The 70,476-nt window shown below is 54.9% G+C and overlaps 1 protein-coding gene across 1 annotated transcript; it reads left to right on the forward strand.

Moving 5' to 3' along the window:
- Positions 1-51,442: 51,442 nt before the first annotated feature.
- On the forward strand, positions 51,443-53,095 carry HES1 (hes family bHLH transcription factor 1; the record flags this gene model as incomplete). The annotated part of the gene is made up of 4 exons (XM_080349777.1): positions 51,443-51,550; positions 51,635-51,730; positions 51,815-51,902; positions 52,611-53,095. The coding sequence occupies 4 exons, from the start codon at positions 51,443-51,445 to the stop codon at positions 53,093-53,095; spliced, it is 777 nt and encodes a 258-aa protein (XP_080205903.1).
- Positions 53,096-70,476: the final 17,381 nt, after the last annotated feature.

The following is a 70,476-nucleotide window of genomic DNA, read 5'->3' on the forward strand; positions in this document are numbered from 1 at the left end:
TGTGAAATCAATGGGTATTTTGGCATGTTTTCTCTTTCTCCCTGACGATGGGTAGCTCCAGAGTAAGGAAGAAGGTAAGAAGAGAAAACATGAATTTAATGACTGCAATGACAAACTTTATTACAGCAACTTTATGGGAGGAAAATGTCTCACAATCTTCACTGCATAACAATGTCCCGACAGACATGATGTCATTGCATCTTAAAAGGTGTTTGAGTTGGAAAATCTTTTCAGTAGTGTTTTAAGGGGCTGTTTAAATGATTAATAAGGTTTACACGTGTGATTTATTATCTCAAAACAAAAATGTACAGTAGGTATAAAATGTATTTGAAAGGGATGACTGTGTTTATTAATGTTACAGGTGTTATATTGCCAGACATTATCAAAATAAATACGCTTAACTGTAAGATAAAATTTGGCCAGATGCTACATTTTCCTATATCTGTATATTTGTGCCCTCATTTGTGTTAGAAGGAAGAAGTAGCTGGGCAGAATATTATTTTGGACTTTGTATCATGAAATAACACAAACATGAGGTTTAACATGTTTTCCCTGCTCAATAGTGTTATACCTACAGTACATGTGGTGTGGATTTTGATTAAGTGCACCCATTAAAGTTATTTAGTGGTGTTTATTATTGCACATCTGAGAACATTTACCAAAGGGACAATACCTATCTTTCCTCCAAATGGGGCTTGTTGAATTTTAGCTCTTACCCCCTGTTCCACAGGCACAGGGTCGGCTGCTGGAGGTGAGAGCAGCACAGGACTGACACCCACATTGAACACAGCTGTTTTCAGCCTTCCAGTGGTTTCTCTGTGAAACTCCTCTTTCCCATGCATCATGTCTGTCTACCTGCAGGTAAAGCTATCATTTCAGCAAAATCTTTCTGAGCCAGAGCCCTAATTTTTGTATTAAAAATTCAAGGAAAGACTGAGACTGCCGTTTTGTTTTTCCGGTGGAAGATTTGCTTATGGGGAAGTTTTCAGTGGTAAAATGGATTTGCTTGAATACAGCTTATTTTGCTGATCTCTGAATTACAGGAAATCAGTTGAGATTATTAGAAATTATAAGACTTGGGACCTTCTCATGCACTGGCTGCGCGATGATTCCTTGCTTTCTTATTAACTCTCTGAAGGTTGCCAATGCCCATGTAGATATTCCTGTGCTCTGTTCCAACACTGGCTGGTCCCTGCCACCAGCCCAAGGGGCTCTGTAGAGCTGTGATCCCTAATAGCCGATGGCTAAGGAGTGCCCAGGCTGGGCTGTGGCATCCTAAACCACAGGCTGACTTCAGAAATCTTGGACTTCACTTCCCCAAGACTCTTTTCCTACTATATGAAACAGGCATTTCCCTGCCCTGATGGCACTGAGATTAAGGGTCTAGGTGAGAAGTCTGGTTTCTTCCCCAGGATTTATTTTCTTTGTGCTCTCTCAGAGGACACCAGGATGCCTCCTGCCTTTCTTACATCTCCAAGCTCAGTGCCCTGGGAAGGGCTGCTCCCAGCCCTGCTCCCAGCTCAGAGCTCATCACCACTAAGCATCTCCACGGCATCTGCCCCTGTGCAGAGTAATTCCTAAAAATGAAAGTTGCCAGAGAAGCAGAGGCTCTAAAAGAGGTTGGATTTCTTTATCTGGGAAGTGTTCACTTCCAAAACTTTCAACTTCCATCCCTTGTGCACGAACACCAAGCAGACAGTTTCCTGCATCTTGGAGGGCTGTGGTCCCCTCCTGCTGCCCCATAGCTGCTCTACCCTACACCACAGACTCTGCTAATATTGCCAACAATGCAATTTTGGCATCTCTTGGCATTCCTAACTTTTATTAAAATAAGCCCAAATGAAAATTGCATTCTGCTTCTTCCAGGGTTTCCATGGAGCAGATCTAATTATCTTTCTTTAATAGCACTAATTGGCAGACTCGCAGCCCTGGCCATTCAGCCCACTCCTCCACGTTCCCTTTATCCCCTGCACTGCCCCAGCCTCTCAGGCTGGATGGGATTTAACATGGTCTGACGGTTTGTGAAACCACTTTGACTTCTTGCCCTCAATTCGCTCGTGCTACCTGAGCTCCCCGACCTGTTGACAGAGGAGCTTTCCTTTGTCTTTGCAAATTGACACAGCTGCACACTTCGCAAATAGACTCAGATGTTGAGCTTTGGGCTGAATGGATCCTCCAGATTAGTGTGGGGGAGAATTAGCTTTAAAAACGCTAAGCTGGAGCCAGCCACAGGAGAATGGAGTGAAGCTCTTTATCAGGATTCACTGCCATAGAAAGGGGCTCCCCACTCACACAGCGATATTTACTTCCCTTTGGGGAGGACATTCCTGGAGCCGATAGCTCATCATGACCCTGTACCACAGCCGCCCGGAGTTAATTAGCCTACTGGATAACGGGGAGATTCACCCGGAGATTACACGCGGTGATCTCTCACCACACACGCTGTTTGCTGAGTGGTTTGGGGCTCTTGGCAAGCACAAATGCAAGCAGAAGAAAATCTGGCATGGGAGGGGGGATTGCTGCCATGATGCTCAGCAGAGTTAGAGGCAGGGGCCAAGGCTGAGCCCCGCAGGACCCCCAGGGTGCTGCTCCCCCATCCTCATGGCAAGCACAGATGTGGAGCACACAAACCCTTGCAAGGCTCTTTTTGCAAATGGCTTGGAAAGTCAGTCACAGAGGTAAATTTGACAAAACTGGAGCAACAGGGTAGAAAAGTGACAGTCGCTTCTGCCTTGCATTGAAGCCAGGGCGTGAGCAGGGAGAAAGCGAGGGTCCCAGGCTGCGCAGCCCCTGCCACTGGGCTTGGGGAGACATCTGCCTGCCCTGCCTTGTCTGGAGGCAAGGGGACAAGATTGGCATTGGAGACAATTAACGTTGAACAACTTGTTAATGATTTTATAGCAGGTTAAATAAAATGCCTCAAATAAAACTACGGGAGACCTTCTATAACTCTACATGGCTGTAAATATGTATTAACTTAATTACTATCAGCAATTACAGCTCAGTTTGGGAGCAGTTAAAGTGGGTGCACACAAAAAGAGATTATTATCCTTAGAAAATGAGCGTGAAGATAAAAGGGATTTATTTCACATTAGCTAACAAGCAGGAGCAGAGGTGCAGAAATGGCATCCTCCTCTGCTTTACAGTGCTCATGAAGGGGATGGGGTCCAGCCAGGCTCAGTGTCCCAGGGCCAGTGTGTGCCCAGTGAGGGGTGGCACTTCCAGGAGGGTGGAAGGGAAGGGCCTGGCACCGAGTGAACTGCCAGTGCCTCCAAGGGGACATGTGCCCACCAGAGTTACAGCCTCATGCTCATTTACTTCATCCTCAGCTGGATGTTGCTAGCCTCATTTTCTCCCTGGGTCTACAAGCTTGTATTGCTTGCAGCTGCAAGATCTGGTTGGACTTGTTTAGGGTGGAAGGTCTGGATCTCACAGACATCATATTTTGCCCAGAAATGCCTAAACTGAGACCAGGAAGAGCTAGAAAATCATCTTTCCTCTGAATAAGCATCTGTGTCTCTTTTTTTCCTGGCTTGCTACAGTGTTTTCTAACCCTACCCCTTGAAGATAAATGCCTGGTTTCTGTTGAATGTGCCCCAATTCCCTCTCCTGGTTTTGGATCTTGTTATAAGACTCTCTGCTAAGTTCAGTATTTGTTTTGTTTCTTCCATTCATGCCTTTTAGATGTATAACTAAATGCAGTTTTTTCAGGGTTGCACAGAATACATTGAGCTCTACAAGCCTCGCTCTAGAATGCTCATTTCTGCCTTCAAATATTTTTTGTGATTCTCTTGGTACTCGCCTGTGTTTCAGCACACTGTGAGCATCCAAAGATGGTAAGTGCTTTCCCAGGACTGCTCTCTCCTTGCTGTCCCAGAACCTCCAAGGTGTTTAGCCACAGTAGCATCACTCTGTTGGAGCCAAATCCTTCCAAGAACCAGAAAGTCTTCAGTACTCACCTCGAGCCCTCTCCCTGCCTCAACTCCCCATCTCTAGCATGTAACATTGTCTTAAATATTTATCCCCCACTCTCACTGGCATGCTTGAAAGCTGAATTCTTAATTAAATATTAGCTCTTCTTTAAAGGTCAGTTGTTAGTCAAAGGCATTGGAATACTTTGCCCTCTGCATCTGTTTCTGGCAAGCTGATGCCCTGAATAAACTAAGCAGAGCCTGCTAGTGGTGGTCAATGATGCACAGAGCATTTCCTCAGCGCACCCCCCGGTATCTGCCTTGCTGCCTGTGGCAAATGCGGACTCCTGCTCCACAACCCAGACCTGGGTTTCAGACCCGCCTCGGACAGCATTGCTGGGGTCTCCAGGGTATCCTGGACTAAGCCTGAAACTGCTCCTGTTCTTTGAAGATGCAAAGTGCCCTTACTGACAATCCCCAGCCTTTGAGACTGCAGAACAGAGCTGGAAACCTGGTGAGATAAAGCTACTTTGTGATCATCAGTGCTTTTGTTATGCACCGAGGCTGCCAATACAATTGCAATATCCCTTATCAAGTGCTTGGCCCAACCTGCCTGGGAAAGCCTGGGGAGGTGAGGGACACGGCTGACAGACCTCTCGGTAGCCCTGAAAATGGAAAACCTAAAACCAAGCAAGCCCCAAGAATATATAGAATATATAGAATATATAGAATATTAATTTTGCACTATAGAATATGACTTTTGCACATATCATCTGCTTTTGCTTCCTGATCTACATCTTCTACCCCAAGCTCGGTTCACGTGTGCTCAGCACTTCTGCTTATCCCGATGTTAATTATTCCTGGAAATGGCAACCTCTCTCCAAGGTTCCTGTCACCATCTCTGCTAAGAAACCCAGGAGCCCAGGTCTGGTCTCTGGAGTGATGTTTGGAGCAGTAGCTACATCTGACTGCGATGGTATTTCATTCTGAGCAAAAAAAAAGGACCCTTCAACTTGTTTTCTCCCCCCCATACCCCTCTCCTGGAGGAGATATTTGCCAAGACTCACAGATGGGATCGTTTACAGTTTCCTTTTGAGCTGCTTTGGCCCTTTCAGGTTCTGTTTATCTGAGCTGGGCTCTCAAACAGAGGAGGGTGGGATGGAGAAGGCCTCTCTGCCATATTCCGATTTGGACTGAGGTTGCTCAAGTTCCCCATCTGACAGAAGATGATTGATGAGAGCAATGCTGGCTGTAAAACTGGCAGGGTTTGGAGACCCAGCAACTCTGCTCTTTGCAGGGCCTTCAGTCCCAGTTGTCAGAGCAATCCGGGGAATGGCATCCCGGAGTAATTACACACCAACAACAGGAAAAGCCATTGGAAATAGCAGGCACTCCGGAGCTGGTTGCAGTGGGACAGCTAGAGGGGATTTTGGGGATTTTTTTGTTTGCTTTGTGAAAACATGAACGCATGGTGTTGAGCTGAGACTGAAACATGCTTACAAAAAGCAGGGTCTAGAGAGGATGGGATGATGTGCAGCCTGGAAAGCTGCTAGAAGAGCCTGGGAGCTCCACAGAGAGGAGGAAGTCATTGCTACATGCAAAATCTTCAGAAATTATCCCAGTGGCAATGGGAGAAATACACACTTGTTAAGAGCAGTAGCTCTTGATCAATGAAACCAGTAGTGACAGCGCTGGTACCCCCTGATGGCCAGAGCTCCCTGCAGCCTCCTGTCCTGCAAACAGCTCTCATTGTACAAGTTCCAGCCTCAGTTTCCCCAAAACAAGGCTTGGAGGAAAAGGCCTCCATGAGAGGAGGAGATCCCTGTTCAACTCTTGGGCCCTGGCAATGAGGACGGGAGGCATGGGGGAACGCCACTGCAGATGAGCCAGGATGGTGGCATGACTTGATCAGCAAAGGTCTTCAGGAGATGTTTACAGGAAAGCTTAACTTTAATCTGATCTGGCACATGTGCTGGAAGTTGCTTTCAGCCAAAAAGATTCAGCAGCATCTTTTGTCAAGCCTTATTTGAGTAGGGTTGTGCTCCCAAGCCACCGAGGGATTGAGAGGTGTGAAAGGGCTGTACAAGATGGGGATGCCTGTGCCCACACTGATAGCTACTGTATTGTGTACTGGGTCACCAGTTTCTCCAGATGGAGAGTGGCTGACACGGACTGACACTGTTTTCCATTGCTGCTGCTGAACAGACCTGTCCTGGTGTTAGACTTGCTGAGCTACAGGGTGTATGACCTGGGTTCAGTCTCCAAGAGCTTTATTCAAAGCTGTAAACACCCTGAAGCCTTTAGACTGGAGATTTAACAAAACCAGGAGAGCTGAGCTAAAAGAAAGCAGCCAGGGGTGAAGCAAGGCCCTAAACTAGATGCACTTAGAGTAGCTGTTCCAGTTAGACAAGATGATTCCGTGGGGCTGGGATGAGAAGAAGGGGATTTCCCCTCCCTCTGCCTGTGCTGCTGGTTTAAATCCAACCACAACTGAGCAGTAAATAAGAGTTACTGCCTGGCAGCTGCCAGGTGACCTGTGTGCAGTCAGTGAGTGCTGGCCACACAGCCCTGCAGACATCAGCAGCGGAGGAAATCTTGGTTGGAAAGTATATTTTCTTTGGGAATGTGCTCTTGTTTGGATGAGCCCTGCAGTGCTCCCTGCACCCCACTGCTGCAGAGGCATCCCGGGATGCAGTGATGCCGCACCCCAGCGCTGCAGAGGCATCCCGGGATGCAGTGATGCTGCACACCAGCACTGCAGAGGCATCCCGGGATGCAGTGATGCCGCACCCCAGCGCTGCAGAGGCATCCCGGGATGCAGTGATGCTGCACACCAGCACTGCAGAGGCATCCCGGGATGCAGTGATGCCGCACCCCAGCGCTGCAGAGGCATCCCGGGATGCAGTGATGCTGCACACCAGCACTGCAGAGGCATCCCGGGATGCAGTGATGCCGCACCCCAGTGCTGCAGAGGCATCCCGGGATGCAGTGATGCTGCACACCAGCACTGCAGAGGCATCCCGGGATGCAGTGATGCTGCACACCAGCACTGCAGAGGCATCCCAGGATGTAGTTCTGCCATCCAGCACAACAGCAAGTGTTTGCATGTTGCAGCTCAGCAGTCAGGATACGTGGGGCCGTCGCAGAGCAGCATCAGTGGGACTGCACAACTGGAAGAGCTGTGGTTAAAAGGGAACCTTGTAACACTGCTGAGCAATCTGTAATCAGCAAAAGAGTGGTGGTGCTGTGGCTGGTCATAACTGCTTTGGTGGCAGTTGGGTTTCTCCTGTGGGGCAGGGTAAGTGTTTCAATACAGGGAGGATGCTAAATATCTGACAGTTCCCTGGCGTCTCGCAGACCTGAACGACAGAGGGGGATTTGAGGAGATATTCGAAGGGCAGAGCAGATTTTTTTATAAGGAACTTCCTCTCCTGGACAGATGGGACAAAAGGAGACAAAGCCAAGCAAAAACACATGGCTGCTTATTTACCACTTACATTCAGGAGAGCTGAGCCATACACACCTCCCACTGTGCCGAGGCTGCACAGACACGAGGAGACTCAGGTCCTGCCCCAGAGCTTCCAGTCTAAGATGAGGAATTAAAACAAAACAAAACAAAACCCACGAACCACCAAACTCAGAGGAGTAGCAGCTTTGAAATCTCTCTGCAGATCTCCATCTGGTAAAAGAAGTGCAGACAGGGGCATGTTCTCTCCACATCAGCTGCACAGCGAGAGCGGCTTAGATGAACTCTCCTGGCTGGTAATAAAATGATTTTACATATGTAGGAAGCAGGATGTGCAAAGCCCAGGAGTCTGATCTTGTTTCTGAGATCAAACAGAGTCTTATTGTACAGGGGTGTGGAGCTGATGTAACTGTCTAGTGTGCCGGACACAATCGCCGTGGTTACGCAGCTGGACCGGAATAAAGCAAGTCTGTATCTGAACTCATTAATTTTTACAACCAACTGAACTGTTCTGCCTTTTTCTTTTGCCTTTTCGGTGGCAGAGGACCGTCGTGCTGCAGCAGAGGGGCTCTCCCCCCAGCCAACGACCCCCTGCTTGCGGTGCGGCCAGCCGGGGCTGGCACGGCAGGGGGGCAGCCGGACCTGTGCGACCCCCCCCGGTCCAGCCGCCCACCGTGTCCCTGGGGATGCTCAGCCAGCTGCACGGGTCTGTTCCTGAGACAGGCCAGGAGCTGGAGGGGATTAGAGATGAAAACTCAGGCTTAACGTGAGCGGAGCTGTTGCTCTGCCAGCTACAGGTTATGTCAATGTTTCCATTAGAAACCCCTGTTTGTGAGGTTTATGGCTTGGCTGTGAAAGTGCCCTCCAGGCTGGGCTCTGGTAAGCCGGGGAAACCCGCGGTTTTCTGCTGAAATATTCAATAGAGCTGCTTCCACACTTGCACATTGCTTCTCACTGACATGCAAATCAAGAGGGCTTATCCAGCAAGCCGTGCGGGCGGCAGGACTCGGCACGCAGCGCCGGGAGCCCCATGAGCCCCGTGTGAACAGTCCCTGCCTGCCTGCAGGGACAGAGCTGCATCTCCAGCGCAGGCAGGGCAGGCAGGGCTGCCTGGCCAACACTCACACCATGGGATCCCAGGCTGCCAGGCGATGCTGCAATGCAAACAATGAGTTGAGTTTATGAAGAGGTACACTAAAGATGCAGCACCAAAGCGAGGGACCAAAGTCACTGGTAAGCTGTGGCAAGGTGAAGGGTGTGGGACTGGGACTCCTAGTCGCTTCTGGTCACTAGCCCAGGACTAGGATGCTTCTCTGCAATAACCATCGCTGTGCTCCAATAGTGGCCCTCCCCAGGAGCGTGGCCAAGAGCAGAGCATCCTGGCCCAGGTGCCTGGGATGCAGCCGTGGCCAGGACCAGCAGGAGCCCAAGCACCTGGCAGAAGGATTTCATGCAGAACTGGAACCCTGTGGCTCCTCTGGCTGGCAGCGGGCTGAGCCTGGGGCTGACCCTGACCCATCTGATTGCTCCCAGGAGGAGCTGCCTGGCCATAGGACAAACACGCAGATGGGCTTCTTCCCTTCACCCCACCCTGTACCACTCCTGGGAAGCTGCTGTTGACACATATGCATTTGCCTGTTTTAAAGAGTTGCCAAGAACACTTGCAGGCTGGGATTTTGCTGTGAGCAGGACCTCCTCTGGCAGGCAAAACTACTTTCTTCCCTTGTTCTTTCCATCTGGAAGGTTGGAAAAGTGGAAAGAGATGGATGCCAGCAAGCCCCTGGGCATGGTGCTTGGCCTCCCAACAGCACAGCACCCATCTTCCCTTGCAGAGGAGCACACACATCCCCCTGCCCAGCTGTGAGCATCTCTGGCCCCTTGCAGAGGTGGTGTAGATAGGCAGCTCCCCCTACCCCAGGCTTCATGTTTCCCTCACCTCCCCCAGCACAGCTGATGGTCCCAAGACTCAGCCAAAATCTTCCATAAAAGACATCCCCCTCTCCTGCTGAAGTAATTCGTGCCATCATCCCAACAAGAAGACAACCCCTGCAAAGAGCTCAATTGAGCAAAATACATTGAATGATTTACATCTACCCCCTGACCCAAACCCATCTGAGCCCCACAGAGTCCCTCCTGAAGCGTATAGTGCATTTTAGCATAGTGTCTCATTTTAGCATATGGTCACATCCCCATACAGGCAGGAGGGGTACAGCTGGGGTGGGCAGTGGGGGGAGAGGGCGGGAAGCAGCTTCTGGTCCCAGATCAGAAACCCATGCTCTGGGTTTCCATTCTCAACCATCCCATCCGATCGGGCTCTTTTTTGGGGCTCTGCTCTGCTGCCCCTCCATGCCCACACCTCTCCAGACTGCAGACTCCTCCGCTCACCCCACAACCAACGAGGAGAGGAAAAAAAATGAGCGAAAATAAAACACAACTAACTCCTTGCTGGTTTTCTGCTGCTTTTCCAGTATACTTGAGTTACCATGGTTAGTTTTCCAGTGTTCTCCTTGACCCCTGCAGCTTTCCCTTATGAGTTAGTGTCCTGGAATGTCTCTTTATGAGGTGCCTAGAGAAGCAAAGCTGACCTGATGCCAGTGCCCCCACACTGAGGACTTTATTAGTTTTTTAATTTTCTGTCTGGGTGCTCTCACTTGCCTCAAACTTTCCACAGCCGCCAGGATTTATTAACGAAGGAGGTTCGTTTGTGTCTTGCCTCCCGCCTGTTCCCCTGCTCAGTGAATTGGTGGTGTGGCTTTGCCAGTTGCTATTTTTAGTGTCTTTTTTGGGGGTTTCGGGAGATCTGATGGAAGATTTTACTTGTGTATTTTGCTTAGCATATTCTGCACAAGCGAAATGTTCCACCAGACCTCCTGAAAACCCCCAAAAAGCCCGAAAGAAATGTGAGGCCCAGAGAGGGGAGCAACAGTGATGGGACCATTCTGATGGAAACACGGGACATGACAAGTGGAGCCCGACCAAGGAGACAGCACTGGGACCAGGAAAGCCAAAAACGGCTGCATTGTTGCTGCCAGGATGCAAATCCCAAGAATTAAGGATAAAATAATTTCCCTAAAATGCTTAAATGCTTGAATATAGAGGTGAGAGGAAGTATCCTTGTCTCCCAGGCTGCGAAGCCCCATGACACCAAGCTGGAGGCTGAGGAGGAGGAGGCGGCTGAGGAGAAAGAGGCTGAGGGGTGATGAAGGACATGCAGAGATGTGCTGCATGAGCAGGAGAGGAGGATGAGCAAGGCTGAAGAAGCAGAAAGACCCCACAATGTAAACATGCAGACACAAAAGGATGTGGAGAGCGGGGAGAAGGGACAAACTTTTAAGGCAAGAGGAAAAACAGCCTAATATTTGTTTGTCCATAAAGTAAGTCTCCACAGCAATTAAGTGCTTCACAATATATTTTCCAAAACAAGCGCAGCCACAGGGCACGCAGGCAGGGCTGCCGCAGGGTGACGTGCCGCCTGCCCGAGCATCATGGATCGCACCAGGGGCTGCCAGCTCGGCAAAGGACCACCAGCAAGGGATGGGGAGGGAATGCCCCTTGGGGGACATGGGGCAGCCCCAACACATGCCCAGGGGGGTGGCAGTAGGGCCATTTCTGTGCCGCGCTGGAGGAGGTGGAAGGAGTAGGTGGATTTTTACAGCTGTGTCTGGAGTCAGAACATCTCAGGCTCAGACAGGTGTGAGATGCACCAGCCCAACCGGGGTTAGACAGGTGAGGAAAAAGGACGTGCTGCCCCAAAATGCTGAGCCCCAAAGTGGCTGAGGGTGAAATGAAGTGCTGAATGAGCTAGCAATGCCACCCAGACTGGCAGCAGCCCCAGGTGAGCAGCTTGCAGCAGGACAGACCCCGTCACACCTGGGATGTGGCTCTGGGCTTATGGGGCATCTTGAATTAATTACTGAGCAAGCAGCATCTCCTGGGTGGGTGCCAGCAACAGCAGTGGCCATGTGTTACAGCTTGGGAAAGTCCTGCATGGACCTCACAGGTGGCGTATCACGGCCCCAGGAGGCGCAGGGAGTTCCCCACAGTGTCCTGCCCAGGAGGATGGGCAGCCACCAGAAGGGGCCTGATCCTGAGCCCTGGGCTCCATAAGCAGCCTTCCCCCAACCATCTCCTGCCTGCAGCTCCACTGTGTGAGCTTCACTGCTGCCTTACCCCAAAATATCTCAGCAGCAGTGTCAAGCATGTCTCACAGAGCTCAAGCTTAGAATAATGTCACTGCAAATAATTTGGCTTCAACCTGCAGGAACATAAATCCCATTATTTTGATGTCAGCTGCACAATTTGTTCCTGTAACAAGGTGTTTTAACCTTGCTTCATATTCATTGTTCTGCCCGCTTTGATTTTACTGTAAATGACTGAATTTGCTTTTGATGTGGTGCCAGTGGCCCATAAATCTTGACACTTGCTGCAAGAAAGGAAAAAGCCCTCCCCGCTGTTTGGTTTGCAGAGGGTGGCGGCAGGGGGGACTGCCAGGGCACTGGGAGGGTCCATGCAGGGATCCAGCACCACCAGCTTCGGCTCTGAGCATCCACCTGATTTCTCCAGGCAGGGAAAGAGTCTGTAAGGGGGTAGAAGGCAGTGGGGAGGAGGAGTTGCATTTCTCTTGCAAACCATGAGTTGCGAGCCAGCTTCATTCAGAGATTCACGGTGCCTTTGAGGACCCAGCCGGCACTTCAAGCTTGCAAGAAAACCCCAGACCAAGCACAATTTGTGTGGTTTGAGGTTTCATCCCAAGCTGCTTTTAAGTGTTTCAGTTCCCAGCACCTCTTCCAGAGTGTGCTGGAGGTGAAAAGGGGCAATAAAACCACTCCCCACAAAACCCACACTTAACTGAACATTTCCAAGCCTGGCAGCACTTGGGGGACAGAACCTTCCATTACTGCCATCACACAAATTCCTCCTAACCCCAGCGGCAGTCGGATCAGACTCCTGTTTTCCAGTCAGTAATGCTGCCTAGGTTTTGTTCTTCAGCTGTCTGTTTCTGCCCGGACTGCCTGGTAGTGCAGCCTGGTGAATTTTGGAGGTATTCCCTGCAGGACACCCTGTTCCCTGGAGCCCGCCTGCCCTGGAAGTGCGAGTCCCCTGCCTGCATCCGGCAGGGATTGAGGCGCCGGCCCCAGCGCTCGTGCCAGGGTGAGGGTCAGACTTGTGACCGGGAGGAAGCCATGGCCCAGCCGTCACCGAACAATTGTCGGAAAGGGGCCATGGCCTTGGCCAGCGTCCTGGGGATGGAGACGGCTGCCTGCCAGCAAGGGCAGGGACCGTGGCACCACCACAGGGGACAGACCCGGTACTGCCCCAGCTGCATCCCAGCCAGATGCCTTACCCTGGTGCTGCCCCACACACATGGGCTTCTTCACAGGGAAAGGCTGTAGCTCCTTCCCGAAGTTCCAGCAGAGGAGTGTGGGAGCACAGGGAGTTGGGGTGGTGCGCAGTGCACAGCACCTCGTGTGCATGGCATGGTGTATGGTGCATGGTGCAGTGCTAACTGTGAGGTGCACAGTATTTAGTGCCCAGTGTGCATGATGTGGTGCAGAGCACATGGTGCACAGTGCATGGTGTGCACAGTGCGGTTCACAGTGTGTGGTGCAGCGTGCAGTGCAGGGTGTGCACAGTGTGGTGCACAGTGTGTGCTGCAGTGTAGGGTGTGCACAGTGTTGTGCAGGGAATGCACAGTGTTGTGCACGGTGCATGGTGCACAGTGTTGTGCAGGGTGTGCACAGCGTGGTGCATGGTGCGTGGTGCACAGTGTGCAGTGCAGGGTGCGCCCGGCGTGGTGCCCAGTGCATGCTGCGCAGCATGCAAGGCACTGTGCAGGCAGAGGGATGTGCAGCCTGCAGCGTGCTGACCTCTAGCTGCCTGCGGCCCTGAACAGGGGCCAGGAAGGGAAGTGCTGCCGGTCCCGCTGCTTTCATCGGAGATCTGGAGTGCCGAAGCCTGCCCAGATCCTAATCAGTGTGGGAAAGCAACGGCAGGGCCTGCTCTCGCCCCGGCCTGATGGAGATGCCTTTTATTTCCATAAACTTTATCGCAGCCCGCAGCCCCTGATAAACCACCATAAATAAACGGAGGGGAGCGTGGCGGCCAGCCAGGGCCGCTGGCAGACACACGCTTTCGCTGCCGCCCCGCTCCCAGGGGGACGCCCCGTCACACGCCAACTTTCAAAGCTTTCCTTTTATTCCCCCGTCACAGCCCGGCGCGGGGAAACCACATGGCCTGGATGCTGGGGACCAGCCGGGCAGCCAGCGCCCGCCAGCAAATTCCTGCCCTGCTCCAGCCTCCCACGGTGACCCTGGCCCCTCGGCAAGCCGGGGTCCTGCTCCCAGCACTTGTGGGGCCATGGGGCCTCAGGATGGGGCCGCCCCCACCCCGGGACTGGGGGAGGACAGTTTTTGGATAGTCACATCCTCTCTAAGGGTGTGGAGGGGTTGCATCCCCCCGGAGGGCTGAACCTGCAGCAGATCTCAGTGCCTCCCCTGCGCAGGCTTCTCTGTTATTGAATTGGAGAATTGCTGGGGTTTGCCACAAATTAACAGTTTGGCCTGCTTTTCTTTTTTTCTTTCTTGCTTTTTTCTCTTTTTTTCCTTTGCTAAGAAGTTTGGGTTTTGTTTAAAAAGGTTTACATTCTTCTGGGAGCACAGACAAACAGGACCTGGGGGGTTGTTTCCATGCTGGCTCCAAAGACTGACAAAGACAAAAATTAACCCTTTTCCATTTCTGTTTGTAGTTGCTGTGGGTGAAAAGCATCCCTGCCCAGTTGGCAGCTGCCCCGCAGCTCCCGCCAGTTCCCAGCCACAAGATGCCCAGCTTTTCTGCAGCCTCCTCTCCCCTTCAGCATCCTCCTCCTGCTGCAGGCAGGGGCTGAGGGGAGACACATTTGCTTGTGTTTCATTTTGCACCGTGACTTATGGCAGATAATATTAAGCTGTACCATATCCCAGCACTTGCAGAAAGCAGATTGCTGCAGCTGGGTGCCAGGTTTTTGCTCCTACACGTGCCTTTCCTCACCGCAGTGGGACGAGCTGCCTGGGACCAGCACAGGAGGGTGTTGGTTACTGCTGGTTTATTCACTGCCATTTGTAAGGGAGGCCGCCCAGCTGGTGCTGACAGTTTCTAAAGCTAACCCGACCTGATTTAATACAGAAATGGCTCAGACCACAGCACTGTGAATTAAAGGTATATAAATTGCATGCCATGTGTGCCAGAGCTTTGGCCAAGTGCAGCTAGTCCAGTCTGCTCCAACCAAGATGCGGTGGTGACTGACACCTGCCTTTGCCCAGGCACTGCGGGTCTGCACGAGAACATCTGTCTGCCTTTGCGTGGTCAGCAGCAGCTCCCGGGGCTCCTTCCGCAGCTCCAGGGCTGCAGCAAATGTGGCAGCAGGCAGCAGTCCAGGGGACATCATCCCCTGCCCGCGTCCCTTCTCACAGGGACACACCACAGCACGCTTTTCCGCCCTCCTTCAGCCTCCTCCCAGCTTTTCATCCCATTTCTCCAGTTTGCCACAATCCTTTTTCTGTCTGTGGCCCCAGCTCTGCGTGGCATGCAAATGTAATAAATACGCTCTCTGTTTCTCCGCACTGGCTGTTAATGGGAGCGCTCAACAGCGATTTTCCAGCCCCACAGTGAGCCATTGAAAGCTGCTCTTGCAATACCACCCTCCGACTCGCTCCGTACCCATCCGGCAGCACCCTGCCTGGCGCCGCTCCCCCACCACCCCGCAGGCAGGGCAGGCAGAGCACCCCGTGCCTGCCCACAGCTCCGTCCCACAGCCAGCGCCGCTCCAGCTGCTGTACCCTGCTGCTGAGGGAAATTAACTTGGCCCGATGTGTCTCATTCTTGACAAAGCCATGTCAGATATTACTCATCTCTGTGCTGACTTCCAGATGCTCAAAAAACTGCCTGAGATTATTCACGTTAGTGTTTTTCTGGGATGAGAGGGTGCGAAGTTTGGGCTGTAGCCCCCCATGCCTCCTTTTTCCCTAAGTAAGATGGGTACTGTGGTTGCCGGTCTCGGGGTATCAGAGCAGCATCTTCCTAGTGCCCTCACAAGTACCCACCGAGGGCTCTGAGATCCCAGCAAGAAGTTTGATCCTAGTTTGATCCTAGTATGAATCAGGCTCAGCAAGTCTGAAAACACTAAACACGCCATGTGACATTTTATAGTAAAAGATGTCAAGGGCTGGTTTCTCATATTTCCAAGCTACTTTTGTGTCTGATAAGGAAGCATGTTGTGGAGGGACTGAACCCTCCACTGTTACAAATGAGAACTACTTTATTTTCCAGGCTCACCAGAAGTTTACAAAAACAAACACTGACTTTCTGCAACAGTTTCCACTCTTGGAAGAACATGTCCTTCTGTCAACAGGAATGCTTTCCTGTTGGATGTTCCAGTCACGCTCTGTATAATCTTTCAGGCGAGGCTCTCTAGATGCTCAGCTCCTCCTTGTGTAATATCTTGGCTCTGGGTCTTGGCTCTGTGAAAAGTAAAGTAGTTTGAAGGCTCTTGGGGACTTGGAGGATCAGGCTCATGGGACAGCAGTGGAAAACATCCAGAATGAAGACTATATTGATGAGACTCCTTAGGAGGGACACTCCAAGGCCTCTGGTTTCTCACCTAGGAGTCCTTTTGAGGAGTTGGAAAGCACAGGGTGCTGGTCCTCTTGCAGTGATGGTGCGCCTGAGGTTGTGTTCACAGCATGAGCCACCCCCACGTCCCCACGCTGGCTCCTGAGGGACTTCAGCTCCTTCTGGAGGATTCCAGTCATGAGACAAGCCAAGGCCCATCTCCGGTGTTCTGCCAGTCCAAGAGCCTTCAGGGACACTCCAACAGGACATGGCATTGGTTGGCCAAAGAGTGTCCTTGAACTTTCGTCCATGGGATTTTGTTCTATAAGGTGCTAGTAATGAGAAAACCCTCTCCGTGCCCTTCCCCCACTTCAAAGCATCCTTTATAAAAATAAAGTGCCCAAAATAGCCCTAGACAGTGCTTGACATTTGCCAGACAGCTGCTCTTGAGAGTGCTACAAAGGTTATGGATTGGTCTCTGCTTCTCCCCTCCTCCCACCCCACCACCGCCTGCGTGAACCTTGGAGCAGGGCCAGGTTTCATGGGAGTCCCATGGTTTGAGAAAGCCATCTTTGAGAGGGAGCTGGGACACAGGGAGATGTTCGTGGGTCACTGTCTCTTGTCCTGGCTGGCAGCTCGGTGCAGAGCTGGGGTGACCTCTGCCAGGGGACCTGCAAACCCTTGCGTTAGCTCTGCCCGCTCCTGAGCTGGCTGGATGCTGCCACAGAAGACCAATGGCCATGGTGCAGGGCTGTCCCCACCTGTGAAGTGTTAGGCACCTTCACTTCATCTTCTAGATGTCTGAAAGCACAGGTGGACGGGCTGCCCCATGGTGTGCACCTCACCCTGTGCAGCCAAGAATGGGGTCACATCTGGCTGCAGGGCCACAGCCAGACCTAACAGGTCCCTAATAAATACACAGTCAGCCCAGGAGGCCGGTGGTGCCTGGGAAAGTTGGCACTCAAAGGAAGACTTGGGAGTCATCTTGGGTCAAAGCCCCCAGCTCAGGCTTAAGGAGTTGTGCGGCCTGGGAAAGGAGTAAGCATGGTGGGAGAGCAGCAAGGACGAGGTGACCAGTGCTGGAATCAGCACCTGGAGAAGGATGTGGGGACATGGCAAGAGGCCAAAGGAATGGCCTGGCCAGGCAAGACTTGCAATGAGAGGCAAAAAGGTCTCAGCAGAGAGAAGGTCAAAAGGCAATTTCAGTACCTGCAAGAGTCAAAGGACCTTCCTTCCAAGGTGGAACTGGTCCTGTGTAGCCTGGCAGGTTTATCATCGTTCGTGGGAGCATACAAGAAGAACTGCAGCTGGGGACAGGGCAATATCTGTGATCTGAAGGGAATCTGAAATTGCACAGAAAGTCCCCTTCCCGTAGAGCTTGGCTGGTGCATCTCGTACTAGGACAAGGTCTCAGTATGGAGCAGGAGGAAAACCCCTTCTATGGGGCCAGTGTTTCATACAGTGAACAGAAAATTGCAATCTAGGCCTGAAAAGAGAAAGATAAAGGCATGAACTTTTAAATTCAGTATCCAGAGAAATACATTAAATCCATTATTTTAATCAAAATTAGAAGGCAGCAGCAGCAAGGCATGACCCAGTTGTTCTATCTAGTAACCAAATAAATACACACATGTGTTTTAATCAAAAGAGTCAACAGTCTTAAAAAAAGCATGCACACGGGAAGGAGGTTTATCACTTAGGACAGAACAGGGTCTTTGAAATGTTAAATGCAGTAAAAATTGTTTTAAATTATAAAAGTTAAGAACAGAGGCCTCAAAAAGCATCGAAGTTCCAGCAATATCACCAGGCTCATGCTGCACTGACCTGGAGGTGAGAAGGCAACCAGCCGGCAGTGAAAAGGGCCGAATCACAGTCAGATCCATCCACAACCTTACCAAGTTTGGGACATATCAAATATTGAGAGGTCTTCAGGTTTGGGTTCGTTTCCACTTATCACGGGTTCTCTCCCGTGCAGGGCAGGGTTGTTCCCGCTCCCTCTGCAGCCCTCGGGACTTTGTTGCGGCTGAGGGATGAGGATGGGAAGATGCTAGAGAAGCCATCCAAGGGAGCTGGTGGGTCTGGCAGAGATGTGCAGCCCAGAGGAGCCTCAGAGACAACCTGACTTGCTTGGCTTTTTTTTTGCCTTTTTTCCCCTTGCTTTTATGTTTACACAAATTAAGGTTTCCAAGGAAGTACCAGTACTGGCTGAGGCGGTGCTGCCAGTTTTCTGCAGGATCTATCATGTTTCCTGGGACCTGAGACTATTTTAAGGACTCTTCAGATCTCCAAGAAAAGTCCCTTTTAAGATATTTTACCATGGCGGCTTCTCCAGCCTGCACGCTGCCTGGTCCCTGCAGTTTCACCATACAACAACTTTGATGTCTAGGAGCCTGACATGCTCACCTCTGAACCATTTCCCATCACATGTCTGGCTGTTTATACCTCCGAGGCACGCAGCCACCCTTTTCTGTTTAAGGACTGTCTTGACCACATCGTTAGAATGAGAATTTCTAAAAATAGATGAACTGGCAAACTTCACAATCTGGAAAAAGACATGCTTTTGAAATCTCTGGAAAATAATGGATTCCTTAAAGTATAGTTTACAAATACTGATTTCATAATTTATGGTAGCTGTAAAGCACGGTGCATTCAGAAAGTATCGTCCCATTGAAGAAGTGTGTTACTCATTACGACGGCTTTAGCATTCCAGCATGTTCCCCAACTGAAATTTAGCCAAGGGAACAAGCTTGGGGCATACATGGGGGCAGCCTGGGGGGAAGCTGCTTCTCATTTTGTGTTGGAAGCGGCGGATGAATAGAAGGGGGGACTAAGGGGACTGCCAGAGCCTCTACTGGAGTCTCTTGTGGCAGCAGAGGAAGAGGGCAACACAAAGGAACTAAAAAGTAGCAAATTCACAGCTGCAAAGAGAAAGGAAGAGATTTTCATGCAGTGAACACTCAGCCCAAGGCACCCCATGGGCTGAGGATGGAGTTGGGTACCAACACAGTGGGACACTTCTCTGGCTAAGGCACTGAGGACCAAGGGCTAGGCACAAAACCCATGAGTTTGGGAAGGAAACACCTGTGTGTGAAGCACCGAGAGGACCTCGGATGGATCATTTTCCTCCTTGCTTGCTTCTGTCTGTGTGGGCGAGCTGGTGGCTGTAGCTGGGAAAGCTGCTCCTGGCCTGGAGCCTTGACTTTGGTGCACCCCAGCACAGGGGAGCAGCCCCAGAGGGTCAAACCAGGGGGCTTTTAGGCATGAGCCTGTCCCCACAAAGCATTTTGCCGTGTTTAAGACAGTTTCTCTTGTTAAAACACACCCAGCACCCCCTCCTCACAAGTCTCCTCACTGCACCCAAAATTTCATGTGTTCTTTGTTGTTCTTCCGTCAATATTTTGCTCAAGTGCAGCAATGTCTGACATTTGTTTTCCTCACACACCATGCTAGGCAAAGACCACCTCTCCTTCAAGTCTTTTGAAAATCACCCAGTTTGCCTGGGAATTTTTCTCAGGATCTCAGGATTTCAATTTCTCTGAGTTCACTGTTTTTCCCCTTCCACTGTGTTGTTCCTCACCCACTCCACTTTTTGTCATTCCTAAAGTCACTGGTAGCCAAGGGAACATGTTCTTTTTTATGCCAGCTGTCCTGCTCTTATTGTTTCTTTTAAAAGATTTGTTGCATCATTGCTCTCTGCTTCTCTCATTATTTCCACTAGTATATTTGTAGATGCAGATAAATATTGCAAGACTGCCTGCACCTGTTCCTCTGAGTCCTCCTTCTCCTCTGCATCTTGCCCTTCTGTGAAACCCTCCTGCAGGAATTCCTCACCCGGGCTTGTGTTTCACCCTCGGGCCCTACCTTTGGAGCCCTGAGACCGTGCTCTGAAGTCTTGGCGCTGCAGAGTGAGAGGTTTCTCAGGAATGTTCTCCAAGGATTTGAGCTCTGCTTCAACTGTTACAGCCATGTATAGATGTACGGGTGCACATATATATATATATATACATATATATATACACAGAGAGGAATTTTCTGACATCCCGCCACAATGGCAAGTGATTGGAGGGTGAGTTATCGGCACTGAGCGTGGTGTCCCCAGCCCCTCTGCCAGTGCAGGTCCCCCACAAGAGCCCTGCTCCAGCTAATGATCCTGAGCACCTGTACAGCCCGTTGCTTTGGGAACGCTGCATCGGTTTTGTATCGAGAGGATGCTGTGTCTCCTAAATCCTTATCCAGATGTCTGTGCCAGTGCTGTTTGCACAGTGGTAGCTGCAATGGGGATTTTCAGAACTTTTCCTGTTCCTCCTTATATATGTGTGCTCTGGGAGGTGCATGAACATACCCATCCATGGTTCTCTGCTGTACGTCTGAGAGGAGGCTCTTCCTCCCACGTGGCAAGAAAATCTCTGCCATTAGAAGACACTCCCCTCAAAAACCTGACAGGCTGTGTCCTCAGCTGCTGCCTCCCATGGTCAGCATGGCTGGGCATGTGTCTGCCCTTGGCTCTCACCTAACTAATCACACAACGGGGCACACACCGTCCTTCACCACAACAGAACACTCAGATATGCAACCTGAGAGACTCAGCGATGCCCTGGAGACGCGTGACATCCACTGCGAGCACCAGCACCCAACAAACTCTCATCGGCAGCAGATCAGCACTTACCCATGAAGGGATTTTGCACACATTTGGGTCCCACCCCCAGGTTTCTCTTTGCTCACCTCCCCGCTGCTGGGAGCTGCCTGGGGAGCTCAGCAGCAGTCCCAAATAAAGGAGTTAATGGCGTGCTGTAATTATTTGCTCTCCGATGTATTTATAACTTTTACATCTCTCTGACATTTTATGGCCAGGAAACATTACAAGGGACAACGGCTTTCCATTACTCACTGCCATGAATGCTCATTCATGGCTTTTTTGCCTCCCTGTGATGTCATGTTTGCACAGCACAGGGGGGGTCCAGTGCTGGCCCCCACCAGCACAACCCAGGATGCCCCAGGAGCTGGGGAAACAGATTGCCACCATGCAGAGATGGACCTCATCTCCAGCCAGCCCCTGAGTGAAGCACTGTTTCTTTTCTAGAATGGATTTTCTGTCAGTAACCCCCCCTTAAAGGTGACAATAAATTCCACCTCAGAGTGACCCACTGCTGGAGCAGTCCCACAAGGCTGCACAGAGAAAGGAAAATAAAAATGACCGAGGGAGGGCAAAAGCACCTTCTGTGGCCTTTTTGCAAGCAAGCGATTATCAGGGTTAAAATCTCCCAGCGTGGGGGAATGTGCATAGCTCCCTGAAGCTGCACACAGCACCCCCCTGCCTGCCCAGCCCTCGCACATGGCTTCAGTATCAGCCACTGGGTTGGCATCCCTGTCCCATTCATCAGCTGAAACGGGGCCAGCAAGAACTTTGCACCATCTGGCCATGGGGAAAACGTGACCAAGGGACAAATGTCACCCCTACACTAATGGCACCAGACACGGAGCACACAGATGGGCTGCCGGCTGCGGAGGGGAGGTAAGAGGACACTGACCCACCACCAACAGCTCCTGGCACTGACCATCTCTCCTTTCTCCTCCTGACTGAAATTTTCCAGCCTGTGAGACCCGCTGTGAGCAGGGCAGGGGACAGACATCTCACTGTGATTGCACCCTGCACAACACTGGAGCGGGAGCATCCCTGCTCTGCTTCCAGCCAGCATGACCCCCCAGCCAGACACGTCTGCCTCCAGTGTGCAAAGAAGGTTTTGCAGGGGCAGCTACATGCTGAGTGAAGGTGTCCCTGGGGATCAGAGCTCCAGCCACTCTTGGTCCTGTTAAGGTGCTTGTGGCCAGATGGGATGCAGTTTCTCATTCACCTCCTCCCTCTTTCCTGGCCTCCCTGTGTCCATCACCTCTCAGATATCACCCTCATCCCTGGATGCCTCAGAGATGGCCCCTGCCTGGATTTGATCTGTGCCTGTGTTTGAGCTGATATCCAGCATTTCTCCCCAGTCTGACATCATGCTGACACATGGGGACTGTCTCGCAGCTGGAGCTGTTTGCAACCCTGCAGGGTTACAGCCCACTGGTGTCCCCATGGGACCTGGGGTTGTGTACAGGCCAGATGCTGCAAGGGGTTGTGATACAGGGATAGGGGCATCCTTAACCATAACCCCCACCCTTCGGGGCCAACCTGATTTTGGGACTCTGATATGCCCATGTGCATTACAAGGTGACACATATGCACATATGCATCTCCTCCCTCTGCCCCGAGAAACTGCTTTGCATTAAAATTGCTTCTCACAGCTGCAAAGCTGCTGCTGCTCCTGTCCCACCATCACCTCAGAGGGTGAACACCTGAATCCGAGCTAACCCATGAAAGACAGCTTATAAAATAGAAAAGGCTTCCCAGAGCTCACCTTGCAGAGCCCATTGCCCAGCACCAGCTACAGAGAAGCCATGTGTGTAAATGGAGTGAGCCAAGAGCCTGGCTCTGCTCCCAGCAGCCGACAGCAGCTGGGTGGTGAGGATGGAGCAAAAGGCTGTAGGGGCGTGCCAGGGCCCATGGTTTGGTGGGAAAATCAAACACCACCAAACCCACTCTCCAAGGCCCCTGGTGTCATCAATACTGTGACAGAGGCTCTGCCGTTCCTGCTGTGCTGGCAGAGGTGAAGCAAGGGGAGCCAGACTGGAGTGTCCCATTGCCCCGCTCTCGTGCCCCATGCTGCTACTGCCAGCCCAGGATGGGGACCAGCAAGTCCCCCAGGGTCTGTCCCTCGCCATTCAGTGCAGGTTGGGAGAGATGGCTGGTGTGGCTGGGGCAGTTTGCTCTCCTACATCTCCCTTCCACTCCCATTCCCTTATCCAAAGGCTGCTGAGGCCTCCAGCATCCTCAGTGCAGGGCTGTCTCCTGCGCTGCTCTGGGAATGGGGACTTTGCTTGGGTGGAGGTTTCTCCCTGTGTTTTTTGGGAGCAGGGCCTGGGGCCAACGGGGAAAGGGAGGGGGGAATAACTTTTTCTCACTTTTCTGGAGGAGAGCTGCTGATGGGTGATTAATGGCCGTGTCCAGACCACTGTGCTTGTGCCATCTGATAAGAGGTCTCCTGACAAAACAGACCTGTTGCTGGGGAATTCATCATGCCTCACTCAGCAGCCATCAGATAAGAGTGGAGCTGGATAAATCCCATTCATCCTCTTCATTCCCGCTTCTCCACCCTCTCCTTTCACCCTGTTTGCTGGAGCATTTCACACTCAGAAGGGAACTCTGAAGGTGCAGGGATGCTGTGCAGGGAGGAGAGCCAAGGACAACCTTGTTTTAGGATTTAGAGACAGGAGTTTCCACTCATGTACTTTTTACTGGTCCCCTTGTAGGATCTCACCCCCTTTCTTGTCTTCTTCCATGAAAATAATCCAATTTTAAACCAAGGAGTTGTGCTCATAGGGAGGGGGCATCTCTGGGGCTGGCGATGTCCCATCATGGATAATATGCCTTTCATGGGTGAAATGCTGCCGGCTGACAGCGAGAACTGGTTGTGTGTCAAACTGCCCATCCCGCAGGCTGTCAGCCAAAAATGAAACTTGCTGCACTTTAGTTAGGGACTAAGTTTTCAGCTCGTACAGGGAGGAGGGGGCTTTTGTGAAGCTGGGGTGCTGTGGACCCCACTGGCATGAGGTCTCTCCTGCAGGGCTGCAAGCTGTGCATAGAAGCGTGTCTGTGCCAGCCTGGATGTAATCCCATATTTCCAGCAAACCTAGCCCTATAGACACACATGTATATAAATCTGTATGTGTCTAGGTGGGACACAGAGGCAGGCAAGCACCACATCCCCTGCCCTCGCTGTGCAGCACTGAAGGGGCTTTTGGCTTTGCAGATGATCGATGGTGCCCAGGACATATGGTAGGGGAGCATTGCCCACAGCAGCAGGGACACATTTGCACACTCACACACTCCTCTCCACAAAGAGTTAATCCCCTTGCGACTGGACCTAAACCACTCTGAGGCTCTTCTCATGGGATTTCTCATGCAACAAGGGCACTTAACGAAATTAGGGATCTCCAGCTACCCTGGGGTCACATTTTCCTCCCCTGCAGGGTGGGGAATGGGGAACAGACATCAGCCAGGGCAGGCAGTGGCCGAGATGTGCTGCCAGGGACCGCACACCAACCCCACGCAGGGACACTTCCCACCCCGCTTCTTCAAAAAGGCTTTTGCAAGCAATGCCCCGGAGCAGATTGAATTAGAGCCTAATAAAGCAGTGGTAATTTGCAAACTGGAAATGCTCCAGAGTGCCCAGGACTAATTCATTAAAGTCTTCTTCCTCCCCTCCCTTCCCCTGGAGGTATCTGGTTGAAGGTAACCAAGCTTCAGCCCTGCTGTCCTGGCTTTCCTCCAGCACCCCAGCTCCTGCACTTGCTGACACTGCCTCATTTTCAGTTTTCTTCCATTCTGGAAGGAGAAAAAGATTTGTTAAAACGCTTTCAGGTTAAAGATAGGACCAAAGATTGACCAAAATAAAAAGTTTAGCATCAAAGAGCTACTTCTGGTTGAAAATTTTTGGTATTGATATATGGCAGTGATTACAGAAAGCATTTGGTTTTAGGGTAAAGCTTTCAACCACGAAACAGCTTTTGCTTTTTATCACACTAGTAGTTGAATAAAACCAGATTTTTATAAAATATAACATTTTTTTTCCTTTTCAAAGATAACTTAGAAACTGAAGTAGGAAATATTCTTTAAAATCAAAACTTCTGGCTAAAATGGCTTTTTTGGACCAGTTCTGCTGAAGTCCTTCTTTTTCCAAAGAGGCGAGAGCTCTGGGATTTAGCAAGGTCGGGTCCTTGTCACAGCATTCTGCTCCTCCCTCGTCACGGTGGGAGAGTGATGGTGACCCCCAGACCTCTCCCAGGGTCAGTGGTGACAGGCGGCTCACGATGACACAGTGCTGACACCTGTGGGGCTGGGAGGGGGCACACACATGGTCCCTTCCTCCCTGTGTGGGGTCAGACCTGCCCCTTGGGGACAGCATTGCAGCACGGGGGCTGCAAGGTGACATGGTACCTCAGCCCCTGCGGTGCAAGACCCCCGCTCCCAGACAGGCACCCATGGGTGCTTAACCAGGCACCTGATTTTTACAATTTTTGGGGTAGGCAAGGGGCTGTGGGACCTGCTGTCCTGCTTGCCACCCCTTGCACTCCCCGTGCTGCACATGGCAGTGCAGGAACCTCTCGCAAGGAGCTCAAGCCCACTGCTGGGGGTTCAAACTGCAACAGCCCCTTGGCCGGGTTTCCTGGGCTGCCTTATGGCAGCAGGTGCCTTGAATTTGAGCCGTGGGCTGAGCCGGGCGGCAAGAGCTCGGGGTGGCTCTGCCATCCCAGCAATGTGCCCGCTAAGCAGGGATCGGCAGCGAGGAGAAATGTTATCCCGCCGGGCCCCGCGAGCGCTCAGCAGCTGAGGTCAGAGCACTGGGGAAGTGTCCCGACCCCTCGGCCCGCCGGCGATGCCCTGTCGGCATTTTTGCTGCCCTGCCTGCCAAGGCTGCCACCTCCCAGCTGGCTGGAAGGGAGAGAGCTGTGGGGATGTGCTCCACACCGCCCTGGCTGTGCCTTCAGGAGATGGCTGGGTGCACCCCAACGTGCACCGCAGCACCGGGTGGTGGAGGGGAACCACACCTGGCAGCCAGCTGCAGGGTTCCTGACACATTGCACCAGCGCTGTGCAAAGCCCAGAGAGGGAACAGTGCAGAACAGTGGGATTGGGGCATGCTGCAGGGTCATTTTTTGAGAGATTTAGGGTAAAAAAAAGGGTTCACACACACAGCCAGCAGCTCCCAGCATCTGTCTGTGCCATAGCTCAGTCCTCACGTGCACAGTGCACCATTTCTTACTTCACTAGAAGGTTTATAGGTATTCAGTTACTGTTTAGAAAGAACTTAGATGTCCCCGAGAAAGAATTTTGAAAAGCAGTAAATTCATCTTCAGAGCTCCTCACAACCCCTGACACCCCCAAACTCCTGATCTATGAAATTACAAACTATCCATCATCTGCCTTCTTCTTGCCCCTAATTTCTGAGCCTGCAGCTGGCACTGCAGCCTGCGCTCTGCAGACACGAGGACACGGGTGTTGCCCATCTCATGGGATGGTGTCACTGACGGTGTGTTGATGGCCCTGGGTGCTGCTGGGCTCCTCTGTAGTGTGGGAGGTTTAAGCAAGTTAATTCACTCTTCCCACCTTCTCATTCCATGACACTCAAATGTTGCCCAGCAAATACACCCAGTACATAAGCACGGTCGTTAGCAGTTATATATATGTATATGTATATGTATACATGCCCCGATGAGTCACTGAGGAGGGGCAGAGCAGGCAGAGAAGGGGAGCCCCGCCTGCCTTTAAAAGGGAGCTTGTCCAGCACTAAAGAGATGATGTGCTACCATAGCAGAGGGCTGGTTAAGCCTCACACCCCACATTTCCTCCTCCTTCAGTGCAATCAAACCTCTGCAATGTGTCAATAAGGCCAATGCTCATTTGAAACCGAGCCTCCAAGCCTCGGTAAGATTTGGCTGATCCTTCATGAATATTTGACTGACGCATTTGGGAAGTGTAACAAAACCCCAAATCAGAGAAGGGCTGCAGGAGCTGTTTGTTTTTCTTGCTCAGTTCTGGGAAGGAGAAACTGCTGACCCTGAGCTTCCAAGTTCAGCTCCTTGTCACGCGAGCTGCCCCGCTTCAAGGGCTTTCAGGCAAGGAGTTTAGGTCCACACTCAGCACCAACAGCAAACATTTTCTCCTCTTGTGAGCCCCTGTGGGGAGCAGGTGAGCAGCAGAGTGGCAGGCGCGGCTTTCAAGCAGGCTCTGTCCCCTCTTCAAGAAGGAACACAGTTCAGTGCTGCAGCAGATGACACATCCGATGCCCTCACAGTGAGAAAGGCTGCAAGCCACCACGGCTGTGGCTCAGTGGTGAAAAAGGTGTTGAAGCCCCAGATTTTCTTGCTGTGCTGGAGCTCGTCCACAGCTGAGGGCCAGAGAGGCCGTGCTGCCGTCTCTGGTTTGCAGAGATAAGCCCGAGCCTCCCTGTTCAGTCAGTGTCTGGGTCAGAGTTTTCCCAGAGCCTGGGAGCATTTGCATCCAATGCTTGGCTTGGCTCAGGGTCTCTAACACCTCATGGCCTCATTTTGTACCCACTAATATCATCTGTCTGTCTGACTGCAGCAGACTCCCAGTTTGCAGAGATGCAACCCAGGAAAGACTCCAAATTAATTTCATTAGGGCTTTGGTTTGTTTGGGTTTGGTCAACAGGTTTAAAGGTGGCTGAAAGCCTAAGCTCTGCTTCTGTTTGACCTTCCGAATTTGTGTAGCTCTGATGGGGTAGTCAGCATTGCTCTCCGAAGGTTTCTGAAATAGCACAGGGTGCACCAGAGGCTGATTGGTGTCATGAAGGAGTACAGCAGTACAGCACAGCAGTATCTGGGATATTCCAGCCCTCCTCTGGCTGCAGGGCATCCAGAACACTTTTGAAAAGGGAAAAGGAGTGATTCTGCCTCTCTTCTTACACCCTTAAAGGTATATTTGGCAATGGACCCATCATAACTTCTGACTAAACACAGCAGGAGCTGTGAAATCACATCTCAGCTGAACTGGGTGTCTGAGCGTGGCCATCAGCCAAGCAGCATGTCCTGGGCACCACGGGGTCTGGGGAGCAGGCTCTGCCTCCTGAGAAACGCTCTTACTTTAGGGGGAGCAGGTGGGAGATGTTTCAGGGTCTGCGGGGCCAAGCTCAGCGCTGGAGCCGGCAGGGAGCACTGTGGCTGGCTGTGCTAGCACGGGCTGAGGACATGTCAGCATCTCTTGGCCAAAATGTCTAAAAACCAAACCAAAATTTCAGACTGCAGCCATCTTACCCTGCTTGTGCCTTTATAAATATCTTGGCTGCCCCGACAGGAGCTGTGGCTTCCCATGGAAGAGGCTCTCACCAACCCTGCTCCCCGAGAGCAGGGAGGGCACCTGGTCACTGGTGCTAACGTGGGCCAGGAGCTATAGCAGAGATGGACCTGGGCTGGCAGCAGATGTCCAGGACATGCAGCCGGTTGGGGTCTGTCATCCTGGTTTTGCCTTGTCTGGGTTGTGGACAGGAGTACGGGAGCAGGGCAACATTGCAGCAAAGCAGAGGGCAGAGAAGCTAAGAAGCTTTACTTTAATTGATCAGAGTTCACTGAGCCTGCCAAGTTAATGAGTCCCCAGCAAGCAGCTTTAATGAGAGCCTGTGGCAGGCTTAGGAGAAGGAGATGAAAATGAGGGCAGAAATAGATGCTTGCCAGCAGAGTCTGATCGGCTGGGGCCGGTATGGCACAGAGGAGCTGGGGAAGGCTGTCGGCAGGCGTGGGGGCACCAGTGGCCACCAAATGTTCTGCTTCAGCGCTTTGCCTCGCTGCCCTCCTGCCAAGCCCCCGTCCACTTCTCCCGCTCTCTGGGCCAGCAATTAATCCCCTGGCAGGGGGCTGGGGCGAAAAGAGAGATGGGCAGTTCCCCACCCTCTGTTCTTCCCGGTCTCGCTTTTGTCTGACTTCCGAGCTGATGGCGTGGGCTCCTGCAGCGAGGCAGCCAACCCCTCCACACCGAGCTGGGGGCCACGCTGGGGCTCCAGTGCTGAGACCCTCTGCGAAATGCCGTGCTGACAGCCGCTGTGATGCCCGGAAGGGCCATGGTGAGCAAGGAGGATGCTGGAGAGGAAGAAAGGGATGGCTGCGACCCCAGGAGCGGGGCTGTGGGCTGCAGGAGCATCCCCCCACAGCACCCAGCACCTCCTGCCTTCCCCTCGCAGCCCGGGACAGGGAAGCCCTGTGCCACTCAGCCCCAGCCGGCCAGACTGACCACGGCCGGGGCCCTGGCCGGCTCCAGGCACCGCCAGGGCCTGAAAGGGGCCATTGTCTGCCCAGGGCTTTGAAGATGAAGACTCTTGTACAAGTGCCAGGTGGTGCGAGCTGTAGCACGGGGGCAGCTCCTGCTTCCCCAGGCTGCTGCTTGTGCTGTCAACATCCCCCACACCCTTTGTTAGAAAAAAAAAAAGGGGGGGGGAGGAATTGTTTTCTAAAGGAAAAAAAGGGCAGCAGCCCTTCCTTCCCCATCCATGGTGGCCACAGCAGGCGTTGGGGGCTCAGATGTTCTTTGTCACCCGCGGGGCTGGGGGTTGGCAGCGGATCCGCACGGAAATGAGCAGGAGCAAACCGCCCTTGCAAGGGCTGCGAGCCTCGGCTCCTGTTTCTCCCGCGGCGCGGCCGGGCTGGGGCAGGGCAGCTGCTGTGAGTTCACTGGAGCAGCACTTTCCCACAGTCTGGAGAAGTGACACATGGCTCTCACACATTCCTGCGCCGGCAGGCCCGGCCGCGCTTGGCCAGGAGTCAAGGCGGAGGGAGGGATGGCTGCGGCTGCTGGAGCTGCTGATTAGCAGGTTCCGACTTTGGCACCAGCCCGGCCCTCGGAGGGTGAAGGAGTCGGAGGGGCCAGACCAGACCTGGGCTCCAGGGTGGTTTGTGCAAGCTGCTTAACCCTTTGAAGGCAGAGGCTGAGCAAAGCTTTTCTCTGGGAATTTTGCCCTGTATTGCCTGCCCTGCCTTTGCTGAGCCTGCAGCACAGTGCCCAGCTGCCTGCACTCCCTGCCTGCAGTGCCGGCATCTCCCCTGCGCTGCCCCATCTCCCCCTCACATCCCTCAGCATTTCCCCCCAAGCGCAGGTGGGATGTGTGTGCAGGGCAGCCTTGGTGCTTGGGGGAAGCATCTGAACCCCGAGAGCAGCGGGGCTGATCCTGCCAGGCACCAGCCTTGATTCCCATGGGGGCTGGCCAGCTTGCCTGCAGAGCCTGGCAGGGGTGAGCAAGGTTGGCAGGGGGTGAGCAGGACTGGCAGCATCCCACTGCACCAGTGGGTGCTGGGGCAGAATGGCAGTGCACCAGGAGAGATGTCAAATGATGCAGGAAGGAAAGGGTGTCCCCATGTCCTCCCTAGGATGGCAGCACAGCAGCAGCTACCCAGGGTCAGGGTCCTCTTTACAGGCAAGGTTTATCCTTGTGTGAGCCTTAGTTCATGAGCACGGGGTATTTTTTCTGAATTTATGCTGACTTCAGAGTCTTGTCTCTAGCATAGGGGAAGGTTTGGAGTCTGAGCTCCTAAGCCCATGGAAAGACTTGCAGCTTCTCAGGAGGGTCAGCCAAGTATCTCCCAAGGCTTTGTCAGTTCAGCAGCTCCCAGCTCAGGGCCTCAGGGGGGCACAGCTGGACTGTGCCCCAGGCAGACCAGCAGCCCCCTGCCAGCCCCCACACAGCCCTTTCTCAGGGTAACGTTCCCATTTTGGGAGATGTGAGGTGTACCTGGGTGTATCCAGCACCTGCCTAGCCCTGGCTGCTGCGAGTGAAGGATCCAGCTGCATGCTGGGGCTGGTGATTCACAACATGGCGTGACCGGCATCGTCCCCGTCTGCTGGAGTAGTCCAGGCGGTTCCCAGCCTGCCTGTGCTGGGGCCTCCATCCCGCAGAGCTGGCGAAGGGCCCGGGGCAGCGGCTGCGGGGCTGGCTGGGGGGGCTGCTCCTCACCTCGGTGATGAGGCGAAACCTCCCTTGCGATAACATCAGTTTCCCAACCCTGCGGAGGCTGCGACGCTCATTCCCATGCACTACCTACAGCACTAGCCTCTTTCCTCCTGGAGCAAGGACACGCACGTCCCCGTATCCCCTGCAGCATCACAGCGGGGCTCAGCTGGCTGGGAGGAGAGCAGAGGAGGCTGGAGATGGTCCTGCCCTTGCCTGCCAGCCCCTTCCCAGGTGCTGGGGGGAGCTCCCAGGCCCAGGTTTAAAAGGACCACAGCGTTTCAGCCTGCTCCGCAGTGGGACCAAAGACTTGAGGGAGTTGCTGGTGCTGCTGACACCACGCTGGCCCGGGCATCCCTGTCCCACTGTCACATCTCAAAGCCCTGCCAGGCTCCCACAGACACGGTGTGCTGAGCTCCCAAGGGCTCCTTGGGCTGCTCCAGCTCTTGCCCAGGTCCCCATGTGTTTACGCAGCTGAGCCTTGACCCTGCCACCTGGGCAAGGCAGCTGGTGGCTGTGGCCCTACTGAGGGGATGGCGGCTCCAGCTCAGTCCCACTCTGCCTGTGGGAAAGTCATTTTGTGCCTGTTTCCACTCCTGTTTTGTGTATTCAGGCCACGAGTTCTTCTCTGCAGAGCCTGGAGCAGCTCCAGCCTTAGGTGGGGTCTCTCGTTACTGTCATGCAAAAGCTGTGGCAATCACAGTGCTACACCATCACCACCAGCAATTGCATTTACAAGCTTCCCAGTCTTCCCAAAAGCCAAAAGGAGCTGGTTTCATGCCCTCCTCCCTGCCTGCTCACCTTCGCTTGCCGGTTTTGTTTGATTCCAGACTAACCATGATCTCCTCAAAGGCTGTAAAGAGCTTTTCACCAAACAGCTGGAGGCAAACCTGGGATGGCCGGGGGGTTCCAGACGATGCAAACACTCTCTTTTATCTTCCCTATGTATTTTTGCTCCTTGCAATTAGCTGCCTGCCCTGTCTGCTCCCTATTTCCCTGCGGTTTCTCCCGGCAGCCCTACCTCAGAAACATTTTGCCGGAGAAGCACATCCTCATGCCCTGTAGCTCTTCTGACAGCTCTGAGGGCTGTGGGCACTGGCCCTGCACCAGCCAGACTCAGCAGCGCAGGGACCGACACCTCAGCTCACAGCAGCCTGAGCTTTCGGCCATATTTTCTGCAGTGTTCCCCACAAGAGCTTCTTCCCCTGCCCTCATTACAGGTGACGCCCAGGAACCAGACGCCCAGGGTGTCTGGATGTTGCTTAAACATCCCCCAGAGATGAACTAGCTCCCCAGCAGGTTGTCCATAACTGTTTGCTCTCAGATCTCTGTCTCCTCTTTTGCTCATCTTTACAAAACCTCCCAGAAAATTTGAGGGGAAAAAAAGTTGAGTGAGGTTGTGTGTCAATATTGGCTGTAGGGACCGGGGCTGGCAGGCATCTGGGGAACTTTAGGGATACAGCCTGACTTGCTGCTTTCCTGCATCAGGAGAAGGCAAGAGCATCCCCCTGCTTTTTTAAAAAAGATGCATTAAAAAATAGATAAATAAATAAAATAAGGCTTCCAGTGGCACCACTAATTGGGTCTCAGAGAGGGTTCATCTTCTTGCCATGTGTGACCCCCAAGCCAGGGGAACCATGGCAAAGGGTACCACAATTTTCAGTCCTTCTCAAAATAGTGAAGGAAGAACAGCTTAAAAAGCTTTAAAGTATTTGCTATTACAAGAAACCAGATAGCTGGATCGCTGTTATACAAGCGCTGCCGATACGTCCTCTCCCCGCACTTGGCTGTTACCTGGCCATTTCAAATATTATTTTTTGAAAACCACTTCCATAAATCAACAAACACAGCCCAGCACCAGCAGAACAGCCCACGCAGCTGGAGAGCTGGTGGCTGCTGCCAGTCACTGGAGTAGAACAAACTAGCAAGTACGCAAAGAAATGTGATTAATGGAAGACAGACCACAAAGCCTACAAAAACACATTTCTGGCTTTTATTAGACCAAAGCAACTGTATAAAAAGAGCACATGAGCCTGAGATGCCCGGACAGAGGAGGGTGAGGATTGCCACCACGCCATAAAGGCGTGTGGATCCCCCACCTGCCCTCATCCTGCCTGCCACCCCATGGGCACAGGGGACAGGAGGCTCCACCACGGCAGCTGGCAGGGACATGTGTCCCCTCTGTAGCTGTCTGGGACAAAGAGGAGTGATGGAGTGGAGAGGCACAGACAGAGAAATGTGAGTTAACCACAGCTGTGTGACCACGCTCCTGAAAGGATGGGTGTTACTGGGTATCCAGCACCGGCAGCAGGAGGTGGTTGTCACCAGGACGGGTCACCCACTGAGGTAGGGCAGGGAGAGCTCTGCCCTGCTCCTGGCACCACATCGGCACCACACTGGCACCGCACTGGCATGTTGGCGCCATGTGGCTGAGGGAAGAATGCAGCGGCATTTCGTCACTTGTCTCTCATTTACCGGGGCCTCCAACCTGTGGAAATGTTATTTTTGCCTCCCCGGGCACTTCTTTTCAAGTTAAAAATAAAGTCTCCCAGCAGTGGAAGGGAAATGTTTGTTATCATCCCCTCATTCGGCTTGGTGGAGACAGTAACAACAGTGGGAGATCAAGGAGGGGATCAGCATGGCACCCTTGCTTGGCAGGAAAACAAAAGCTACACCACCAGCATGGCATGGGCATAAATATTACCAAAAACAAAAAAAAAAAAGGAGAAAAATAAAGCCCTTTTTTCCACTCTTCGAGGCAAGATCTCCTCAGCAAGCTCTGGCAAAGAAAGGCATCTTGTTCAGGGGCTCTGAAAGGCAAGATGAAAGGGGAAACCTACATTTTTCAGCCTAGCCTGTTTCTGACATGGGAAAATAGCGCAGACAAGAATAGATAGCTTGTTGGCTCATTTTTTCCTTGACAGATTATCTGTGTGAATGCACCGTATTAAGCCGAGAGTAAGACGCCAGGATCTCCTCGCCCTCCCTCTCCCCTTTCCCCAGCTACCTTGAGAGCAGCAAAGAGCGAGGAGCTGTGATTTGCAAGTGTGCAGGATGCTGGGGGTGCACGGGGCAGCCATCCATCACTGGCCACCCTCTTTTGCCACCTCTCGTGTGCTGAGCAGTTTGCTGCCCCCACACTCAGGCTACTGCATGCCCTAAAAATGCAACCGTAACAGTGCTGAAAGCTAAGCTCAGGTTAGGAGGAGCTGTGCTGAGATTAATTTAGCAATGCTACCCATAAAACATGTCCCAGCAGCACATGTGGGTGGTGGCATGAGAGCGGGACATGCTGCCGTGATGGCACAGCAAAGGGTGACTGCAGCCGTCAGCAGCTTGCGAGAGCCTGGGCTGCTGCCAGCGCTGGTCTTGGGTGGCGCTTGGGTCCCCACGAGACCCCATCTTGGCTCCCAGTGCTGCTGCCGTCGCGGGTCACTCCCACTGTTGCTTTTGCTGTGCTTTCGGTAGCTCAGCAGCCATCATTTCTACCCTGGCACTGCTCAGAGCACAGGCCATTAGCTGTGGCTGTGTGACCCACCAGCGCTGTCACCCGTGATGACTGCTCTCGGCTGCCTGCTGTGGGTCACCAGGCAGCGGGTGATTAAAACAAATGTGCAGGTGCCACACTCAGGGCTCGAGGGAGGCTCCCACCAGCCTCCTGTCTGCCTGTGCCCTGGCTGAATTGGGTTTTCACACTGCAAAACCAGCAAAAAATGGCCCAAGCGAGGGCTCCATGGCTCCCTGGGGGAGGATGGTGCTGCTCCCATGGGCAGCAGGGAGATGGCACAATCAGTCCCACAGCAGGGTCATGCTCTTTGGTTCTGTTTAGAAATGAACCCCTGTCAAAGAGCAGAGTTTGTGGCTGCGTTGCCCAGCCCCAGGCACATGCACCAAAAAGCCTCACATAGGCCAAAAGCAGTGCACTAGCTTTAAAAAATGCAATTAAAAGTCTGGTGTATTTTGAGTTGCCTTTGTCCCCTTCTGAGTCATTTCGGTCCTGTTGACAGGTTTTATCCCACAGCCAGAAGAAAGAACTAGCAAAATGCTTAAATGATGCCTTTCCCTTCCTCGCAGGGTCTGCGAGCCACCCCCCGCACCGCGACTGGAACCCAGGCACCAGCAGTGCCGAAATGCAGCCACTGAGGCATGACAGGACAATTAGGGAACGTGCCCGGCAGGACTATGGGTCACTGGGAAGATGCCTCCTCCTCCAGTACCTGGGATACTCACTGGGCTGAGCAAAGCCCACCCTGCATCCCCCCACATCCCACCACCTCTGCAGCCCCTGGCAAGGTGCTGCTCTGCCCCGCCAGCCGTGCAGCCGTGGGCAAGCGTGTGTGGGTGCGTCTGCCCGGGCGTGCTGCAAGGTGCTGCACGCTGCCTGGGAACCGCGTGTGTGTGAGCATGTGTGTAAGTGCACGTGTGTGCGTGTGCGTGTGCGCGTGTGCATGCCTGCGCGCGTGTGCGTGTGCGTGTGTGTGTGTGTACCGGGAAGGCCTGTTTGCATATGAAAGTGGCCGTGTGCTCCGGAGGGCTGTATCATTTATTGTATGATCTTATCTGGCGCGTGCCTCAGCCGCCCTTTCCCACACTCTGCATGCTCTGCTGCCAAGGCCCCGGGCTTAGCCTGTCAGCATTACCCAGGCTCAGCAGGCAGGCAGTAATTCCCTGAATAAAGAAAACATTTTAAGGTTTGACAAGTCCAGCATTTGCATGTCTGTTTTCAGAGAAATAACCATCTCAGGGGATTAAGCCTTTTTTTTTTTCCCATCCAGCCCAAAGTATGAAAACATTCTTGACATAGTTGCCTGAAAAAAGGATTTCTATAGAGTAAAATACCTTGTGTCCTGTGTGAGTCCAGTGATTTGCTTTAAGGGGAGGAAAAAAAAGAGAAAGAAAAGAGCCGCTCTAGCCCAATAGGTTGTTGGTTTTTAAAAGGGTGAAATGCACCAGCAAGCACTGCGGATCTCAGGCGACGCACACACGGGGAAGGATTTGCATCGCTCCGTCACTGCCCACCTCTTTGTGCCGCATCAGCAAAGCCTGTCGGCTGGGCTCCCCGGGGGGCTCGGGCCGCTCTGGCTCGCAGCATCGCCTGTGAGCTGAATGGATCCTCCCCAGCTCAGCAGCTCCAGAGAGGCAGGCAACTGCCTGGGCAGGAGGACTGGGGGTTCTGGGGGGACTTTGGGGGGCTCTGGGGCTCAGCTTGCTTGAGATGTGCCCCAACACGAGGACTTTGGCTGCCCACGCCAGGCACATCCCAGGGAAGCGCTTGCTCACTGCATGGGTGGCCTGGGGGATGTGCTGCCACGGGGGAGCACCGGTCCCGGGACGACTGGCACCAGGTCGTGGCAGAGGAGCATGGCCAGGTTTAGGGTGCTAAACACTTATTTTTTTGGAATAAATCAAATTTGCAGAGGGCTAGTCATCCTCTGACTCCAAGGAGGAGGTTGTGCTTGGCCAAATTCAGGTTCCCCAGGATTCAGCCCTCTGGTGCATGACTGGGAGAGACCGGGAGACCAGCCTTTGCCCCAGCACTGTCTGGCAGCTCCTGTGCTGGCAGCTGCCTTTGGAGCCTTCAAGCGAGAAGGTGCACGTGGGAATTACACACACACACCGCAGCCCCGGGCCCGGGCTGATGACGAGCATCCTTCACTCCTCCGGGCTCTGCGCCGCGGTGCTGCTCGGCACACCCGGGATGCCCCAGCTGTGCCGGCCAGCGGCTCCCATTCCACCACAGCTGGTGGTGCAGCCTGGCACGGCTGTTTGTAATTTGTCAGGGTGCTTTGCCTTGCTTCCCCCTGCCTCCCCCCCACAAGCACGCTGGTTTTCTTCACAGTTAAATGAGGCTTTAAACCAGAGGATAATACAGCTTTAACACAGAGAGGCTTAAAAAGCAAAAGTGAATAATTTCTCAGTTCTCCTTCCCGTAATCTCTCCCGGTAACATTAATTATGAGTTTGCGCAGAGTGCCCCAAGGCAAGCGCCGCTTTCCCAGGACAATTAAAGTTACTTAATTATTAAAAACTGTGTGTGCTGTTCCTGTGAGTTCCCCAAAGCACCATGAGGCAGGCGGGCCGCCTCGGCTCACACACTTTCTCAGAGCGGCGATTGAAGCGTCTGTGGGAAAGTCTGCTCCTTTGTAATTCCTCCGGTATAATCTCTGCAAATCCCACCCCTGGCCCGCACCCCAAAGGGCGAGTGATGCCGGCGGCCAGGCCTCTGTCCCCAGCCCTCGCGTGCGGGACGGCAGCGGCACGGCAGCCACGGCGGGTGCCAGGGTGCCGGGCACAGGCAGTGGCCAGGCTGCCCGCTGCAGGCAGGAGGAGCCGGGGGACTGCCCGCAGCTGGGCTTTTGGTGGGCTTGGGTGCTGGTGTGGAGCTGCGAAGGATGCTGAGCTCACCTGCCAGTGCTCCAGGTTCAGAGCAGGGCTGGACAGCCCTATAGACAGCAAATGGCTCTGCACTACAAAAAAACAGCTTGCCAAAAAGCCTGGTGTTGCTCTGACAGCCGAGCCCCACTGCCTTGCTCTGCCTGGGGGGCACCAGTCTCTGTGTCCAGCACCCACGGTAGGAGAAGAATCTATTTAGTTGCTCTCTCTTCCTTTCCTAACCACACTTTACACTCACTCTCCTGACTCTCACCTGGCATTGCTGAGCAGGAGGCCAGCATTTTGCATGGCTAATTAGGGCTATTTTTCTGTGGGTTCTGGCTTGGCCTTTATCAATCCTGAATTTCATCTGCCAGTTTACCAGCCTGAAGTTTAATGCTGTGAGCTCCTGCTCAGCAGCCAGCTGTACATTTGGTGACCCCAAATGCCTGGTCTTTTAACCAGTTGTTTTCTCCCTGCAAGGCAAATATCTCTCCAGTTCATTGGGCATCCAGAGGCTTTTGGAGCAATGCTGAGGGAAAACCATTTTGGAAGTGCCACTGCCCCATAACCAGCGCATCGCTCTGCTCCCCATGCTCAGTGGCACAGCCAATTCACAAGGCACAGTTCTCTCCTGCAAGGTGGTGTTGAGTCTTCCCCAAGCGTTGTATTGACCCAGACTGTTATAGATGACTTCTCCCAAATTGCCCGTGACATCCCCCTAGTCCCTCTGGCTATGGCTCATGCTGCCTTCCCACTCCCTGCCCCAGCAGCAGCTGGATACTGGTCCCAGCTGGGTTGGCATCCCCTCACCCTGGACATGTGCCACTCTGCAGCTCCCACCTTTGCTGGAAGATGTCTCTGGCAGGCACCTGTGGTGGGACAGGCCCCCCAGAAAAGCCCCGCAGGAAGGCTGCCGTGGGGACATTGCCTGAGCATCCCCGCAGATCTTCAGACTAACCCTCAGCTTTTCTGCTGAGGCTTTGCCTTGCCCAGGTGCTGTATTGATGCCTCCATCACCCACGACCTGCAGCAGCTCACTGGTTGGTTTCCTGCCCCTGGCACATTAGCAATTGTGTTTATTTTCAGCTTTTAATACCTTTAGCAAGTTCTTCCCCAAACTTTTAAAACACCTTTATTGTGACTTTAACTTGCCAGGGTTTTGTTGCTCTCTGTTTCCCATTTTACAGCACCACGTCCACTTTTGAAGGCTCTCTCTGCCACAAGCAGCCTTGTTAATCTTTCCCTACCACCGCTGAGTTGCTTTTAGTCCCTTCTTGAGCCACCGAGGGGGCTGCACAAGCCCTGACTGCTGCTCAGCGCTGCGCTAGCAGAACAGGGCAGCTGGCCTCGGGGAGCCCTCCTCCCCCCAGGCACCCCCTGACTTTTGCTTCCTGTACAGTAGAGGCTCTTTCATCCTCCGCCACACGCCCAGGCACTTCTTTCCTTTCCGTGACAAAGCCAAACCTGACACAAAGATTTTCTCCAGCGCTGCCGGCAGCCAGTTTGACTCCTTGAAGTAATCGCTGTAATTGACCCTTGCAGGCGCTGCGCGCCGGGGGAGCGGGGCCGTTCACAGGGCTGACGGGGTGTGAAAACCATCAGCTCTTTGGCTGGGCTGGCTCCCGGCCCTGTCAGGGATGCCTGGGCTGCCAGGGAGCCCCATAGCTGTCCTTACCCCATCACCCCGCTCCCACTCTGGTAATGGGGCTGGATGAGTCCCCGGGGTGCAGCTGGGGAGGAGGTGAGCAGTGCCCTCGGCCTCACCGGGCATCCTCACGGCACACAGGGAGCGGGGCTGGAGCGCCTTCACGGGTAACCTGCTTTCACCCAAACCCTGCCAAGTCTGGGTCAGCGGGTCCCCAGACCCCAGGGATGTGGGGACAGACGCAGCTCAGTGCTGTGGCTCTGCATGACTGGCAGCACCGTGGTGTGGGGTGGCATCACCACGCACTGCACTTTAGTGCAAACCACATCCCAACCCAGGGAGCTGCTGCTCACCATCCAGGGTATGGAGCCTGTAAGGGGCTTTTCCTTAGGAAAGGGACATCTTCAAGGCATAGAGCTGATGTCAGAGGTGACGAGCATGACACATACCCACTGATAAAACCTATGGGGCTGAGTGCTCCTCACCTCTGCCTGCAGCATCTCCTCCGCAGGCTCATGGTGTGAGGCAAGCTCATGTCAGCGGTGGTGGAGACATGGCACAGGGGACACACATCCCCTGCCAGCTCATCCCTCTCACATGTGCCTCCAGCTCCAGAAAGCAACGAGGTTATTTTCTGGCTGCTGCCACTCCCGCCGGGAGTTGCTCCAGACCCTCCCGGTCCCAGTGATCATTTCAGCCCCATTTGTCTTCCCAGCAGTTTTGTTGTTCCCTTCTGCAGTTTTCTTCCTCTGACTCGGCCGCACGTGTGTAACGAGCATGTTGTCCGGCTGCCCACCCTCACAGACAGCCCCAGGGGACCTGGCAGTGGCTCCCAGCCCCATACGAACATTCCCTTTTTGTGTCCAAGTCACTGGTTAAAGAACATCAGTGTCCTCCCCTCACTCTTCAAGCACAACCAGCCACCATCGCTCGCTCCCGTCCCTCCTTGGGATGCACGTCCTGCGTGAATTCTCACTCCCCCTTTTCAAGGATCATCTTCCCTCCGTGCAGCCAGTGCTGCATGACAGGAGGCAGCAATCAAGTAGCATTGCCAGGTCTAAAAGCGATGTCTTAAAAAAGCACATCTCAGATGAGCATGACAGAACTCTCTAGCCCTGTCTGCCCTTCAGTTTTATTTTCCACGTACACCTCTGCCTTTAACTACCTTTCTTCCAAAAGGCATTGAACATGTTGCACATGAGTGAAAGTAATTAAAGGGACTGGCACACTGTGGGCTGGGATTTCATGGGATTATGGCTTCCTCCCTCCTCGTACCTCCCAGAGACGTAGGGTTGGGGATCCCTGGCAGCTGCAGAAGGAAGGTTGCAGGTAAGACCTGCTTTTGCTGACCTGTGAGCATATCTTTCCAGCACAGCACCAGCAAACCCAGTTAGTGGGGCCAGCCTGGGGACTTTGGTGCCTTCTTTCCCCAGCTGCCGGCAGCCTCTGCTCATGGCTGTGAACCTCGGGCAGATGTCCAGGGTGGAGATCACAGACCTCTGCAAACCTCTGCATGTCCCAGCTCCCCCATGTCAGCAGTGGCCGGCTGTGGGGCCGGGTTTGGTACCCAGTATCCAAAGGCAAATGTGTGCACATCCCTGGGCTGCCAGCAGCCGGGGAGAGGCTGATGTGTGCCAAAGGTTCCAGGCCGGTCCCCTGCTGTGACCCTGGGACAGATCTGCTCTCCCCGTCCTCCAGAGGCCGTTTGCTTTACGATCTGTGAACATCAGGAAGAAATGAAATAGCAATGGAGAATTCCCTTCAGCAAAGCTTTGATGGTGAAAAATGTGCTGTTGGGTTGTCTGTTCCTCAGAATTCAGAAAAAAAAAAAAAAAAGACAAGGAAAAGAAGGAGGAAGGAAAGAGAGAAACCATCTGCTTCTTTCAGAAGTTCCTCACCCACACACTCCATTGCCACTGCTCAAAAAGACCTTTTCTCCTCTCCCCTCCACTCCTGTGCAACCAGATAGTCCCCAAACTGCCCCTGGGTTAATTGAAACCAGAAGACGATGTCACTTCCAAGTGTTATGAGCACAGGGACCACGAGGAGCTCAGGTGTTTTGGAAAGGATGATGTCAGGGGGGTCTGCGATGAAAGGCTCGCTGACAGCCTGCGAGGCGATGCCGCGGGAACAGCCGCAGGCAGGGGCTCAGCTCCTCCCTGGGCACCACAGCTCCGCTCCGTCACCCCTCTCAGCCAGGTGCGGTGACCAGGGCCACCCTGTGGCAGCCACAGCAAGCCTGGACACAAGCTCAGGGGCTTTGCTGCATCTGCCCCCCACGCTCATCCCCACGCTGTTATTTTTAGAGGAAAAATAGTTAGATTTTTTTCAAAGACAAAAAGCTCAGAGTGAAAAGAAGCTCTGGAGCCCTTCCCAGCAGGGGACAGCTGGTGACAGTGTGCGCCCCGGCTGCCCTTCAAAGTGCAAGTGGCTAATCTTGTCTCAATAAAACCAGCATCGAGTCAGGGTAATCAGTGGACGTCAACGATTTAATGGCACTGGCAGAACCCCAGTGAGGTCCAGGGGTTATCCTGGCTGCATCATATTCCCACGGGAAAGGTAGATAGCAAGCTCCCTCCTTCAGGTACACGTCCAACGGCTGTCAGGTGCTGTGGGGCACGTGGGGCTGCCGGTGCCTCTGCTGCAGCTCATCTGGGTTATTAATGGGCTCTCTGCTGCCTGCAGCCATCCCTGCTGAGCATCCTGCCTGCCTGTGCCAGGAAGGGGTGGGACGGGAAGGGACAGGAGGGGACGGGACGCCTCACTCGCCAGCGGGCAGCGTAAATCTCAGCTTCCCACATGGGGCAGCTCTGTAAACCGCAGCAGCTTCAGTGCCAGGTTTATACGCTTTACGTTTACAACAGGCAAATTGACAGACGATGCTGTGTACACAGATTGTGTAAACTGCTGTCAGGTGCTGCCCCGTGCCCCTGGCCGGGCACTGGCAGGTGCCCAAGCTTCTCCATGGGGACAGGAGGGAACTGGGGGGACCTGCCGGCAGCACAGCCCGAGTCCAATGTGCTCCCACGTACCCGTCCCCTCAGCCTCAAGGGCAGGCCCAGAGGAGAGCAAGGGGAGGCATGTTGATTTAAGATGTGAGAAGGTCAAAAGTTTTCTTGAGTGGAGTTGCTATCACAACGCCGAACACTTCATCCCCCTTTTTATCTGCCCCAGTATTTATTGTCCATGAGCAAATACTTGTGTTTTTATGAATTCCTTTAGAGTGAATCACCCTCCTCCTGTTTAAACCAGCAAAGACCACATCAAACAGTTACCACTCCATCTAGAATTAATCATTAATTTGAAGTATTTGACAATATTTTGCCGGCGTTACTTATTCCTCTTCCCAATTAATAAAGGTTAAGCCTCGGTACTGGCACTTTTGCAGGACACTCGGTGTGCAGTGGTGTCACTGGGAGCTCACCAGCCCCAAACCCACCCCGGCCAGCGCAGGCAGGGAGGTGTAGGGCTGGATTTGGCTTCCAGGCAGGTGCAGACGGCTCTGCCGCTGCCTGCACATGGGACCCTTCGTCCAGCAGCCAACACACACAAGGGCTGGTGTCAGAAGACTTTTAGTTCTCAGGGAAGCGCAAAAAGGCTGCTCTGGTCTAGAGGATTGTAAAAGGAGATTCAGCCTTCCTCTGCCTGCTCTCACTGCGGCCTCTGTGAGCGCAGTTTCAAATCAGGCCAAAATCTGATCTCAGATGGATGCATGTGGCTTCTATTCACTTGAGACAGAATCCAGTCTTTAAATGCCACATTTTGAACTTCAGTTTTGTTTTATGCCTCAGACGTGTTTTGCTAGGACGCTACATTTCATTTTAAAATTATTTTTGACAAGTCCTTATGGTTCACGAATTCCGGCACACCAGGTTCTGCGACATGCGTCCCAGATCTGCTGGCCTCTTCCGAGGCACCACATCGGGATAGTTTTGTGTCCCGCTCAAAAACAAGCCATGACCTTGCTTTTTCCAATGTCTTCGTGGCCCGGCATTTTCTGGACACTTTTATGCCAATCTATTACACCCTTTGGATGGTTTGTAATCGCACTTGCTTGGATGCTTTGCTATTTAGAGAGCGTGGCTGGTTGTTTGAGTCATGTGGCATTGCTTCTTGCTTTCGAACAGATGGGTAAAATGTATAAACACACAATGGCATGTGACGAAGGCAGCATATAGCCTGCTGTTTACAAATAACACACTGGAGACGGAAGGATCAGGCACAATGAGCTGGCCATGCTGACACCACCCAGGCAAGCTCAGTGAACTCCCAGTGGTTTGCATTTCATGAGCACATTTGGCCATTAACCTGGTACTTAAGGGAGTTCAATAGGGGCGGGCTTGGGACCTTTTGGCACTGTTTCCGCGTTGCAACACTCCACGAGGTCCCTTCCAGCTCCCATTGCTGAAACAAGCTGTTCTCCAGGCGCCTTCAGCAGACACGCTCCAAATCCACAGGTGCTTTCGGCTCCCAGGAGAAAGCAGGGACCAGCTCCCGGGTGCACAGCACCAGCAGCCTCGTCCAGCTCTTTCCTTGCCCTCTCCTGCCTGTGGCACCCAGGGTGCTTATGCCACAGGGGACAGGGCATTTGCCGCCGTGTACTGTGCTCCTGGCTGCAGCTTGTGCTGCTCAGGAGTGTGATGGAGACAGTGCTGGGCAAGGCATGAACGTTATTTCCTTGCCTCCCTCCAGCAGCAGGATTGCAAAGGCTGGCTTGCATATCGTAAAGCCAGTGGCAAGTGCTGCTGATTGCCTCGGAGGAAATCACCTGCCAGACTCTCCCCTGATTTACACCAGAAGAACCCCATTTTATTGCAGGGCAACAGCAGAGAGTGCAGGACAGAGCGTTCTGTAACAAGGGACCGGGCCACCGTAACATCCCTGCAGCAAGCATCCCTGCCCATTCGGGCTGCTGAAATTTCTCCACCAGGTTTATCAGTGTATCAGCCATGTGAATACACCTTTTTTATGGCATGAATCTGACAGACAATGATGTGTCTTTAAAGGTTTGGCTGATCCTGTTTCCTGTCCAGTCCTGAGCCTTGTATGCATTTAAATTTGACTTGTTAACTTTATAAGGATACTTCAGGCTTGTATTGTACTGAAATTGGCTGGGATCTCAGTATCTCCCTTATTCTCACGTACTTTTTTCTTAGAAATGCTTTGTAGTGGTGTTATTGCTGTTGGGAGGTTCAGCTTTAACAGCCTCCAATAAAGATATGAGCCTGCAAAAGGCACCAGTAGCCCGAGATTATTCAATAGGAACAACCGAAGCGCAGGTGCCTGCTGTTTGCAGGGCCTCTTATTTGGGGCAGCGGCAGCTGGCCCCGGCTCCAGCAGCGGGCAGGCAGTGGGCAGGCAGCAGGCAGGCAGAGGGCAGGCAGCAGGCAGTGTGCAGGCAGCAGGCAGTGGGCAGGCAGCAGGCAGGCAGAGGGCAGGCAGCAGGCAGTGTGCAGGCAGCAGGCAGTGTGCAGGCAGCAGGCAGGCAGCGGGCAGGCAGCAGGCAGTGTGCAGGCAGGTGGTGTGCAGGCAGCAGGCAGGCAGCGGGCAGTGTGCAGGCAGCAGGCAGGCAGTGTGCAGGCAGGCAGTGTGCAGGCAGCAGGCAGGCAGTGTGCAGGCAGGCAGTGTGCAGGCAGTGTGCAGGCAGTGTGCAGGTAGGCAGCAGGCAGGCAGTGTGCAGGCAGGCAGTGTGCAGGCAGCAGGCAGGCAGTGTGCAGGCAGGCAGTGTGCAGGCAGTGTGCAGGCAGTGTGCAGGCAGGCAGCAGGCAGGCAGTGTGCAGGCAGTGTGCAGGCAGGCAGTGTGCAGGGAGCAGGCAGGGCTCCTCATGCCCCACAGAACGGGACCTGCCTGCAATAGGCACAAAGTCCTGCAGCACTGGTGGGGGCCATCGGCATGGACAGACAGCAGCGGGCTGCGAATTCCCCCTTTGCTGGGTTTGCTTGTTGTAGAATTTCCTGGAGAAATTCCTGCCTTCCCTGGTGCTCACAGGAAGCCTGAACGCATTTCTAAGGCAGCTGATGAAAACAGTGCCCTTCATTGCAGGGGAGGAAGGACAAGGCCCTTGAAATCTCGTTTCAGGACATTTCATCATTTGGACTGCGTGTGAAAATAAATGTCATTTCATACGACATTCCAGATTACTTATCAAATAGTGATCTGCCTCTTAATGCCTAGACTACTGGAATCTGTGCAAATTAAATGTTGTACTTGCAAATGTATTTATTCATTACGCTTAGCAATTAACTAATGATTTAAGTAATTGAGCTGTAAATTATCCCCTTGTTTATAAAACAACAACATCCTCTGAGGGATAGTATTTTCTATTACAGCAACTATTAACACATCAATTCTTGACTAGCATGTAAAGGATCTCCACCTTCTCTCTTTTTAGCTCATGTGAGAAAAATGATTCCCCAATGCGATTGCCAGGACTAGAGCATGCACACAGCTCTGGACTGGCACACATGTGGCAGCACGTAACCAAAGCAAACGGAGAATGCACAGGAGTTTTCCAAAAAACCTGCCTCCTGCCAATGACCAAGGGTCTTATGGAGGGGACTTGACTGCAAATCGGCAAGAGAAAGAAGAAAAATAAGGGAGAAAACCACTCCACCCTAGCACACACGCTGATCTGCTGTCAAAACGTGCTAATTGAGGATTTCAAATCACCACTTCCCATGTCGGGTCTGACCACCCTGGGCAGAAGAACCAGCATAAAACCCACCGTCGCTGTGTCCCCCTGGCACGTCGCCCCGATCGCCCCGCCTGCCACCGCGGCTGAACCCTGGCGTAATTCCGGCGGCTGAGCAGGGCGGCGGGAGGCAGGCAGGGCAGGGTCTGGCTCCCCGGGGAGGCGGCAGGGACGGTGCCAGCGCGCGCTGCCACGCGGCTCAGCACCCTGCCCGCTGCCCTGCCCACGTGCATGAGGTCGCTGATCCTAATAACGTATGATCATCCTGATATTCTTGGTACAGCTAGAGGACTAATTTTAGCTCTGCTATCGCCTTGAATAATGAATATTGATTTTAGGAATGCAGCATTCAAATTATATATACATTGAAGTATCAGTGAGATAGGCTAACTCGCTCCATAATCCTGCCAAGCTAAAACTAAACCAAAGACACCAGGGAGATCAGGAGCCAAGTGCAAATGATTCATCGTATCCTGGATTTATCAGAGTCCATCTAGTTACCACTTCAAGAAAGATGCTGGCTGGGCAAAGGCTCTATTCTGCAGCAGCACAGCACTGCGCCCTGAAGTATCCTGCATTTTATTGAATAAATGGTTAAGGGAATAATGGAGTCGGGAGAGCAGCATGGCCTGGGGAGGGCTGGCAAGCTGTGACCGAATCCGTCTGCCAAGGGGAAAAGCTCGGTGTCCCAAGGGCTCTGGGGCCAGGTCAGATCAGGAATGCTGAGACCTCTGTCCCTGCCCTCCATGGGGACGCAGCCCCACACTGTCCTCAGCAGAGCTGCCGCACGGGAGGCAGAGCTGCCTGGTGCAGCACCTCCCAAACGTCCCAAATACTTTCTTGCTGCACCTCTGTGGTTGCCAGGGTTTTAAGGATAACGTGCAGCTTACACAATGCTCTCCCTGCTGCCTATTCATGGCACCAGGAGTACGAGATGACAATCAGCTGGTGAACTTAACAGAAAGCTCCAGGGCAGTGATCAGTCCGGGCTCCTTTCTTGGACAGATTAATGCCAAGGAAAAAGAATTGTGTTGGAAAATGTGATGGATCACTCTGCAGAGGAGCACAGACGCTGCGGTCGAGGGCTGGCCCCAGGGGATTGATGAGCCCGCAGCCGGTGAAGGTTGGGTCCCCAGGGAGCCGCCTGCCATGGTCCCACCTGCCCTCGGCTGCAGGTGCCAGTGGGGCCGGGGGAAGAGGGCAGAGGGGACACAGACAGGGCTGGTGTGCTGGGACTTTGAGAGCACGCTGACGCAGCCAGGCGCAGTTTCTCTGCGCCGAGGACGGCTGGCGAGGCTCCCACCTCGCCACACTCCCGCCTGCGTCTTCCCACCCCCGGCTACGCCAATCCAGCTGCGCACAGCTGGGCTGCAAACCGCAGCGCTGGTCTGATCCGACTTAAAAGCCGTGTTCTGGAAAAGCCTGTGGGGCTTCCTGCAGCCAGGGCTTGCCAGGGATCACACACGGCTCAGCACACAAGTGCTGCAGCAACACGGCTGGGGCTGGACTCGTGGATGTGGAGCTAATGCACATCCACCTTCGCCTGGAGGCTCTCAAGAGGGTGCCTTCTGCTCAGTGTTTGGGACAGGGACATTTTCAGCACTAGCAAGCCCTGCATGCTGCCTCCAGCCCCACCGTTGCCAAAGTCACAGTGTTTTCAGAAATGTACCCAGCCTACACAGCTCGCAGGGTCTCCGTGTGCCCTGCAAGCATGCAGGCAGCACAGCTCCGCCACAGAGACAGCAGCCTGAGGCAGTGACACAAGTGGGATCTTAATAAATAAGTAACTCATCTCTCACTGCCAACACCTCCCACCACACATGGAGAGGATGACAGCCGAGAGACACTCCTTCCCATCTCCGGATCGCAGCAGTGACTGCGCATTTATTTCTGGCTCTCAGAGGGATGCAGGCACAGCTGGATGCCCCTCTGCCTGGACCTGATGGATCTTGCAAAAGGTCCTGCCTGTCGTGCTGGAGTGGGACTGCCCTGCCACAGCCAGCAGACTGCAAATTTGTGGTCCAGGGAACTCTGGTCGTGTCACACGGAAAGATCTTCTCTAAGAGACGGGTATAAGGCAGCTCCCGGCCTCCAGCTCGCAGTGGCAAGGGCACAATTTGGGGATGTTCCCAGTGCTCGTTCCCAATTGCAGCACCTGCCAGCATCCAGCCCTCGCTGCCAAGGGAGGACCAGGCTGGTACCAGCCCCGTGCAGGGGTGCAAAGTGGAAAGCTGGGGCTGCACTTGTGCCCGTTAGCACATGGGGCTGCTCCAGCCCAACCAGAAATCTCAGAAATAACTAATGCTGTGGGTATCAGGGCAGGAAGGGAATTCCCACCCACATGGGTGGCATTTTGCAGTTGCCAAAATGCCCTCCTCGCCAGCTCCCCGGCAGCGTTTCCTTGGTTCAGCAGGATAGGAGCCTGCCAAGAGGAATCAGCTTAGCAAGAGATCTAGGTACTCTGGCTCCTGTCCCAGAGCCCTCTTCGGCACAGAGCTGTGCTCCAGCCTGGGATGGAAGGAGGAGATGAAAATGGTTTTTTAATGCCTGTTCTTAGCGATGCTGGAGTTTCTCAGAGTGGTACTTCGCTACTCCAGCAAAGCCTTGACTGCTTCATGCCACAGCTTCCTGCACCACTCCTGGGGATGCCTGCCTGGTCATGCGGGCAATAGAAGGGTAGGTACCAGTTCTTGGAGCCCAGAGCTACTCTCCCCCCCAAAATAAACCCAGGGGTGTCACGGTAGAATGGCCAGATCTCCCTCTCACCCAGCCTGACTCATAGAGAGGAGTAAAACAAATAAACACTTCAGCCTCTCCTCTGCGGTGGCAGCCAGGGAAGAGCTGAAGCAGCCCGGCTCCTGCGAGGCACGTGCTTGCTGGAGGAGCAGCCCTGAGGCTCATCTGCCAGCGCTGGGGTGCTGGGTCTCATCAGGCAGGTGGGAAATGGGTTCCCAGTGGAAAGGAGAGGGCAGGATCTGCTGCAAAACGGGGCTGCCGTCCTGCCCAGCGAGCTGCTCCTGCCATCGGCGGGACTGAGCAGTGACGCTGCTGCACAAGAGCTGCCCCCTTTACCACAAGGACCTGGTGCATAGGGGAGCAACGTCCATGAAAGCTTCACTTCATCTAGGGAGCTTTGTCAGGAAGTCAGTTTGAAAGTGACCTTGTCCCAAAGAGCTGCCAAACATTTTTGGAGCGGAAATAAACTCTAAAACCGGCACCCAACGATTCTGAGATCACATCTCGCAGGAGAGTTAGTTGAGTACGGATTGCACAACAGCTTCTGAGATGGGGACCACGAGCGCAGGCACATGTATGGGACTGCCCAGAGGAGACATCTGCACCAGGGACACGTCCCTGACACACAGCACTCGTTTTCCAGCCTTCAGAGTGGTGACGATTTTGAGCTGCAGCCAGGCTAGGTTTGCAGTCCGTGACCCGAAGGGGAAAGGCTTGGTGTGCCATTCCTGGGCTCCAGCTCCTTCCCAGGATCTTACAAACAACTTGGTTTCTATTTTTTCTACTTCCCAGGATCCTGCAAGCTTTGGGTATTAAGGCTCTTGCATCTCTAGAAGCACATTTTACTCTGGCTGCTTCCTAAATGACCAGAGAGCCAGCACAGCTAGCCCTGCCACCTCTTTACCTCCTGCGTGCTGCCCCAGCGGCAACAACCTATTTTATTCCACCTTCCCGCCCCTGGGCCCATGCCCAGGACTAGTCTAAATTTTCTTGCCAACACATTTTTCCTCCAAGATGTTCTGCCAGTCAGTAATGCCCCAATGTGCTGTCTGAAGGTTCTTCCCAAATCTGTTTTGGACAATTCCCAATTTGTAACTCAAGATAACTGCCTGAGTAAAGAAAAAAAACATTGCCAGAGGACTGTGGGACAAGGGACACCCCAGTCCCCAGGGCAGCCCCTTATCTCGAGGCTTTATCTCCCCATTGACACCTCTTTCATAAGCAAAAGCAGGGCTGGAGAAACGCAGAGGATCTGTTCCAGGTCCCTCCAGCAGTTACAAATCCCTTCATCACCTCCTTCCAGCCTAAACTTGGCCTTGGCCACTTCATTCCCAGAGACATCCTTCCATGCAAATCCTCCCCTTCCTCTCCTGATCCCCGAGGAATTCACACATGTACATGCTTCCGTTTGGGGATCCCAACCCTCGCACGCGGAGGGCATGTCACAGCAGCACGCTGGTGGCAGAGGAGATGTGGAGCAGCAACACCAGTGTCACTGCCTCCCCGCTGCCCCGTGCAGCACTCAGCCGTGGATCCAAGAAGCCCCTGCAGTTGCTTTTGGAGACCTCACGTGCCCCAAAAGCAAACCCACCTCCATGGGCTTTGCAGCAGGGCTGGGCAGGGAGCTGGTGTGGGCAAGGGGAGCTGCTGCCAGCAGTTGTGGGCAAGTCCCAGGTCCCCGGTGTGCGCAAAGACTGGCAGCCCATGGTGACAGCCTGTCCTGGCTGCCAGCCCCGCACTCGTCCCCCAGAGATACCAACCTCTGGCCAGCAATCACAGCTGGCCTGCCCAGCTCCGCGTTTCCCCACAGAAGGAAGAGCACCAGCTCAGTAATCGTGATCACTTTCCTTTTCTTCCCCCCAAATATATGCACATATCAGCATTAGAAAAAATATTGGTTCACTAGATAACTTTCTGGGGTCTCCAGAAAGATCCTGCAGATTTCCTGCTAATTGGTTGCCTCTGATTTCCCCATAAAGGCAATCGAGAAAAGGCTTTTCAGCAGCGACTTCCCCAGCGCAGCCTCCGTCTTTTCCCCACTCGAGTTTGTCCGAATGTCTCGCTAATTGAAGCTTACGTCAAATATTGCTCATCCGAAGTTAAATCTTACACACTGAAGGCTCCTCTTTGTTTTTAAATCAAAAGGCTTGTGGCTCCACCGAGGAGCCGAAAGCAAGCAGGGATTTGTGCTTTTCTGCAGTTTTAAACATGACACTCTTCCTTTTATTTATTTTCCCTTTTTTAAAGTCGGAAGGCTCAGCAGACAAGCCTCTGCAGGGACGGGCGCTGCGCACCGGTGAGATCTGCAAACATGCCTCTTCTTTCTTGAACTTTATTTTTCTCACGGTCTCTGAAAAGGCGAGATCAGGTGATACATGTGGGATTGGCCCCGTACAGGTGCAGATCAGGTACTGGAGGAGGTGGAAAAACATTACTGTGTATACTCAAAAAAAAAAAAAAAAAAAGGAAAGAAAAGAAAAGGAGAAAGAGCAACTGAGCACATTTTTGAATAGGCCAGGTCTAGTTCTTGGCAGGATGACTCAGGCTTAGCTGGCAGACTATGGGAATAGGAGTGTGAGAAAGTCAGTCAAGCGGAGGGAAGGAAAAAAAAAAGGGAAAAAAAAAAAAAAAAGATAGTTTCAAGTCCCCAGGCAAAATACTTTTTTATTTTTTCAAACTAACCCCACGAAGTGTCCGAACCAGCCGGCGGTGGCAGCAGCCCGGCGGGGCCACGGCCGAGGGACAGCCACCTCCTCCCGCTCCGCACCCGCCGCCGGCACCACCGGATCTGCGGTCGCACCGTCACCGCAGCGCCGGGCGGCCTCGCCCACAGCGGCCCCCGCAGCCGTGCCCGGGCCAAGGCGCTCCGCCGAGGCCGCGGGGACAGCCGGGCGGGCGGGGGCCGCCGCCGGGGGAGCGGGGCCGCCCCGCACACGGGCGTTGGGCTCCGGCCACCGCAGCTGGGCCCAGGCCGCCGCGGCCCCCCACAGCGCAGCCCGCCCCGGGGCCGGCAGCCGGCAGCCCCCGCGGGGAGCGGGCCGGGCCCCGCCTGCCACGGGCGCCAATTAACCCGGTAATTAGCGCGGCGCTCCCCGAGGGCTCCCCCCCCCTCGGTCCTCCCCGCCCCCGCCGCGGGCGGCGCCCAAGGGGTTAACCGCGACCGCCCGCCCGCCCGCCCCGCGCCATTGGCCGGCGGCCGCCGCGCGGCGCCCAGCCAATGGGCGGGCGCCGTCCACGAGCGGGGCCGCGTGCGGGCGGCGCCCATTGGCTGGGCGCGAGTGTGGGAACGGCGGCGGGGGACGTTTCACACGAGCCGCGCGCGTGCGGCGCGCGCTATAAGTAGGGGCGGCCAAGGGCGCGCGGCACCCGCGCCCTGCCGGCCCCGCCGCCGCGCGCCGCCCGCCCCGCCGCCCCCGGGCCCCCCCGCCCGCCGCTGCCCCGGCGCCTCCTCCGCGGCGGCGGGCGCTGCCGGCGCGGGCGCAGGATGCCGGCCGACCTGATGGAGAAGAGCAGCGCCTCGCCGGTGGCCGCCACCCCCGCCAGCGTCAACGCGACCCCCGACAAGCCCAAGACGGCGGCGGAGCACCGCAAGGTAAGCGCGGCCGGGACGGGCGGCGCCGGGACGGGCAGTGCGGTGCGGAGCAGCGCCGGGCGCTCACCGCCGCCTCTCTTGCAGTCCTCCAAGCCGATCATGGAAAAGCGGCGGCGGGCGCGCATCAACGAGAGCCTGGGGCAGCTGAAGACGCTCATACTGGACGCGCTGAAGAAGGATGTAAGCGGGGGGGAGCGGAGCGGGGCGGGGGACGCGGGGGTGCCGGTGCCGCCGGCCGGGTCTGAGCCCCGTTTGTGCCCGCAGAGCTCGCGGCACTCCAAGCTGGAGAAGGCCGACATCCTGGAGATGACCGTCAAGCACCTGCGGAGCCTCCAGCGTGCCCAGATGACCGGTGAGTCCCGGAGAGAACCGGGGCGGGGGGGGTGGCGGCCGGGGCTTTGCGCTCCCTGCCTGCATCCTCGGTAGCGAGAGCAACAGGAGCACCCGGCTCCAAACCTGCATCTCCGGTACTGGGGGGTGATGATGGTACCATGTTCTGTACCAGTACCCCAGGTACAGCAGACCAGTGGGCTCCCCATCTGTATCGTGGGTACCTGGGGGGCTATGGAGGGCACAGCACTCCTTGCCTGCATCCCAGATACTGGGCGGGGAGATGCGAGGGGTACCTTGCTCTGTACCTGTATCCACAGTACAGGGAGTCTCTAGGGGACACTGTTCTCTGTCTGCATCCCCAGTACTGGAGGGCACTGGGAGGGCTGCAGTCCTGGCTTGGGTCCCCTCACCAGCGGAGCTGTGCTCCCCACCTGGATCTGTTTGGGAGAGGTGGGAGGCACAGGAGTCACCGGGGGGACTGTGCTCCTTACTTGGATCCACATTGCTTAGGGGCAAAGGAGGACACTTGGGGGTTGTATGTACTCCACTCAACTCCCTGAGGCTGGGGTACTTGGTAGCAGAGGGGCCATGCTCTCTATCGGGATCCTTGGCAGCCACGAGCACAAGATGTGCTGCCAGGGGGGCTGCAGGATGCAGTGCTGGTGGGCTGCACACCCCTGTTCCCTGCAGAGCCTGCTGACCGCTGTGTGCCTCTCTCCTCCCGCAGCCGCACTGAGCACAGACCCCACGGTGCTGGGCAAGTACCGCGCCGGCTTCAGCGAGTGCATGAACGAGGTGACGCGGTTCCTCTCCACTTGTGAGGGTGTCAACACCGAGGTGCGCACCCGGCTCCTGGGCCACCTGGCCAGCTGCATGACCCAGATCAACGCCATGAACTACCCTGCGCCTCCTCCGCCGCCCCCGCTGCCACCAGCTGCAGCCTTTGGGCCACCCCTGGTGCCTCCAGGCAGTGGTGCGGGGCCGCTCCCGGGTATGCCCTGCAAACCAGGCGCTGACACAGCCAAGGTGTACGGTGGCTTCCAGCTACTCCCAGCCTCCGATGGGCAATTCGCCTTCCTCATCCCCAGCACCGCCTTTGCTCCCGGGGGTGCTGTGCTGCCCCTGTACGGTGGCCCACCCACGGCCGCCACTGCTGCCTCACCACCTGGCCCACCACCTGGCACAGCTGACTCGGTCTGGAGACCCTGGTGAGGGTGACGAGCACTGGACTGGACTGAGCACCACACCCCGTGCTGCTGGCACGGCTGTACATAGGTTATATGTTCATATTGGATTGTGCCTTTGTACCATAGCACTCCCTTGACAGTGTTTCGTGTTTTACACGAGATCTTTTTTCTCCCTCCCTTCCCCTTCCCTATGTGACACCAAAGATTGTTGGGTTTTGGTTTTTTTTTTTTTTTGAATGCTCTTAAAATAAAAGTGTCTCTTCCATTTTGGAAGGCCTTTGGAGATAGGTTGGAGTGCTGGCTTGTGTGCATAGGAGGGAGCCCAGCTCCTGGCTGCACAGGGATCATACTGCTCCAGGGCTGCCTTGTCCTGCTCTCCAGGCTGGAGCTGTCACTCACACCCTCTGTTCCCTCTCCCTGCCCTGAGGCAGACGTAATCACTGCTTCCTTGGGAGCAGCTCAACTGATCAGACTTGTTAAAATGAACTTATGTTTGCAGAGCTGGTGAATGTGCTGAGGGAGGCACCTCTGCCCTGTTCCTGGCTCCTCAGGCTGGCAGAGTGCAGTAGCCCAGGTAAAGTGAGATGGATTCGGTGTGGAACCTGACAGCCTGTCCCCGTCTAGGCTGCGCGGCTGAGCCTCCTGCCCTGGACTTGGAGGGTCCCGCTCCCAGGCTGTGGTGTAAATTGCGAATTACTTTGGTCAGTTGATTTAGAGAGCAGTGCCTGCCAGCTTCTCGTGTTACAAAAACAGCGGCTCTCCGCAGGACAACCCTGACACGAGTGCTCCTGTCTGCTGGCTGACAGGCTGCAGCAGGCGCTGGGCACCACCTCCACCTGGACTTAAAAGCACAGAGCTGTTCCTGGCCCTGAGCACCAGCCAGGCTCTGCTTCATGATTAATGTTCTGCATGTGTTTTTGATAGAGTTGGGCATTTCCTCTGCTGTTAGATGGAAAACATGTGTCTGGGGGAGTGATGTGGGGCTGTGCGGGCTATCTCTATACCAGTGAGTGGCAACTGACCCCTTTGACTTAGTCATGCCCCATTTCCAGGCAAGATGCAAGCCCCAGATAGAGGTGAGCGGCAGTCTCGGGTTACAGCTTGCATTGCCCTTCTTAACAAGTCCTAACTCAGAGCGGACGGCTTTAAACCATGCCAGGATCTGCTGGGGATTCCTTCCAAATCTTGGTGCAAAAGCTTGTTGGATTTTGTCTGGATCAGCCAGGTGTTTGTATCCAGGTGCTGGGGAAATGAAAGCTGGGGAGACTGTGAGACCAGACAGATTAGACCTGCTGGGGTTTTAATTCCTCCAGCTTTTCCTCCTGCTTCTCCCTGTATACAAACACAGCCTTCTGATCTAAAAATAGTTCTTGGGATGGATTTTTGAGAGAGAGGAGGGGATTTGTCCAGGATTTCTCTCTACAGGGCATCCTGATGATGCGGCCAGGGGTAGCTCCTTAAAAGGGACTGCGGGGGATGATCACCCTGGGTGATGCAGTGTCTCCCAGTGCCTTGCTGGCCTATCTCCCTTGCCACCCTCAAGGTGGCATCTTGCAGCCATTTTTTTTTTGTGCCAGGCTAGGGAACACTGGATTTGCTGTCCCTAGGCAGGTGTGAAGCTATATGGGCTGAGCCTGCCTTTCTTTCCACTGGCTGCAGTGTCACTTCTCTTTGCTGGAGGTACTGAGGGCAGGACTGAGCCCACCTTGTGTGGACCTGTGTGGGAATGGCATCTGAACAGCTCCTGCTGCTGGATGGCCTGCCTGGAGCTGATGCAGACCTGTCATGTGTCACCTGTAAGGGGTGAAGCTGTTCCAGCTTGACAGAACACTCCTTTTCTCTTGAAACAGTTGATTTGGAAGATGCATTAGAAAAAGACATCGCTGTAGGCTAATGAAAAACATATAGAAGGATCAGGAGTGAAAGACAAGATTAACCTATTTGCTAATGGAGTTAAATAGTCTCATATAAAGGGAATATGCCATGCTTGGACCAGTTTCTCCAAAGCTTTCTGTGTTTACTCTGTCCCACAGCCTGTTAACATGAGAGATCTGCTTGAGTGTGTGAGCTTTGAGGGGATCAGAGCAATTCCCAGGAGCTGTGCTCTTGATGCCAATTCACTGAGCCCGTGACAAATGCAGGCTGGGGATCCACAGACCAATATGGGCAGAGATTTCCCTTCAGGTGCAGCAAGTGCCTTCAGACTGGTGCTGTGGGATGAGCCGGTAAGGGAGGGAGTGCTAGGAGAGGGACAGGGCTGAGCTGCTGGCCTCTTGTTTGGCTGTCACCTTGTGTGGGGCTGTGCAGGACAGGTAGGAAAAGGAACTGGACTCGGTGCTGCTGAACAGGATGCAGCTCCTGTCACCTTCCCTTGGTGAGCCCTATCTGCCCTGGGGAGGGCTGCAGCCAGGTCTGTCCCTCTCCGATTGTTGTTCTTGGGCTTGTAAACGGTTTTGCTGAGCTGGAAGCAGTGCTCCATCCCTGCCTGCGGTGCACCTGCACGGGGCTCTGCAGACAGGGAGCTTTGCCTGGCTCCGACGGCGCCCTACCATGCTCCCTACCCACTGCGGGGCTCACATCGCCGGCTGCCCCTCTGATCCCCGCAGGTCCCTTCCATCGGCCGCTGCTGCCGTCCCGGGAAACCTGTCATTAAAGTCAATTAACTTTTCCCACACTCCTCGTGAGCGGCGCAGAAACCCCTCCTCGCTTCCTCCTTGGCTCTTAAGTGCTACCATATGGCACGGGCTCCCCGCCCCCCCCCCGCGCCCGCCCTGCCTTTGATTCCAGCCAGACAGCCGGAGCTTTATGATTTAAGCCGGGAGAGCCCTCGTACCAAGCCCTGGGCCGCTCTGCGGCTAAGGTGGTTTTTTTAGCAGGCAAGGCTGTTTTCTGGCAGGAAATGAATAGCTCCCAGATGAGCTCAGGAACCTGAGAGGTCGTGAGAAAGGAGCGAACCCCCGGCGCGGTGGCGGGCTGCCAGGCGGCGCGGGGAGCGCGGGAGGGAGCGCGCCGCCGGCACACGAGCCCGCCCCGGCCCCCGCTGGCAGGCGGCGGGGCCGAACGCCGACAGCCCGCGGCCGAACGCCGCCCGCACGCCTCGGCCGAGCCCCGGCGGCGCGGCTCCCATGCCGGCTGTCTCCAACCGCCCGCCGCGGCCGTGCCAGGGTATCGCGGCCGCCCTTGGGCTGGGATCCAGCCTGCGGCCCCCGGGGAGGGTGGGAGAGCAGCCTGGCAGGCGGGCTGGGATTTGGGGGAGTGAGGCAGGCGGGTGGGGGTGCAAAAGCTCCCCCGGGAGCGCTCTGCAAACCTCCCTGCGTGTCGCGGGTGTGTGAGCAGGATGGGGACCGGGATGCTGCAGCCCCACGGCTCCAGCCCGGAGCACACAGCCCGCCACAGCCCCACAGTGGAGACGGATCCTGCCCAGAGCCGGCGAGCCCGTGACTCGGGTTTGTGCCAGCGCCTCAAGGCCAGCACCCGCCTTTGCTCTGCCACTGCCCCCGGGGCAGGGTGGGGAAGGGGACCTGTGATTTACAGGGGTGACATGTGTTTTACTTAAAACAAGTCAAACAAAAGCCCAGTTTGTTTTGTGGAGCGCAGACTTCCTGGGGGGGTCAGCCCAGACAAACGACTCTGCTCCCATTCATTAAACATTCGCGGCCACGCCATCAGCTGGTGCTGGGGACAAGCTTCTCCCCTTCCCAACCTCTGCAGCGGGAGGGATTTCTGATGTCCGCTGCCCCAGCAGAGCTGTTCCCCCGGCACAGCCACACCAGAGCTGTGCCGCAGGGGTACCAGCTCCACCTTACGGTGCCTTGCAAACGTCTGAGGACGGTGATTTGACCCACGCACGCTCTGGTTTGCTCTTTTCATGCCCAGCCGTGGCTCAGCCTTGGGCTGCCACAGGCAGGGAGCACCAGCAGTGGGTTTGCAGCACTTGTCCTCAGTGCCAGCACTGCTGGGAGGGCGGCATGGGGGCTGCGTGGCACCAAAGGGGTGCAGGGCGGAAGCGGGGGCTGCCCCAGGGTGTTTGCCAAGGGGGGCACGGGGGCAGCAGCACAGGGCAGAGGTGCTGTTGCTGAAGAACAGCCACGGGGCTAGGGCTACCTGCAATCTGTGTCCAACCAGGAGTTATTGCCAACAAAGCCAGCTCAGCACAACTGCTGGGGCATTAACTCTTATCTGCCTGGCATGGTAAGAGCCCTGGGCTTTGTCTTTGGGCCTGAGGAAAGCAAATACACGCAACAGGGCATGTCACAGCTCGGGCCATGCCCTCCCACACTGGGGACACAGATGGTGCCCAGCATGGGTGGGATGCAACGTCCCATCATGTGCTCCCAAAGCCCCTGGCCCTGGCTCCCTTCACCTGCCACCCACTGCACGGGGGGAAGCAGTGGGGGCCTGGCCGCAGGGGTGAAGGCTTCGACCTGAACTCCTGAGGGGTTCAGCTGTATAAAAGCAATGTCCCGCTTAATTAAAAGCAGACCTGCTATAACAAGCTTGCCAGCACACCAACATGGCTCAGGCAGCTCTGCTAGAGCGGAGGCTGGGACTAAGCCTCACCATGGGACTGGGACACATTACGGCTCCCTGCAGAGCCATGTCTCCCTTCATGTTCTCCCAGACCTCTGGGGAAACAGCCTGTCTCTGATCCAGCCTGCTGCTGTTTAGCCCCTCACCAAAAGTCATCCCTAAAATCACCTCTGGAGAGGGGCCTCTGCTGGGTCCTGCTCTCTGAGCAGGATCATACTCCATCCCCAGGCTGTCGGCTCCCATCACACCCCCAGCTGTGACAGCACCGGGACCACCAGTGAATGTGCCTGCCCTGCAAGGAGCAGTCTACCGAGCAGCCCTGGCAGCACTGGGAGGAGGCTGCTCTCTCTTCAGGTCCTTGGGTATCAGGACAGCACACATCACTCTGGATGTGGGCACATCAGGGTGCCTCACAAGAGCCTTTCCAAGGGTACCGTGCATTTGTCAGCTTTTTTGGCTGCTGAGGAGGTCAGAGGGCTGTTGGTAACAACTGGAAGCTGCCGCGGCTCTCCCCGCTGCAGAAGATGGGCTGCAGCTCAGTTCTCTGGAAAACATTATGAGTTCCTGAAGCCGTAAAACAATCTGGCTGGTGTCTCTCCCTCTGACGCTGGAAATCTGGACAGTGTTTGTACCAAGAGAGGGAGCAGGATGTAGAGGCACATGCGAACCTCACAGTTACGTATCTTGCCTGGCTCTCGCTCCCACAGCCCTGCTGCAGCCCAGGCACAGATAAAGCTCCATCTCTTTTGGCAGCACTGACACACATAGGGTGTCTGCCAAACAGGGGAGAGGGTTCTGGGCCTCAGCCCACCGCAGCCCAGCAGCATCCTTGCTGAGGCTAACAACTAGTATAAAGCAGGACCAAAACAGGCTGATCCTGCTGGGCTCGGGGAACATTTGGCTTTGTTTGCAGCTCCAGCATGAAGCTGAGCCCCATTCCCACCTTCACCAGCAACAGGCTCAGCTCCAGACCTGGAAGACAGGTCCTTTGCCTTTGTCTCAGCAGTGAAATGAATCCAGTTTATGGTGAGGGAGAGCAAATGGCCCATTGCACTCAAGGGTCTGACTGCAACATGTAAATGCAGAACAACACTGGAGCCTTTCCTGGCTACAGAGGAGACACCATGAACATCTTTCAGGGCTATATCTCCTTGGGTGCTGGAGGAGACAATGAGCCTGGAAGGGAATGGGGGAGCTTTGGGATGATGATGATGCATTGGGATCAACCCTTTCACAAAGCAGCATTCCCAACTGAACCAGCTCCACATAAAGTGACGGGACAGGTAAACTGCAGCCCTCATCCCCACCCCTGCATCTGGGAGGGTTCCAGCTGGTCAGCAGCCACATGAGGGTCTCATGGCAAGGACCCCAGTGGGCCTGAAAGATGCTTCCTTTCTCCCTGCAGCCAAGCCTCGCTCCTCGCCATGGGGCTGGCACTGGCTCATGCCGCAACACAGAGCTCCGCGCTTCCCTTCCCACCGGGCAGCTTGCTTTCAGCCATCCTTCGGCTTTCATTGTGCTCTGAAGCAGGGTCTGGCAGCTGGACAGCCCAGGCTGGTGTTTCTGAGTGGGCTCCAAGCAGCTGCTTGTGCTCACAGACAGCGCTGGCGCTCGCTGCCTTCCCCGCTGGGCTCAGCTGCTTGCGGGCTGCCCTTGGCCTGTGGCACTGCCTCTTAGGGTCAGATCTCCGTGAGGGTTTGTGAGTGGGTTTGGCACTGCCAAGTTGGGCTCTGGGTGAGTGGGGGTCACATGTCCCAAACGCGACAAGGAGCTGGACCAACACAGCCACCCACTGCTGGAAAAACAGATGAGGGCAGTGGGATGGGAGGGCAGCGGGATGGGAGCTGGCAAACAGGCAAAGGGGAGGGGGGCATGGCCGTGAGCTGCTTTGTGCTTGCTCAGCCAGCATCAAAGCATGCAGAGGGGTCACAAGGTGCCTCTTGGGGAGCTCCCCCCATGCTGGGTCAGCCCCCAGCACAGCCACTGCTCCCTCTGCCCGCCCTTGCCCCACGGCAGACCTTGCATGGGGTGAGGGCTCCCTTATCACCCGGTGTTTGCTTGTCTGGAGGAGCACGCTGCAGACAGGGCTGGTTAACCATCACCCATGGGAAACAGGGCAGGAAAAGGTTTGACAGGATGAGCTGTCTATGGCCCCTCATCCTTCATGGGGGAGGCTCAGACCCCAGCTGGCCCCATGCACTCACTGGTGGCTGCGAGCTGCTCCAGCGACAGCTCTGGTGTCAGCCACATTTCACAGCTCAGAGTTGTCCCTCCTGTGTTAAAGCCTGCTGAGACCCCCCCCGCCTCCCAAAGTAAACAGGAGCCAGTTTATTGCTCACTGGAGTCGTTTCCCAGGGAGGTCAGGAGGGTTTTCCTTGGGGCTTGTGACAACCTGCTAAGCTCTGCTGACCCAAGGTGTTATGAGAGCACCATGTGCCAGGAAGAACAGCCTTTAGCCCTGGGGATGCCTGCAGCTTGCTGTAAACCTTGGGACAAAGTCCTGTTTGCCTTCCCTTGCTCTTCAGCGTGCTGTGCTCTGGGCTCCCCTGCCCGCTTGTTTACGGCACTGACGCAGAAAATTGCAATGGCTGTAATTGCCAGTGGTTTGCTGATTGTGTGCCCGCTCGGTTTGCTGGGCCAGAGACAAAAGCCCTAAATCCCCTTCTAAGGTTTGAAACCATGTCATCCTGACAGGCAAGAAGGGGAAGGGATTTACTTATGCATTTGCTTAAAGAGTGCCTGGATGTAAAATGAGAGCAGCGCACCTCAGGGCAGGAGCAACACCAGCATTCCTGGGGCTGCCCTGTAAGGCTGGCTCGCTGCCTCCATGTACCTCTCTGCGCCAGGGGGAAGCTGGGACCCCCACACCCCTTCCGGGCTCCATGTGCGGGTGGCCAACCCCCACGCAGGCTGCCAGCTCTTCTTCTGGCTCCGATCCTTCTGCAGTTTGGGCAAATTGACAGAAAGCTCTCCCTGGGGCCCAAGTCACCATGGACCTGGGCTACGTGTGCCTGAGCCAGCCCAGCATCCCGGGTAAGCGCTCCTGGCAGGGTCCCTGCCTCCAACCAATGCTGCCAGGTGGGTCTGCAGGCTTTGGAGAGCAGGGGAACCTCACCCTGCCTGCAAGACCCCAGCAGAAGCTCAGCAGCAGCTGCGGCGGGGCTGAGCAGAACGATGCAAGATGTCTGGAGATGGCCGGCTACCAGCAGGAGCGCGTGGGAGAGGGGCTGCCCTCCACGGGGCTCTGTCTGTGCGTGGGACAGACCACACAGACGCTTCACCACCCGGCCCTTTGCAGCCTTGGAGTGCCTGGAAAGAGCAGCACAGATTTTCCATCCACCCGCCACTGGGATGGGTCCCTCCTCCAGGGCTGCTCGATCACCCCCAAAAAACTTGTGTGGGGAGTGGTTCAGCTCCTGTCAGGGGGCTGGGCAGCTGTGCTTGGGCTTCTGGGTGCTGGGAGGGGTCAGGCATTGGTCTGGGGCCTGTGGGGGGTCACTGTGGCTGTGAGAGCTTTGCACAGGACCCTGGGGGGAAAGGAATGAGGATTTGGCCAGCCGAGCCCCTGAGGGCAGCCTGGGGAGAAGGGCAGCAGAGCACAAGCTGGTGTCAGCACAGCACAGAGTGACAAGCACAGAGACACCCAACACATTGTGCAGCTGCAGCCTTGCACTGTGCAAGCTAGGGAGCCCCAGTGGCTTGGCTACAGCCCTGCCAAGCACACAGGGAAGGACCCTGTGCGTAGCCATATCAGAGCACATGTGTGTAGAAAGGGTAAAACTTCAGGTGCCTGGTGTTGTTTCAACCCCGGAGGCTCCTCAATAGTGAGCTGCCCTCCAGAGACCTCCCCTCCAGCCACAGAATGGAAGTAGCAGCCTCAGCACTTTGACAGGAGCAGTGAGCTTTCTGCCTCCCAGCCCCACTGAATAGCAGCAGAATTCATTATAGCCCCATTTCACTTCTCCCTCCAATTATCCCTCTGGACAATGGGCTGGGGCTGCGGCGGAAGATCCCTTTCAGGAGGTGCCGGTGGCAGGACATGCTGGTTGGGCTCAGCTGAGAGCTCCTTTGCTGGAGGGCAGTGACCTGAGTTCAGCAAATGCCACTTCTGGGTCTGGTCAGTGGCTGAGCACAGGGTGGCAGGGCCAGCGGCATGGCACCAGGGATGCTCCCTGCAGGGCGGGAAGCACTTGTTAACGAGGGCAAGCACCCATCTGTGAACCACCTGCAATATGAGGGCTTTTGATCAGAAGTTAGACATCAGTGATTACTTTAAGTACTGAAGTGTCTTTTTATCCCTACAAACATGGTGGTGGTTTGACCCATCTGGCAATTCTCTCTGCGGAGCAACTTTGGAACCAGCAAAGACCACAGGCACTACTCGCATGGTGGCTCTGACCCAAGGGACTGAGCTTCAACAGATGCATCTGAGGACCCAGATATCTTCCTTGCTGCACTGTGGCCACCCAGATCAGCACTCTCCAGCCAGCCACCTGTAAGCCATCAGCTGCTAAGGTGGAGAAGCCGGCAGCAGTCAGTGCTGGAGCCCATTGGGGCTCTCTGTGAGCTGGGCTTGCGTGTTGGAAGATGGACATTAGTCCCAGGTAAGGGCTGGACTTCACCTGTCCCTCCCTGGCTTCTTGGAGAGTCCCCTCTCTTCCAGAGATGCTCTTTTCTGACCACATGCATCTCTGCACAGCTCCCCAAATTCTTCCTCCAGCCCGGAAGAGCAGAGCTTGCTGGAGGCAGACTTGAGGGTGGTTGATGCTCAGAGCAAATTTGGCATGGGGAAGAGAAGAATGGGCAGGTCCCCAAAGTTCACAGGCCTTTCAGCCTGTACAGGCAGAGAGAGCCTGGGGGTTTGTGCAGCCACCTCAGCAGGGAGACAGGTACTGACACTGTCTGACAGTCACCATTAGCATTCCAGCTCCCACCACTGGCTTTGCAAGACATCAGGGCTGCTCTGGAGGAGCCTGCACAGGGCAGTGACTTTGCACCAGCAGGTCTGATCCTGGCACACTCGAGGCAGTTGTGGTGTGCAGGTTGCCAAAGCAAGTTGTGCCCCAGGCTGGAGAACCTGCAGAGAAACCCCGGGAGCTGACAAGGGCTGAGGACCTTTCCGATGGAGGCAGACAGGACACTCAGCCTACTTAGTTTATCAGGAAGAAGATCAAGAGGCGGCTTGATTACAGTCACAAGGACCTTGGTGGATAAGTACCTCGGCAGAAATAACAAGCCAGGTACTTAAGAGCTCTTTAATCTAGCAGGGAAAAGCAAAACAAGGACCAATTGCTCCACATTGCTAGCAGTCCGGGTGATTAACTCCTTCGGAGAGACAGGAACCCAGGCTCCCTTCCCTGGGGCTGCTGCAGGGCTGGCTGGGGGCTCCCACCCCAGCATCACCTGGAGCGGTGCATTTTACCTTAACATAAGGTACAAGAAACTTTTAGACGCGGCAGAGGGGTGGGCGACCCGTTAAATGCTTCGGCTGCAGAGGGCACTGCTTTACTCCTCAGCAGGCAAGGTGGCCACCACGGGTGCTTGGGACAAGGCAGGGTAGGGTTGGCATTGTCCAGGAGCAGGGGGTAGTGTGGCACAGGGCAGGTGGCTCTGGGCAGGGCATCTGCAAATTGTCATTTTTGTTGAGATTGCAGCCAAAAGCTCTTTGTGCCAGAGGGATCCCCAGCTGCTGAGGTTCAAGCTCCTGAGCAGAGGGACAATTGATCCCCTCTCTGTGAGCTCTCCAACATGACTATAAGCTCCCGGGGCAACAGGGGAGCTGGATCACCCAGCAGCCAGCAGAACCCAGGGATAATCCCAGTAATGTGCCCCTGGGGTCTGCTATTGGACACAGCTAACAGGTACCAAAGTAAATATGCCAAAGCGCGGTGAAGCAGAAGGAGGAACAGAGCTTTTACCTCACAGAACCATTCATGTTTCTATTTAAATCCCTCGTTTTTACAGTTTTCTGGTTAAAAATCAACAGCCTGCCTAGGGCCCTATTGCAAAGCATTGGAAAAGGCCTGGCCCGGGGCGGGGTGACGCGGGGCCCCCCATGCAGCCCTGATGCCCGGCATGCCGCCAGCAGGACTAACAAAAGGCCAGCAGCAGGGCCAGCCCGTGCTGGGAGCGCCGCGGTGCTGCAGCTGAATAGCTCTTCCCGCACAGAGGAAGGCATGAAGAGGCGTAATCAAATAAGGGTATCAGCATGGTGCTCCTTGAACGGCGCTCGCAGCGTGAGCCGGCGGCAGGGCCGTGCGGAGGTGACAGGTATCTTTATCCCACCACCCAGGAGAGCTCCAACGTCCCGCTGGCAGGAATTTGTCTGCAAATTTCCCCCCATTGAAAGGAGCGAGGGGGATGGCGAGGCGCGGGCTGAGATGATCGCTTGATTAAGGCCGGGGCAGGCGAGGTGGAGAGATGGGGCAGCTCCCGGGGAGCTGTGCTCCCAGCCCTTAACCTCTCCTTGGGAGACTGCAAATTATATCTGTTAATGTATCAGCCCCCTGGTATCCGACAAATAAGTCGTCTGGCTAAGTGCGTGTCAGACGTCGGCAAGAGGAGTTGTTACCTTTTCATCACTTAATCATTTTCATTATCATCATTTAATTTATCTCGCAACAAACTTTAACCCAGTGAGTCCTGAGGAAAGCAAGTAAAGAGGCTTTACCAGCCCAGCTGGACTGTGAACACAAGCAGGAGGCACCGGCTGCAAAAAGGGTTTGAAGAGCAGAGGGAAAGAGTTTTCCCTGTCACCCAGTGGAAAAGGGAAACCCTCTGCCATGGGGACAGGAGTGTCCCCAGCCCCGCTTCCCATCCACTCCCCTGCCTTCCTGGGACCATGCGGTGTGCAGAATTGGGGTCCCCCTCTGCCTGGGACCGGGAACGGCCGGAGGGAGGATGCTCCCCAAGGTACTGGGGCCAGCGGAGGGGGGAACGTCACTCACTCCCCCCTGGGTGCCAGAAGTGATTTACACAGTGCACCCGAGAGCAGAGTCAATTAAGGTCACATTTCTGTGTTGCTAAACAACAGGCGGCTCTGGGTTCAGGCCTGCTGAAAAGAAAACAAAAGCCACCCCTTGAAACGGGGGCTTTGAGAGGGTTCAAAGGAGCACGGAACAAAAGATGGGCTTTGTGGCTGCCCTCGCCCGCGCCTTCCCTGGGCCCTTCCACCACCAGAGACACCGTTAATGTGGCAAGGGGGAGTTTTTAATTGTCCGGCACAAACAATGCTGGCATATTTAGGCCGGCCTCATTACAGAGCCATCCGAAATGCTTGAGAAGCATTCCCACCGCTTAGCATAAATAGCAGAAACGCTCTTTCACGAGCAGAGCAGGTCCCATCTGCTCCCAGGACGTCCTCACCTTGACTTGCAATGGTGAGCCTGTGGGGTTGGCCCCTCCACCCCACTGCTCCCAAATTCCCTGACGTGGGAACCTGCATCCCTGCCCCCGGCTCGCCCTGCTGTGGGGTGCTCCCGGCACCCCACGAGAGTGGAGGGCAGGAGCCAGGGGGATTTGCAGCAAGGGATGCTCGACTGAATTGGGCGGTGTGGCAGCTCTGGCTGGGGTTGGCTCTGCCCGCCTGGCCTCAGCAGCTCGGCCATGGGTGGTGGGAGTCTGGAAGGATGTCATCCACAGCTCCCAGCCGAGGCAGTTTGCACTGGGTGCCACTGAGTGCTGGCTGATATCTCCCATGGGGGATGAGACACAGGAGGTCTCAGGGAACTCCCCCAGCTGGGCTGTGTCTGAATGGGGAATAACACATTTCCTAGAGAAACCCAGACCCGACTGAGGACCGGGATCTGGACTCTTCATGGCTGTGGCTGTTTCAGGTTTACACCCCATTGTGCTTACTGGAGCTTCCTAACAGCTTCCCAGCTGGTGCGCAGGTGCCCTTGACCCAGCAGAGTGTCCCAGCAGCCACTGACAGGGAGCCACGCTGCAGGCCGTCCCCAGGCTGGGCAGAGGGGCTGCCCTGGCAGGGACACAGCCGCGCAGGGGTGGGGAATGCCATAGCCACCAACACCTCTGTGTCGGCTGCTGCTGCCAAGCCCAGCTCCGCGCCTGGCATTCCCCTGGTGAGCGGAGCTGACAGGCTGCAGCGTGGCAGCCAAGGCGAGGGCAGACCTATGTCGAGCAGGGCGGCGAGGCTGATGGCACAACGGGGCTGGAGAGCTGGTGCCGTGGCACAGAGACCAGCCAACCACAACTGCTGGGGCAAGGGGTCCCCTGCACCAGGATAGGCACCCACCCTGCGTGTCACACACAGCCAGGGAGTGCAGGGACCCCTCTGCAGCCCAAGCAGCCTCTGTGCCCCTCACCCTGCTGGGTCCTCCTCTTTCCTCCAGGATTTGCAGCTCCCATCCCCGGATGAGCCACCCCAGCGGCCGCAGGCAGCCCAGCACAGGGCAGCCAGGGCGCTGAGCCTGTTTTCACCGCGTGGGTCCTGGCAAAGAGCCTCGTCAGCCCACAGGGATCAAAGCGAGCAACGTTTCCCGGCCGACACCTGATCCCGGGGCTGGAAGGGAGCCGGCAGGCTGCCGAGCGCCTCCTGCACCGCTCCCACCGCCACGCAGTGCCGAGGGCCCCGTGCTGCCGGGCTGTGTTTTATGGCACTGTGGTTTCTGCCAGCTCCCTCTTCCCTCCCCGTGCCTCCCCTTTCTTGGAGCTCCCCACGCCCCACACTTTATTAAAAATCCTGGGTACCTTGGAAGAGACAACACAATAGTGTACTTGTTACAGCTGCCTCGTATTAATGGACTGCCCCTTTTGATTTTAGAGTGGAACTTTTGGCAGAAAACCAGCATCCAAAAGGGAAAATGGCTGTAAAACTCGGCAAAAGCGGGGGGAGAAATAAAAAGGCGCCCTAGCTTTGATCAGAAAGGCTTGAAGATATATCAGGTGGTGCCTGGGCAGCTTGGCTAGAGGTGAGGTTTGGTTGCAATGAGGGAAGCCAGGGTGGGTGTGGAGGTGCTGGCCAGGGCAGCGATGGGGCTGGGGTGGGAGGGAACCATGGCAGCCAGAGGTTCAAAGGCCTCTGCAGCGAAGAGCAGAATTGGAGGATTATTCACTTTCTATATTTTCACTCCTGCAGCACACATGGGAATCTAATTGGCCAGGATGAGAAATACAGTCAGACAGCTTACAAGTGGGCTCGAGAAGACAGAAAAATATTTGCAGCTGCAAGCCATTAAAGGCAAACCCAGCCTCACTCTTACACTTTAATTACCCTGCTGTACGCTCTCCTCTGCGTACCAGAGCTCACGTCAGTTCAAAAACCTTTCTGATCTTAAAAGGCCAAGCGCAACGCCTGGGCGCACCGCAGCAGCAGTGCTCCGGCACAGCGAGGGCTGCACACCATGCAGGGTGTCCAGGCACCAGTTCTCCCTGGCACAGACCCCAGTGCTGCTCCTGCAAGGCTTACAGCAGCCCTGAGCCACCCTGAAGGGGTTAGCTTGGCTTTTTATGGAGGGAGGGAGCCCAGTCTTGCAGGGTCAGGGCTTCCCATGCAGCCGGTGCTCTGCAGGGTCCCACCAAGCTCATCTCAGCATCTCCCTGCTGTGGTGATGCGTAGAAAAGCCCTTTGTGGGGTGATACTTGTGGGTGCTTCTTCCCACAGCCTCCCCAGCTGCCATTGATGCTTCTGCGTTTCAGCCGAGCCGCTTATTCCCCAGGATCCAGAAGCACTTGCCAGGGAGATTTCTTCCTTCTTGGCACCTGGACCCACCTCAACAGGTGGAGGCAAAGGGCAATGGAGGCAACTCTATCTCCCCATCTCCACCATGGCAGCCACGCATTCAGGTCATTTTCCCAGTGTCAGGGACACTGCAAGCTGCCCAGGAGACCACGTCACCCATGGCCAAAGCACAGCGATGCCAGGGTGCCAGGGGCACAGCACTGCCCATGGTGGGGCTCTGCATTTGACAGGAGGTGGCAGGGCAGCAATTACAGCCACCACCGTGCTGTTCCCAGCTCCCTGACTGCTCATTTCCTTCTCCACTCCCGCAGCGACACCAAAGATGTTATTGCAGGTGCCGGCCCCTGCCCTGCTCGCTCCCCTGCATGGTTCACCCCACTTCTGAAACCTGAGGAGAAATGAACTCATTTTATGCCATTTTACTTCAATGCTCTGAGAGTTAACCTTGTGCCAGGCATTTTTAATCCAGCTATAAACACGGGAGAGGAGAGGGGCTGCCGCTTTGCTTAATGGGTCAATTTTTTATTGATTATTTTGAAGCTTTGATGCAATCCCCTTCCAAATGCATGGGCTGGGGCGGGGGGGAAGAGGCTGTTTGAATCTGGACTCATTTATAATTGAGCTTTAAGTTCCTTGACGGCACCAAAGGCACATTGTAGGTCATAGGCAAGGACTCCAAAAGATGCGGGAAGACCCTCTGGTGAAAGATGGGAAATGAATATATGGTGTCTGCACTAGCTCAAGATGCCAAACCCAGGTGTGTGCATGGGACAAGGGAAAGTGCTGGGACTGTGCACCAGGGTGTAGGTAGAGACCTCTCTGGTTCTGAATCCCACAGTGCCGGTGCTGGGGGGCTGAGAGGGCTGCCCTGCTTCTGGGGGAGATACTTCAAGTCCAGCAAGGAAATGCGGGGACAGGTGGGCTCAGGAGCCCAGCGCTGCCTGGGGACATCTCCACTGGAGCCACAGTGTGAGGCGGTGAGCCAGTGTCACCAACAGTGCCAGAAGATGATGGGCACAGCACGGCAGAGCCTCGCAGGCAGGACAGCGCAGGGGCAGCGATGCAGTGGACCTGTCCTTTCCTTCTCCTGCCCCAAACCCTGCCAACCAGGCAGAGGCCGGCAGGGAGGGCAGAGAAGGTACCGTGCCTGGGGAGCCCACCTGTGCCTGAGGGTGAGGAGGAGGCAGCCACAGCCCCAGCAGACAGCTGGGGAGGGCAAGTGAAGGCTAAATTAGGATGCTGGCTGCTCCTGGCTGCCAGCCCAGTGCCGCCCCGCAAATCACCCAGTGGCAGATGAAAATCAAACCCCGATGGGAAGATGATGCCCGGGGCCGGGCTAAGTGCCAAAGGAGTGATGTTAGCCTCTCCACGGGCATGGGCCAGTGAGGACTTTTCCGGGCATTGTGTCCCCAGCAGGAATTTGCCGTGAGCCAGTCTCACCCCTCTTGGGGAGTGGAGGTTCCCTGTGCCCCCCAGGAGAGGACTGGCTGAGGGACACATCTCTGGGTCAGGGAGCTGGGCGGCTGCCGTGTGCCCAGGACAGTGCCGGGGCTGCTCCCAGCCCCTGCCGAGCCCCAGGGGGGAGCGCGGGGGGAGCAGGGGCTCCAGATTGGAACCACATGGAAGCACATTTGCAATGAATTAGGCCAGGAGCCAGCAGCTCTTGCTTGGCTGAGTGTGCAGCCAATCTTTGGGGATTGTCAGCTCCTCCCAGGTTTCCACAGCGGATGTTCCCCGGCCAGAGCGCAGCTGGGCTCTGCGCAAATCCGCTGCCAAGGCAGCCCAGAAGGAGGTGAGCACACGTGTCGGCAGGGACCCCCGCCCACACGCACAGCCCTGCCGGGTCGAGCAGGCCCCTGTGCACTCCGCTTCTCAGCCAGGGATGCTTTCGGGGTGTAAGAATGCCCCAGTGCGCCAGGGAAGAGGAGGTGTGCATGGGAGGCGTTCTTCAGACACTTCCCAGCCTGGCAGCCCCGGGGCGAGGAGGCAGCTGCAGTGGGTATCATGCCTCCCTTCCTGCCCCAGCCCACCAGCTCCTTGAGCTACACCCAAAGTTCAGCAGCTGGGGAGCCCCAGCTCAGGCACTGCTGTGAAATCGCATCTTGGGGTTATCTGAGAAAAGTGCTGATCTGAGACACGGGGAAGAAAAGCTTCACCTGACAGCCCTCACAGGGGGTGAGAGGGTTAAATCAGTGGTACAGAACAGCTTCGGGTGTGCATGTCAAAGAATGACACTAACAACTCATGTGACAACCTGCCAGGAAAACTTTTCAGATCATAATTCGCATAGCGTTTGTATCATGTTCCCTTCCTGTTTAAAAAGGCAATATGGAAACCGTGCAAGGGGTTATTTGCTGGTCAAGCCAGTTTGCTGGTTGCGCTCCCTGTCACGCGCGTCCCTTTAGGAAGTGTTGCCACTGCAACAGACATATTTTCTAAAAATAACACCAGCCCATGCATTAGTCTCCAGTGCCTTTTGTACTAATAATTCATTCCCAATTAAAGAATAATGGCTAATGATTAGCATTGGGTGCAGAGCAAGCCCCTGGGAGAGCAAGAAGTGGGGCTGCCTCCCCACAAACCACCCAAGCATCTTCCTCAGAGCCGCAGCCTGGGTGCTCAGCTGGATGCATGGGGGCCCCAGCAGCACTGAGGCTCTCCAATAAGGCCATGTCTGCTGTAAAGCGGCCTCTTGTTTCGCCAGTAAGGATATTTATGAAATTACAGGCTGCCGTGTTAATCTCGGGCTGGCAAGCGAGCACGCCAGCAGCGTGGCGGCTGGGCACAGCCTGCGAAAGCCTTTTGCCGCAGTCCAAGCGGGGAAGTCCCGAGGATCAGCCCGTCCACTGGTGGGTTTCACCTCCAGCACTTTGCGTGGCCCCTGCTCCCTGTGCCCAGCTCCCAGCGTGGAGCATCCCCAGCTGGGGATGTGACCTGCAAGCCCCCCCCGCATGCTCCCGTTAACAACCCTGCAGCAACAGCGGCCCAAACACGACTCCCCCTTGGATTTTTATCACCCGCATAGTGCTGGCAAAGGAAGGGAGGCCACCGCCGGGGAACATCTGGGCTCCATTGCTCATTGTCTGGCAATTAATGTCAGTGCTGAAGACCGAAGGGACGTCAGATATTAAATAAACACAACCGCACTCTGCAGACCGAAACAGCCCCCCTGGGGA

Source organism: Nesoenas mayeri (assembly GCF_963082525.1).
Source record: "Nesoenas mayeri genome assembly, chromosome: 9".
NCBI lineage: Eukaryota > Metazoa > Chordata > Aves > Columbiformes > Columbidae > Nesoenas > Nesoenas mayeri.